Here is a 72,089-nt window from a genome sequence, read left to right on the forward strand (position 1 = left end):
GTATTCACCTTGCAGGTGCAGCTATGTGGCTTTTATCCAGGATAAAGTGTTTAAGTCATGGATGTTTAAAGTTTAACTTCTTCATATTTGACTAATATTAAAGTTTACTTTTCATTCAGGAAGTATGACGCTGCGCTGTCAGAACGCTTCTCCATGTTTGTGATTGGTCGAATGCTCCAGATACCACTAGTGATGGGAATTCCGGCTCTTCTTGGTGAGCCGGATCATTTGGCTCGGCTCCCAAACGGCTCTTCAGTTTACCACATATTATACCTTTTATAATTCAATCAAATGTAGCCCTGTTTTGACTAATGATTTATATGTGTACACATATCACTTAAATTATTCAATACATCCTTTGTACTGAAGTATTCAAAAGTAAAAATGACATGTTTAATATCAATTATTTGCTGTGGCCAATTGTTTTCATTGCATTTACAGACCCTTGTATCTCTCTGATACCACCCAATCAGTGGCGGCCGGTCCATAGGGGCGCTAGGGGCGCCGCCCCACCTCTTCCCATATTGAAAAAAATAAAAATAAATAATAATTAAAATTAAAATAAAAAAAAAAAAATATGTTTAAAAAAATATATATGTTTTTATTTTTATTTTTAATGAACAAGGTAAATATTATATAATTGGTATCAGTAAAATGTATAATCTACAATAAAATCTCGTTTAAAATTGTGTTACGATGTCTAAAGTTACTGATAAGTCACATGTTTCCTGCCTGGCCTTGCCCATGCACCTTCTCTCGTCTGGGCGCTAAGAGAGGAGCCTTCAACCAGTGCAGCAGCAGCCACCAGCAGCTGACTGTTGCTATCTGTAACGTGTAAACTATGCCGCGAAAATATAATTTCAGCCAATTAGCGTCGTCAAAGATGACGGTCACCGGGCGCCAATGTCAGCGCCCAGTGCAGTCTGTGAGTAGTTTGGACAGTGACTCGTATCCGGTTGATGAGGATGGCTTCGTGTGCAGGTGGAGTCTCCGGACCTCGGTCCGCGCCTAATTCTGTTCAAGAGCTAATCTCCAATCCTTTCGAAAGGAGAAGTTTGGCAGATAAATTGTTGCTTAAAGACCTTGCACCGGACCAACCCGATTTGAATATATCGCAGCAATCTCGTGAAAAAGACAAAATTTATACACGAGGCTTCACAAGTAGCTGGTACACAAGAAAGGCTTGGCTAGCTGGATGCAAACAGGTAAATGCTGTCTTTTGTTTCCCATGCTTGGATATCACTTTATATGTAGAGAGGAGGTTTCCCATGGTTGTTAGAAGTTTATTAATAAGTGGGCATTTATCACAGAAGTGATTGTTCTGTCTCCACGTTTGTTGCATTGTCTGTGATGTATTTTCCAACGGTTATAGCTCCTGTTCTGTCCCAGCAACACTACACGGTTTGCAGCTCCACCACATTTTTGGTTTATCTTCGGTGTCGCTTAAAATCTGCTTCCCATCGGACTAAAACCTCCACGTAATCTGAAGACAGATACTTGAAGTTATTTAAACCTTTTGCAAACTTTATGTTCTTTCTTGCTCTAGCCTTGCCAGATACATTGTACATAACACATATATTATCATTATGCTAACTGGTTGTTCGTGTTAGACGATGTAGCTTTTTCATTTCTGAGTTATTGATATATGTAAATAAGCCTGTTTGTAAATAATCCTCAGAGAAACAAAGAAAAAACACAATTTATGACATTTTGTGCTGTGGTTATTTTTTTTAAATTGCATTTATTCACAGTTCAGTTTGAAATGCTGTAGTGACTTGTATTGAACCACTTAAATATTTATAATTAATGCTACTGAAAAGATGCTATTAATTTTATATCTCACATGCAGTTCACTGTAAAGCTACTTGGTGAAGGTGTTGGTTCATAAAACATGAACAGTTTTAAGAAAGAAAAAAACAGACCAGTTCTGAGAACACAAATTCCTGGTAAAGTAGTAGATGTTCAGGTTGATAAATAATATTTTCCACACTGAAGATTATGGAGGTATTGATCAGTCTTCTCATATTTTTAAGCCTCGATTTCTCCTTTCCCCCCCCCTCTAACATCACCAGAAGTCATCATTTAAGGGGTCATTTCTCGAAAAAAATTTTCGGGGGGAAACCCCCCGGACCCCCCGGGTAGGTCACTTGCGGTACGTCAAGAGCCCCACCAAAAAAAAAGACCACCGGCCGCCACTGCACCCAATGAATGCACTGACTTGCTTGTAGAACCACGCTACACAAAGCAGATAGCAACACCCAGCGCCATATAGAGAGAGAGTTACGACAGCGGAAGTCCAAAATGCTTGATCGTCACGTGGTTCAGGGAGAGTCAATAGTTCCCCGGAAGTTCGTGGCGGGACATATGAATGCATGATTACCGGAGATAGAACTACGATTTTTGGTAATAAGTAGTGAATAAAGGTCTTGATTTGCAATATTTATACAACATACCGATATGTGTATGTATTTATATCAATATGTTTTAAAAAATAAATAGAATCTGCTAATATTTATGGATAATATTAGGAATAGTGTGAACAGCTAGTTTACTTGTTAACATATACATGTTAGGCTGTTGCCTTGGTTAAAGAGCCTGTTGCTGTTGTGTATTGCTTTGAATTCTTTAAAACAAATATTATCTTCTTAAACAGGTATGGTAGTCAGGTGCATCACTTCCTAATGTTTATTGATATATTTAGAGGGAGGGGATGGCAAGGAATGCTTCAAAATTTAGATTAGATTAATTTCTACCATTTTTTTAATTCATGGTGGTTTCAGTAATCCCATGGTACTTGAGGACATAAGTAATCTAAATGACTAATGTACTCTTTATGACTTTCAGAAAGGACAGGAGACCAACAGGTGACTATCAATGGACTAGCAGCAACATGATTATGACGTTAAAAGTGTTGTTTTAGGAACATCCATTGTAAATACATGGAATTCAATAAACATTGAATAGCATGTCATGCAGTTTGTCTGTGCCTTTTCCTCCGTGTTGTCCTGGCATATCGTCTCCACCATGGTTTGCTGTGCTGCCTGGGGATGCTCCAATCGCTCAGAGAAAGGAGTAAGAATCAAAATGTACGGCTTCCCCACTGACACAGAGAGGAGGGAAAAATGGCTAGCTCAAGTCAGCAGGAGCAATTTAACAATCAAAACAGACAGCCGCAACAAAATATGTGAGGTAATCATATTCAAACACTGCATTTGCACTTTTTCATAAAACGAAGACCACACCATTGGGAAGCTTAATGTTTGGTTTAATACAAATAACAGGGAAAGGCTTGAAAAACTCTGAGAGTTGAGACTCAGGGTGCAGGGTGAGGGTCTCGGTGCAGGTATTCAGGCTCTATTGAATCCCCCTCTGGTTCTTGTGCTGAAAGAGGGAGAAACAGACAGGAGAAAGGGTTATACACACCTATATAGCACACCTATTGGATGGGAAATTGCCTTGGGGAGATAAGGTGTGGTCTTTGTTTCCAACTGAAGTTATGGAACTTTATTATTTGTGAGTTTAACAAAGTATGACAAATGGCATCAGTAATGGATGTGATATGAATTTGTATAAAGTTGTCTCACATTCTTGGTCGTATTTTACGTGCAGTATGTAATGAGTGTATACATGTCCAGTAAGTCCTCCACCTGTAACATCACTGCCCCTCCACCTGTAACATCACTGCCCCTCCACCTGTAACATCCCTGCCCCTCCACCTGTAACATCACTGCCCCTCCACCTGCCAGCACCCAGCCAACATCCCTGCTCCTCCACCTGTAACATCCCTGCTCCTCCACCTGTAACATCACTGCCCCTCCACCTGCCATACAGTAGGTTACTAATATACACTAACAAGATTACTTATATAATACAGTGATAGAATACATGTTTAGTATGCTTACTTATATACAACAGTAGTATTAAATTTACCTTGTGTTTTCACTCTCACTTTGCCATCATTTCAAAATCAGCTGAGCTGCAACATAATACAGACAGATAATCAGTGGCGGCTGGTGGAAAATATTTTAGGTGGGGCTGTGGAAATGGTGATCAAACAATACTAGGGGCATTTTTTTGAGAAAAGACCCCCTAAATTATGACTTCTGGTGATGTTAGAGGGGGGGGGGAAGGACAATTTGAGGCTTAAAAATATGAGAAGACTGATCAATACCTCCATAACTTCAGTGTGGTTAGCTATGAATCTTCCAAAACTTCCAAACACCTTGTCCTGGACATAGTTTCTACAGCATAAACTGTGCTAACAAGCTGAGATTCCACAGATTCTAGAAATATAAGTATCATCACTGAGCGATCAGAACTCGCGACAGGGGAAGCAAATACAGACATCACACGACGTAGCTTTAGGTAGCAAAACACGGAGATATGCTCACCTTTTGCTGAATAACAATTCTGATCAAAAACGCAGCTGAAGGTTAATCCAATGTGTCTGTCACTTTGAAAAAATGATTGATGATCCATAATTCCATTTTTATGTCAAAAACGGAGTTTTCATTAGCTGCTAATGGTAGCTTCCAGAGTGTATGACAGCTTCCTGTTTTGTCTCCTTGGATAGGAGTCCAAACAACTCACAGACTGCACCGGGCGCTCACGTAGGAGCCCTGTGACCATCAGATTTGACGACACTGATTGGCTGAAATTATGTTTCGGCGGCATAGTTTAAAGATAGCAACAGTTGGCTTCTGCTGCACTTGCTGCACTCTCGTCTGGGCGCTGTGCATTAGAGATGGGCGAGTCCTGATTCATCCGGATCATTAACCCGGATCCTAGAAATGAGCTGGTCATGACGAGTCTCCCCTCTCCATTAACCCGAGTCCTTGAGTCCCACACTTGGTGTGACGTACAAATTAAAACTATAAATTGCGTCACTCGCTACTCTCTTTATAACATGTAAAATCACATTACAACGTACCCCAGTCCATCTACCTACCCTTTAGCAAGTATACAGGATAGCTGTCAGAAGTGATCGTTTGGCTCAGGGGAGGGGACGCGGATCAGTGAAACTTCCTGCGGACTCGTGGGGACTCAGAGGAGCCGACGGCTCCTAACCGTAAGCATAATAGCATAGCAGATCCAGAGATCCATACTCGTCATGTGCACGAGCATAGCCCCTCCTCCAGCACCCGGCTCCCGCGCTATCAACAGCAGACTCGCAGATTCGCAAATCCTGACTCGCTGTGCAACACACAGCAGAGCAGACTCGTGCGGACTCGGAGCCGTAACCATATAGCAGCAGATCCAGAGATCCAGCAGACTCGTCCTCATGCACGAGTCAACAGCAGACTCAGATTTGCCAAATCGCAAAATAACCCTTTTTTTTGTAATCAACATTTTTTATTAAAGCAAAATACACTGTGTAGCGGAGGTTAATATAACGTCAGTTTAATAGATAGATAGATAGATAGATAGATAGATAGATAGATAGTACTTTATTGATCCCAAATTGGGAAATTGTTGTTGTTACAGCAGCATAAGGCATTTTACAATAAAACAAAACTACAAAATATACAAGAATAGAAAGAAAAATAAAATAAAATATAAAATATAAAATATACATGTCGAAATAGAAAATATACATGCAGATATTACACATATATATACAAATATATATATATTCAAAATATATGGAATAATAATATGCTCGTGAAATGCAACAACTTTTCGGTTTCACCGATAGGATTTCTACGGTCTTGGTCATGCTGACTCATATGACTCAAATGACTCGTATGATCCGGATCTCTTCAATGACTGACTCAGAAGACCCTGAGTCCGTAAAAGGATCCGGATTTGCCATCTCTAGTGCACAGTACATAACGGTATCGTCCGCATAAAAATGTAAGGTTGCTATATAGGCGCAGAGTCTCTCTTTATATATTTCGAATGGCGCATTTCCACTACACGGCCTCGCTCGGTATGGCTAGGCCTCGTTAGGCCTTGTTAGGACTGGCTCACTTTATGGCGCATTTCCATTACAGTTTAGGAACTGGGGTAGTAAGTAAGTAAGTAAAACTTTATTTATATAGCACCCTTCTCAACACGATTGGACAAAGTGCTTTACAGTACAGTACACAATTCACAGTACAACTAAAATGTAGAATAAAAGGCATAAAAAGGCATAAAACAACAGCAGGTAATACATAGGATAAAACATACGATAAAACACCAATAAAAGACAGCTACTAACTCACCTCCTCCGACGCCCCAAAGGCCTGTCGGAAGAGGTGGGTCTTTAACTGCCCCTTAAAAATCTCTATTGAGGGAGAGGTTTTTATTTTCTGGGGGAGTTTGTTCCATAGCCTTGGGGCCACCGCCTCAAATGCACGGTCCCCCTTAGAGTATAGTATCTATAGTAACGCAGTGTAGGCGGAGCCGTGACGTCATCTTCAATGCGAAACACAAAACCAACATCAGCCGTTAGCCCTCAGAGCTCACAGCTCCTCATATCTGTTCAGAAACTAGACAAAAGTTAAACAAGTACAAACCACAGACTGTCTGTGTCATGGTGAATACAGTCGCTGGTTTATTTATGTCTGTATAGGCCGTTGTTGTGAGTGTGGACGGTCGGAGCATACACTGCGTTAGCTTAGCCGATCTCCATTTAGACAACACGCATTTTAAAAGGTTTTTTGCCTGCCGTCTGTCTGCAGACTTGTCAAAGCATTAATTCATGGTTTTTACTAACCGGTATCAGTATGTTGTTACTTCGGCATCATTTTGAAACGTGTATTACAATTAAATCACGGTCAAATATGTTCATCTTGTTGTAGTTGTAGCCCCCTTGCCAGCGATTCTCTCTCTAGTTTAGCATACTCAGCCCGACTCAGCCTGGTTGTTCCTGGCCCTAGAACCACGATTTTATGGGGCCAGAAAAACTGTCAATTAGGACCCGCTAGCCGGTACTAGGCCAAGTGGAAACGCAACCAAAAACGGGCCCCGCACGGCTCGGCACGCTTAAAGCGAGCTCCGTGCTGCAGTGGAAACGCGCCATTAGTGAACTTGGAGATTTGTTTTTCTCTATCTGCGTTCAGCTTTTCTGCAATCAGTTTTTGCTGTTCTCACGGTCATGGCTTTTCTCCATGGAGATAATTTCTTGCTAGATACTTCCTTTGTTTTAATAGGAGCAATGGTATCCATGACATTTGTTATTTTAGAATTAAAATGATCAACTAGCTCATTTACTGAGAAGTTAGCATGGGCAATTGAGGGAGAAAAAATCTGAGCAAACATTTCCTGTGCATTTTCAGTTAAGTGACGTCTAGTGGTTTCCTCTTTCTTAACAATTGTATGGACGGGAATAGAGCTCTCAAAGAAAACACAGGAATGATCAGAGAGCGCTACATCAGTCACCACAAGCTTAGAAATGTTCAGACCCTTTGATACAATTAAGTAGGGTGTGCCCCTTATTGTGTGTCGGACCCTTCACATGCTGAGTCAGTTCATAATTATCGATAACACAAAACAGTTCTTTAGCCCCTCTGTCCTGAGGGTCGCCAACAATGACTAGACGGTCAAAGTCAATACACACTATAGACAGTAACTCGGTAAAATCATCAAAAAAACTTGCACAGTATTTGGGTGGTCTGTAGATGTTTAGGAAAAGAGCTCGAGAGGAGCATTTCAACTGAAGGGCCACATATTCAAAAGAAGCAAAGTTTCCATACATAGTCTGCTTGCATTGAAATAAATCATTAAACAAAATAGCTACTCCACCCCCTTTCTTATGCAGTCTTGCCTGACTCATAAAACTAAAGTTGGGAGGGGTTGATTCTATAAGAACAGCTGTGCTGTTGTTTTGGTCTAACCAAGTTTTAGTTAAAAACATAAAATACAGATTGTGCTTGGTGATAAAATCATTGATTAAAAATGATTTACCTGCTAAAGACCTGACATTTAATAGAGCCAGTTTAAGTGTGTTAGATATACTATCTGTATACTATACCGCCCGTGATAGACCGTGGAGCACGCAGAACTTCTGTTCAATTCTGCTTTTGGACTTTCTGTTTCCAAGTCACCAACCTTCTGTGTATGTTGGTTATAACAAATGGGTCGCTGCACTGGCATAGAAGCCTCTGGTCGTTGGGTGGCGCCAGAGAGCGAGATGGCAGGCGTCAGCGGCACCAGCGAAGAAAACTTACTGGTAGAAAAGTTTATAGCAGTAGAAACGGTGGCCTGAGACAGGGTTGTAGTCAAGTCACCAATTCACGAGTCCAAGTCACTCTTGAGTCACCACTCTTCGAGTCCGAGTCCAAGTCCGAGTTACCTAGGGAGAGTCGTAGTCGAGTCCGAGTCCAAGTCCGAGTCACCCAAGGAGTGTCCGAGTCGAGTCCGAGTCATCATTACCTGTGTTCGAGTCCGAGTCCAAGTCCGAGTCACCCAAGAAGAGTCCAAGTCAAGTCAGAGTCACAAGTCTTCATGTATTCATCTTCGTGGATATATGTGTTGAAATGTAGCTGCTCCTCTACATTGCTTTTATCCTGTCATGTTATACTAATCTGTCTATTGAACTGCTGTGAAGCGAGTTTGGCTACAATTCTTGTAATAGGTGCTATACACATATAAAGCTTATTACTAATATTAATATTATTATTATTATTATTTTTATTATTGTAAATGACCTTTAATATGTCTAACTATATTTAAAATGAGTTACCCTTTAGAGAAGTGATTATATTTGTATGCCAATATCTTCGTTTTGCACTTTTATTTTGATAGTAATACGATCGGGACTCTTATTTTGAAAGAACTTTTACCGGAAGTCAATGGTCAACGGAGCAGTGTAAACACACATGTATAATGACGGATAGATGACGAATAAATTAACATATACTAAATAGTTGCATTGGATTTTTAGCACCTGGCTGATAAGGGCACAAGCTCTTACGTTGGTAATGATTGTATAAAAGCAAGGGTGTGCAATAAACAGATACCATCAGAGTCTGACCATCATTCAGCCGGGGACGCTACAATTATTATAGAGAATGTTTAAATTCTATCAATAAAGATTAAGCCCCAGAAAGCACATGGCTACTTAGCATGCAAAATGACATTCTGCATGTTAAGTAGCCATGTGCTTTCGTGTTATCGGCAGAATCTTTATTTATTGATTAGATCACGTTACTCTGATGATAGTGTTCAAGACAGTTCTGAACTCGATCCTTAGAGTAATGTGTTACGGAGCCTTCTCTTCAATCCTTTTTCCACATAACGAGCATTTTGCGCTGCTCTTTTCCAATGTGGAAGCAGAATGTGTGAAAGCATACAGCACGATGCGGGGGGTGTCTCTAGATATCTTTAGACTGGAATAGCGGGGCCCAGTACGTGAACTCGCCTCGCAGGTGCACACGCCAGGATAGAGGACATCAGACTCCAGAGAAAACTTGCTCGAGTCCGAGTTCAAGTCGGAGCGTCAATGTAAAAGTCGAGTCCGAGTCATCGTGGGGGGAAAAATTCACGAGTCCAAGTCATCGTACGCGAGAATTCACGAGTCCGAGTCCAAGTCATCGTGCGCGAGAATTCACGAGTCCAAGTCCTGAGATGACACTGCTAGAAAGGGGGGTGTGTGGGAATGGAGTGGAAATAGTCAGGGAGACGTCTGAACAGCGTGCTGCATGTTAGCCGCTCGCATGTGGCTACCCAACCTGCTGGGGTGGATTCCATCAGTGCCGAAGAGGGCGGGTCGGTCCCAGAATAGATTAAAATTGTCAATAAAACCTCAATTGTGAGCTCTGCAGGCGGATTGGAGCCAAGTGTGGAGGCTGAGGATCCTACTGAAACGCCCTGCTCCGCGGGCCAGCGTTGGGATCGGACCTGAGATAAAAAACGACTTTTCACAGCTCCGTAGAAGATTAAAACGTTTCGACTGCTGGCGGGCTATATCATTCGACCCAACGTGGACACTTAGTCGATTGACAGAGGACGGGAGTGAGTGCAGCAGCCCCGGGAGTTTATCCAGGATGACCGGGACTGTGGCTCCAGGGAGGCAGCGTGTGGCTGCATTGAAGAATCGGATGTTTCTGGTTAATCCCCGATTAATAATGTGGTTGGGGCGAAAAGGGGACGAGGAGGTGCCGGTGATTGAGGGTGTGGTGACCGAGCAGGAGAGTGTTGTGGTGAGACAGTAACAGCTGGGCTGGGAGGGGATTTCCTTGCCGGCTGAGGGCCCGGAAAACTTCCCGAGTATCTCAGCACGGCCTCTTTGAGGAGTTTACGACGTAAAGAGGAGGTCGCCAGACGGGATGAGGGATGCCGAGTTGACTCCACAGTGGCCTGGGAAGGAGCACAAACGCTGTTGGCTACCGGCGCAGAAGTTGTTGCAGTGTCGGCAGGGTGTAGATCTGGACGGGCCAGTGCCGCGGGAGCATCAGCTGGATGGGCCGGATCATCAGACAGGGTCGTGAAGCGGTTCTGAAGGTTTAGGCGAGGCGGTGAAGTCACCCCATTCAATAAGCTCCTGCGCACCACCTCAGACCACGACTGCTGATGGCCAGGTGTTGAGCAGTCGGAAGGCCATGGACAGGTGGAAGGATCCCACAGAACTGTGTCATGGATAGCACTGAACGAGGCAAGCTGTTTAGACTGCACCGATGCCACCTCCATGAGACCGGACACGAGAGTATTTTTCTTTCAGCTCGTCAGAAAGCCGTTGGATGTCCTCCTTAACCTGTTAAACCCCATCCCCCCGCCACCGGGGGGAAAAACGCATCATCTGCAGGAAACAGCGTCTGAGGGCTTCTTAATATTTAATAAACTATGAATGTTTCATATCCATGTAACGGGAAGAAACTCAGCTAACTGATCTTTTTTTTTTTTTTTTTGCAAAAAAAAACACAAAGCTAACGCTGAGCCTCTGAATTGGCCCCGTGCGAAGAAATGCTAACGCCGTTTGCACAGAAAACACGGTATAACACCCTTATTACTTATCGTAACTGCACATCCAACAGAATCGATAGATATATACATCATCACTCCATGATAAGAACTCGCGACATTATAAACAAAAACAGACATCACAACACGTGGCGCTAGGTAGCCAAAACGGCAATATGTCTTACCTTTGTCGTTGTCTGATCAAAAGTTGTCTTCAATGGCATTAAAACGATAAAAACGCTGCTGAAGGTTAATCCATAGGTTAATCCAATGTGTCTGTGTCACTTTGAAATGATTTCTGATAATCCATAAGCAATAAACCTACTTTTAAGTTTTCAGATTTCAGAGCGTGAGACAGGTTTCGATTTGGGGAAACTGCATGCGCATAGCCCCCACTTCACAATGGTAATGTTGGTGTGTATGTGGAAATTCCCCTTCGATTCTATTGGCTCTAACGGTTCAAAAGAGATGTCAATCATCAAAATCGACCAATGGGTTCCAGAGAAACGACAAAAACGTCCATTTCCACCCAAATCACCCCAGAGGTGGAGTTCTTTTTGCTAAACCTCTCTAAAAAGGTCAAATGTCACTTGTTTTGCATCAATCTTGATACAGGGTACTTATTATATGTTGTACTTTGGATTTCTAAAGCTTTTAGTCTACCTTACCATCATCCAAGGGTGGTTTTCACTATAAGTAAAAAAGAATTTTTGGACGGACACTATAATTTACAGTTTTTTTACTATGTTCAATCTGAATTTTCTTTAAAATAAAAAACATCTATATTGATTCTGACTTTTCTACATCCAACTCACAGGTTAATCATTACTTTGAGAAAAAAGATTATTAATTTTCCCCTTTTAGAAGGGAAGATATGGTCATTTGTTCTGGGAATGTCATTTTCGAGCCTGAGACCTGAAAAACAGGGATGGGTTTTAACAGGTTAAGGTCTGTTATCTGTGTATTAGCTCTTTGAAGTAGCACATAATCCTCAGGGTGTTTTGATGGCATTCTTGAGTGTGAAAGGATACGTCAAGATGTTGTACAAGCAGGGGTGGCTAAATGTTTGTAAGCAGGATAGCTAGATGCTAACAGGTAGTGGGAGCCTGTAAAAAATGCGACTCACCTCTAGCAGAGTGTGTAGCTAGTAGAAAACAATATATAATATATTTTTAATAGATCCTTTCAAGAGACTGCATTATAACTGATAAACTCACTCTGTTTCTTTTATCGTGCAGAAACTAAATTGTACAATTTAGAGTTTTGTGGGAAGTGTACAGCAGGTTCCTCTGACTCGAGTGACATCACTTGAGGACATTTATCAAATTTAGGCCAATATAACTTTTTTTTTGTCATACTCCAAAGGAACTGTAAACAAACATTGATGTGTTCACTCTGGTGGAGTTTGATTTAAACAAAGAGAATGATAGCAGTCTTCTCATTTCAGTGTTGAACTGCTCCTTTAGTCAGTATTAAAGCGCGGCCTTGTGGAATGTTGAATCAATAATTTAATGCATTTATTTAGAGCGGGCTTGATGCTGGGTTATCAAAGACGATTTTTTGTTTTATAATATATTATCCATTGCAAATATTAATAAATACAATATGGACCTCACAGCCATTTTTTAAGGATCCCTTACATCAGGGGTGTCAAACTCAAATACACAGTGGGCCAAAATAAAAAAAATGGGTACTAGTCGAGGGCCGGACTGGTTCAATGTTTATTGCAGAACTTATTGAAATGAACTTATTGCACATATTAAACCTGGAACTAACAAAGCTTAAATGATTGCCTATAAAAACAACATGAAACATTAAATAATCAGTTGCATTCATTTCTTATGGCTCTTTCTGCAGCTTTTCCAGACTCATTTCTTATGATTACATTTTTCTACAGGCCAACAACAGCTTCAAAAAAACTATTTCCCTCAAAGAAAAAACCAAACATGCCCTGTTGTCGTGAGAGAAAAAGTGCAGAAGGAAACATCCATTGAAACTCAGTGTGCTGCTCTGTGATGCTAGTTCAAGCCAGATACTTGGCATCTCATCTTGGGTGCAAGTTCATCAATGTTTGGGCTCAGGCTCTGAGCTGAGGAAATCCTCAGGATTGAGTGAAGGTGTGCGTGCAATATACCGGCGGGCCAGATCTAATAGTAATTAAAAATTATCCTGCGGGCCGAAATTAAATCCACCACGGGCCTGATTTGGCCCCCGGGCCTTGAGTTTGACACATGTGCCTTACATTAAAATAATTGGATAATGATACTGAGATATATATTTTACAATTGCAAACTCTCTGGCTGTACAGTTCTTAACCAGATGATTCCATCCTTAACCGCTGCATGTAACTGAAGTGCTCATTGACAAAACACCTCTGAGATATTACCTGAGAAAGAACGGTGCCAAAAGAAGACAAAAGCACACCATGTCAGGGTTTCCATCAATAATAACACATTATTAACATACATTTAAAACATACAAATCAAAGGAAACAAGGCAGTGGGCCAACAGCAACACTGAAATGAACTGACGGAATGGAACCACGCCATGTGAAGACGTGTTATCTCCTTCATTAAAACAGTGCTGTTGAGATGATCCCAATCATACCTGTCTTTGTAGAAAAACCCCAGGCAGACAGATCTTTGACTCTCCTTTATTCCCCTGCCTTCATCTCAAACAGGCTGAAGGCTTCTCCTCTGTTCTGAACCTCAGGGAGTGAAGCTCGGCTCCTCACACTTCATCCGTTTTGGAATTAAAAGGACGAGATGCCTGCAAAGTCTTACGAAGTTTTGAGCAGGTCGTAAACGTAGATAAGGAAGTCGTCATCAAACTTGATGAAGTAGACGGAGGGCTTGGCCTCCACCTGGTGGATGACCATGCCGGTCCGCTTGCCTCCGTTCTCCCTGGCGTACTCCACCTGTTTCCCCACCAGGCTCTCCTCCACCTCCCCAGGCTCCCGCTCCGAGGGGGCGCTGTAGTCTGCAGGCCCACACACACATTATTCATATTAACATCATCTCGCATGCTTCTGACTCTCCATGTGAAACTGGACAGATTAAAGCTTTCTGACTGAATTGATATTTCTATGCCATCTTACTTCTAAACAAAAACTAAAATGTAAACATAACATTTAAATAAATTAAGTGAATGCATTAAATTGGCATAACCATTTTTAAGTTCAGAATATAAAATAAATAATACATATAGAATTATTATTTTTTTACCACAGCACGCCTGCCTTTTAAGGTATAAGAATACCAGAGGAAGAAAGTAACTAAGTAGATTTACTCAAGTACTGCACTTAAAGGTGGGGTATGTAATTTTGGAGAAACCAGCTCGAGTGCGCTAGAATTTGAAAGTACACAACCGGAAAAAATCTGCCTCTGCCATCCAGTTATTTTAGCCGGGCCAGCTAAAATGATTGGTCGTGCTTTTTACAGTACTACGGCTTCCACAGATGACATTTTTTTTATGTATTTATTGTCAAAGCATTTAATATATTCATTGCTATCGGAATGTTAAGAGCATTCCATGGAATATAACAAAAAGTGTATCTGAAATAAATTACATACCCCACCTTTAAGTAAAACATTGTCATATTTGTACTTGACTTTTTTCTTATTACTCACTACATTGAATTTACAGATTAAGTTACTTGTTCATTTGCAGATTTAGATTATCAATACAAAAAGTAAATCAACTAATACATAATCATATATCATAATTAGTTAAGCTGCCCAGAAGTATATAAAGTAATTCAAAGGGTTAGGTTTAGGGTTAATGCGTCAATAATTATAACACAATCATTTAAAACATATGGATCTTTAATGGGCTTTTGTGCATATTTATATATATACCTTTACTTTTGGTACTTTAAGTATATTTTGATGCACACTTTTGTACTTTAGTTAAGTAACATTTTAAATGCATTACTTCTACTTGTAGCAGAGTACTTTTACACTGTAGTATTACTACTTTTACTTAAGTAAATAATCTGAGTATTTCTTCCACCTCTGTGGAATACTCATTCAGATATTATCCAAATGCTCAGGACAGATGAAGGGCCCTCCTCTCTAAATCTCCACCTCAAACTGTGTAGAAGCAGCTTAGTGAACTCACTGGAGTCAGGCATGATGCGGAGGTCTCCCTCTTTGTAGTCCTCCAGCAGCTGGTACATGTAGAGGACTGGGTCCTTCTCGTAGGTGATGTAGAACCAGGTGGTTATGATGGGGGCCCGGGCCAGCACCATCCCCCTCCACTCCTCCTTTGGGCCCTCCTCGGTCTCGAACATGTGCTCCACAGCTCTCCCAATCATGGTGTCCGCCAGGCTGCCGTCTGAGGCACGGGGCTTAGCTGCTGGGAGAACGGGAGCCGCTGTGACAAACTTCTGCACTTTTCCTTTAGTCGCCTCACTGCTGACTAAGTAGGCAAAGTGAATAAAGCCCCCCCCCCCCCACCAAGAAGGACTTGAAAACAAAATGACTGGATGTGACCTGTCCGGCTCAGCTTGTCATTCAGCTTCACACTTTCATCATGCTAAGCTGGATGCCAATAAGTATATCCATAAGCTTGGGGCAATTATTGCTATATGTGTTAGCATCAATAATAAGCTAAATGTTCTGCGCCAGTTCCACTTATTTTCGGCGAGCAGTGTCAACCAGTGAGGGGCCTCCAGGAAAATCCAGACATATTACACACAGACAAAGACTACAGGCAGCACTTTCCATTAGACATGTGAGAGTAAAAGGGGTATGGATAATAAACTGTTTACCGGCAACAAGAAGTGAAAAGACTGATTATAGCTAAACTAGCACACTAACTGAGCAGCTTGGGGTCTTACCCAGTCTGTCGGGGAGCACCTCCAGGCCCTGAACCCTCTCGTCTTTATGGAGCTCCAGACCATAAACACAGTCGAAACCATCGTACTTTATCAGGAAGAGAGACGGGTTCACTGGCACCTGATGGACATACATTCAAATAATTAGTTCCTTGTCCCTGAGCTTCTTTCCACATACCCTATAGATCCTTTAGGTTGGTGTCTTTGCGTCAGCAGTGATAAACACTTTAAGGGTTTGGAAGCAGGTAGTCATTTTAAAGCTTCCATTACCAAATAAAGCTTTGAATGTCATATTGATCATCATATTTTATGACGTCATCGCCCTACATTACATTTATCTTTATCAATAAATGTGGACTTGCATCTCACACCTTATTTCCTTATACTGTGTTCATGTGTGCACCAAAGCAGCTTCCATGCATAGCCGTGGGAACATGTTTCAAATGGGGTGACAAAAGAAAAAAACAGGGCCGGTCCCTGTTTTTTTCTTTTTACATTTTAAAGTAAAATGCTTCAATCTGGTGCACTTTGAGCACACAATTACTAGAGACCTGATCTAGGGGGTACAACTTTAAACACCCATATGAAAAAGATCGGTTTACATTTTAATAACCAATAACCCACAGCCAATAACAAATAAATGTAACTTATTTTATTGTTGTTGTTCATTCATATCTCATTTTACCTAGTTAACATTTATTTATTTATGCATATTTTTTAATCTCTCCAGTTTTAAACGATATTTTTGGTTTACTGTCCTATAGTATACATTGAAATGATTTCAAACCTGTTTTTATTTATCCTAATAATTATAAAGGTGTGCCTTGGAAATATTTGTTTAGCCTACATAAATTGTGATCAAACCGTTTGAGATAACTTAGACTAAAGTGAACTAACTAAACACTGAGTCCAACTTGGCGACTTTCTCGCTAAATCGGGCGACTTTCCAACCCCTCCGGCTACTTTTTTTTGTCAAAAGTGACTAGCGACAAATCCAGCTACATTTTCTGGTGTTATTGGAGACTTTTCTGGTGTTTGGAGAATCTGACGTGATAGCACGTAATCGTTGCGCAGTTACTTTCCTCAACGAGCAGCGGGTGCTGAGCCCCTCCGCCGTCCCAAAGCACTCACAGGCAGCCTTGCTAGGCAGCTGCACTCGAGCAGAGAGGTGGCAAAGTGACCCAAAAGAGACACACTACGCGTCCAGACCATAGGTCCAGACTGAATATTAATCGTGCATGCGCAAAGCCATTGCTGATCCCGCCCTGGCTTGCAGTGTGTCTCTTTTGGGTCACTTTGCCAGTCCCAAGCCCAGATAAAGAAGGAAGGTAGCAATTCCATCCCACATAACAATTTTTTTTGATTAAATGTGACTAATGGGGATGTTGGCTTATCAGGCGCCCGCAGCTCACAGCCAAAGTGTGAGTGAGCGTGGGAGCGAGCGAGGGAGAGAGCACCGGTACCGGCCCTGTTGTTATTATAATCTGGTGCTAGCTGCTCTAACGGATATAAGAAGAAGATGTTTCTACAATAATGTGGAGGGAGAGTCCTCTCCAGTCAGACTGAGAGGCTGATAACTACAGCTCAGTGAGGTAAAGGACTCTGAGTGTTTAGATAGTTCACTTTAGTCTAAGTTATCTCAGTGGGTCTCAAACGTTTTGATCACAATTTATGTAAACACATATTTCCAAGGCACTCCTTTATAATTATTGGGATAAACAGGTTTGAAATCATTTCAATGTATACTATAGGACAGTAAACCAAAAATATCGTTTAAAGTTGGAGAGATAAAAAAATATGCATGAATAAATGTTAATAGGTCAAATAAGATATGAAAGAACAACAAAAATAAAATAAGTTACATTTATTTGTTATTGGCTATGGGTTATTGGTTATGTTCACATACTTATTTGATTATTAAAATGTAAACCGATCTTTTTCATATGGGTGTTTTAAAGTTGTACCCCGTAGATCTAGTCTCTAGTAATTCTGCTCAAAGTGCACCAGATTTTAGCATTTTACTTTAAAATGTTCAAAAAAATCTTCCCGGACCCCCCTAGAGGATGTGACGTCCATCCCCCATTCTATTGTGTATTCCTTGGATACTCTATTGATTTTTATCTTTTCTACTGTACGATTCTCTGGCTGGGGCGCCAGCTAAAATATCGCCTAGGGCAGCAAATTGTCTAGAGCCGGGCCTGCCTGTCGGTGTGTCGGTGGAGGAGTGTGGTCTGGCTGTGGGGGCTGTGGTGGGATATGGCAGAGTCAAATCTGCCTCCCGCATGCCATGAATAGTGCAGTGGTTATATTTTTAGCCTGCACTGAGAAAGCTAACCAGCTGGTGGAGAGCGGGATCGTGATTAAAGGGACGCTGTTACCCGTGCTACCCCTTGTCACTCCTGCAAAAAAAGTGAGTTGTTGGAGAGAGAGCTGGCTCGATACGGGCAGCTTGCGTCTCCCATTAAGTTGATCCCCCTGGGCTGTAAATCCCCGCACCTCAAGCACGTTGTGTCTTTTAGGAGACAGGTGCTTATGGTCCTGAAGAAGGATGCAGGGGAACTTAATCTGGCTCTCCCTTTCAAAATTGATGACTTTGTGTATACTGTACATGTTACGTCTGACATTTTGAGATGTTTTGGTTGTGGAGTGGCAGGACACCTGATCCGCGCGTGCCCGGGGAGGGCGGGTGACGCGCCCGTGGCCGCCCATGGCCGCCGGTGCCCGTTCAAAATATCGTCGACGACATATTTCCTCGTCGACGCATCGCCACACACACGTGGGTCACCCAAAACAACAACAAGCAGTTCGCAATCGCACTTTAAACACTATGGAGACTGAAACGGCTACCACCTCCTCCTCACAGGATTGCGCACGAAGCCCTGCAAAAGCCCCCAAACAAAAACATCTCGCCCTAGGTCTTCAAAAGCATGGGAATACTTTAAATTTAGTCTAAAACGCAAAGGCATTGTTATTTGCAGTCTTTGCCAAATTGAGTTGGCATACCACACTAGCACAACAGCGATGTTGGAGCATTTAAAGCGGAGGCACCCCCTTGTCTCTCGTGGAGGGAACAATGATAAGTAAGTACTAGCTTTGGCTAAATTAATTCCACGTTTGTGTAGTGTGTTGTGCAGCTTGAGTTCTGTGCACTTCGGTAGTGCTAACTATCTTATAGCTCTCTGTGCGGTTTGTTCGTGCTTGGTTGGTTAGTAGTTAATGTTAGCTACCTAGCTAGCGGCGCCAGCTGTGTGTTAGTTAACGTTTGTCAGCATTTAATGTTGGCTGGAATGGTAGCTAGTTTACGTCTGCAGAACACCGCTATCTAGCCGCTACTAACCCGGAACGAACAAACTGCACAGAGAGCTAACTCATGTTGTGGTCGTTTACGAGTCAAACATAACATTAGACTAACGTTAGTCAGCTTATAGTATCAATGTATGTCAACTAACGGAGCCAAGCAATGTCCAGGCCAGGGCTGCACGTAAGCTGGTGCGCAGTTGTCATGAATTAATTAATGTTTTTATGAGCATTGAACACATTAAAATGAGCACCAGCACATCCAAGTGTGATAGGGCTCATATGAGTTGCACGACCAAACATTTTCACTGTGTAGATATAGTACTCTACAAGCTTTTAGATAAACATGAAATGCATTGTTGGACTTAACATTGTTTAAAAAGTAACCACGTTAGCCTTCAAGTAAGCTAATTATACCATAGCACTGCAATGAGTTTAAGAGTAGATTTAATATGCCCCACTGTCATAGCTGTTGTTCCATTGTTCATTGCTGTTGTGTTTTCTAAGACAAAGCAAAGAACCTTGCCGTCCTATCTTGGGAAAGAGGCGCAATGCACTCCACAGAAGGCAGCCGAACTCAGCAAAAGAATCTTGAGAGTAAGTAATTATTTGCTTCCTTTGAGCATCTTTTAGGAGGGAATGGCTGTCCTGATCCCATTTAATGTGTCCTGATTTATTAGCTAGTTTATAGGTGTTTCTTCACTTGGCCTTTTGATTTGTGTTCTTGTTTGGATTGTGTAATAATTAAGCTTCTTACACTGTAAGCAACATGGCTCTATGAAAGATGCTATGTTATTAATAATAATAATAATAATATATTTGTTTTATCTTACAGGTGATCGTCAAAGACATGAGGACTTTGTCTCTCGTTGAGGGTGAAGCCTTCATAGATATGATTGAATATGCCTGCCCAGGCTTCAAATGTCCCTCCAGGTGGTGGTTTACCAAGCAGCTGGAGAAAGCATACCAACGTGTTCTTGACGATCTGAAGGGAAACTTAAAGAAGAGGTCCTCAAAGATAACGCTCACCACCGATGCCTGGACAAGTATTGCCACGGAGGCATACCTTGGAGTGACTTGCCACTACATTAATGAAAACTGGGAGATGGTCTCATTTGTTCTTTGCACAAAGCCCCTTGAGGACAGACACACTTGTGACAACATCGCTCTCTGGATTGAGGAGGTCGCTGAGAAGTTTGACTTTTCTCTCCATGATGATGTCCAGGCAATTGTCCACGATAATGCAGCGAACGTTGTGAAAGCCCTTAGAATCCTTGAGGAGAAGCATGGTGTTGCCTCACTTCGATGTGCTGGCCATACCACCCAGTTGATTGTCAACCATGCACTGAAAGAGCCCCGAATCAACAAAGCACTTGGGGCAGCAAGGAGCCTCGTCACATACTTCCACAGCAGCGAGGTCGCCACCCTGAAGCTGAAACTCAAACAAGAGCAAATGGGCACACCACAACACAAGTTGTCACAGGATGTACCCATCAGATGGAATAGCTCTTTTTACATGATCAAACGCCTCCTTGAGCAGCGGTGGCCTGTAACCGCAACCCTCTCAGACCCAGAGGTCACCAAGGCAGCAAAAGACTACCTGGATATGAGAGCTGACCAATGGAGCATCCTGGGGGACCTACATCAAGCACTTGAGCCCTTCGAGCAAGCCACCATCTTCCTGAGTGGAGAGGCATATGTCACGGTCTCTGTCCTGCCTCCGCTGGTGAAAGGCCTACAGAAGTCCACGCAGAAAGCCTTTGAGTCTGCTCCAATTGCCACCTTCCAAACTGCAGCCGCAGCAGAGATTGCTTCAAGGTTAGTTTAAATATTCAGCTCTTTAAATCTCTTATAGTGAACTAACTGAATATTTGAATTAAACTTTCCCAGTTTGCATCAATGTTTTCCCATTGTGATTCTATCATGTAGAGCTATGGATTCTACTGTTATCTTTCTCTTGAAGCACCTTGAATTTCTTTGATTTAAAGTGTGCATATTAAATCCATTATTTTTCAGATGGAAGGTTGAGACTACTTATGACGAGGACGGGAAGAATGTGTGCATCTTCGCCGCGGCCCTTGATCCGAGATTCCGAAAACTCAAGTTCCTGTCCACAGACGACATCCTGAAGGTGAAAATCAAACTTCAGACCCTTGCACTTGATGCCAGACGAGTACGAGTGAGGGAAGAGCCTGACTCTCCCAGTGGCCAGCTAGATCACGCAAGAGGACAGAAGCCAAAGTCTGTCCTGGACACATTGCTTGGGTCAGATGAGGAGGAGGAGATGGAAGATGACGACCCAGCCCATGACCAGAGGGAAGATGCTGTCAGGAATGAGGTGCTTCTGTACTTTGGGGGAAAGCCATTCCAAAGGACAAAAACACACTCCAATGGTGGAAAGAAAATGAAACAAAGTTCCCCTCCCTGGCTGTTGTGGCGAGATCTTATCTGGCTGCCCCTGCAACATCCACACCTTCTGAACGTCTGTTCTCAGCAGCAGGGACCATTGTGAGCAAAAAAAGAGCAAGCCTCACCAAAGAACACGTGGACATGCTCACATTCCTCCACAGTAATTCAAAGTAGGAGGAGTAGAGTTGTGAGGGAGGAGAGAAGGAGGAAAGTGGCCAGTACTTATATTGCAGTAATTGCACACTCTTCATTAGCATGTAAGCTGCCAGAATAGTAGTTAAGAGAGTCAGTTTCATTGTGCATCAGGTTCTGTGTTGGGACTGTTATATTGTGTTAAACACTCAGGAATTTCTGTACTGTGCACGGCACAGTGTTTGTTTTTGCACTACATTTTTTATCTTTTGTAATTTTGTACAGAAGAGATTTTTTGTTGGACTGTAAGAGTAAACAGGCTGGCTTTTTTATTTTGTATAATTTTATTCTATATTTCTTATTTTGCTGTGCAATAAAAAAAAACTATATTATTAAGAATTTTTTGGTATTTATTTGAGATACATTATGTTTTTTATTAATCGAACAACAGAAAAATAATCGTTAGATTAGTCGACTAATCGATAAAATAATCGCCCGATTAATCGTTTTCAAAATAATCGTTTCCCCCCAGCACTAATATATATATATGCCGCTAAAACTGTGTCATATACCAGGCTGCTAAATCCTCCAAACTGTTACAGGATGTGTATTTTGTAAAATGTGTAACTTCTTTTTATTATAATTTCTGGTTTTGAATCTTTAATACTTTTTTTATGCATACTTTAAGTAACATTAGGCTGCCTTTGGCTCTTTTCTGCTGTAACAATGTAAATGTATTCTGATTCTGATCTAATTGATATGTTTTTGTCACAGTTTGTTTCCCTATATTGCGACATTTCCTGTTGATCATGTTTGGTGGATTTTTTAATAGAATCATTGTAATCAATATTATCTTTTAATCTATATAAATTGTATTAAAAATTGTTGTCACTATTTTTTTCACCTAGTTCTACTATGCCAGCCATCAGAGGTATACATTTTGTAACATCTCTTTTAGGTTTCATTTCTTATATTTGTGAATTTCTATATAAAATGCTAATCTCTACCTGAAATGCTTATGTATTTTTAATTACATTTTCGTAAAGCTTTGACTTTTTCAGCTGAATAAATATTATAACTCGAGATGGTTTTGTTCAGCATTGCCAGCTTTACTGTGGAGCTTTATGTTGTGCCCAGCATTCTCCTGTGCTCTGAAATCAAAATGTGGATAAGCATAAAACACTAAAATAAACACTACAATACAACTTGTTATTTGACACACACAAGGTTGTTCATTTGTGTGTATAAAAATACAACACAGGCTATATACATATACAAGTATAATTAATACAACTGTTAATTTGATTAGAGCTTTGACACATATCTTTATTTATATATGTATAAGTATGATGACTTCCTCGGGCGATATCATATGGAATAGCTAATTAATCTGGGTCAAAACATGTTGTGCCCAATTGCAAAGGTTGTAAACTCTGGTTTATCCCTGCGTGGTATTATAGTAATAGCAAACAGCAACGTTCAACTCCTTTAATGGTATATTGCAAGTGCAATAAGAAGCTACAGGGACGTTAATCTACGTCGGTAATATTAACTTTATTTAATACAAGATTTACATCATACAGCCCATGTAGTATAATATTTTACAAATGATGAATTACAGCAAACATGTGCAATATATCCATTATTACAGCTCCGTGGGCTGGCAGTAAGGCGATATGGGTCCGTTCTTATTGTGCATCCATGGGTAAAGGTAAAACTCATGTAGTACTGAACACGTCACATCACATGAACGTGCCGGCGCGGTCCCGTGGGTTAGATGCGCGTTCATAATGCAGAGGGAAATAACTCTCAGAATAATGTTATTAGCACATTTTTACAACTTGAGGAACGAATGTTTTTAATAAGGGCTATACAAGTGTTCATACTGGGTAGTTTATTTAGTTTAAAAAAAATTATCCAACGATTTACAGACCACTCTTTCCCCATGTAAGTCAATGGGAAAAAGTGTTTGCGGGCCTGGCAACCAAACGGAAGTGTAGTACCGCCGTTTGGCCACCACAAATATTTTCATCTGAGTCCGGCGCACTTCCTGGGGGCTTGGTGCTGGATAGGAACCACCAGGAACCGCATGCTGCCTCGAAGAGTGCCTTTTTGTATTTCTTTGTTTTTGTTTTTTTGTTTGTTTTTTTCATTCTCTGTCAAAGCGCCTTTGAGTTTCTTGAAAAGCGCTATACAAGTCCCATGTATTATTATTATTATTAATAATAAGACTGACAGAAACCTTTGAGCTGTGTGATGTGTGGAGGCACTTCCACCCGGGCCAGCGGCAGTACACGTGGGTGCACCCTAGGGATAACCTGTTGTCTCTGGCTAGGCTGGACCGTGTCTGTGTTTAACCATCACATGAATGTAAGCAGAAGCTGCTCCATCAGTCCAGTGGGAATCTCTGACCATTCCCTCGTACAAGTCTCACTTTTTATTAATCATGTTAAGTGTAATAGTGCGTATTGGCACTTTAATGCTTCTCTGTTGGCTGACAACCATTTTAAAAATGTTTTTAATTTTTGTTGGGAAAACTACCGTTTATCTAAGAGTGAGTACAATTCTCTTCAGCAGTGGTGGGATGTAGGTAAAGTGAAAATCAGAGGTGGGGACTCGAGTCACATGACTTGACTCGAGTCAGACTCGAGTCGCATATTTTTTTACTTGAGACTTGCTTGACTAACATTGATAAAAGACTTGACTTGGACTTGGTATTCATGACTTGAGACTTGACTTAAGCTTGAGACAGATGACTTGAAAGGACTTGACTGTTTAAAATTAAATATTTGCGTTTGTTTTTGTAGTGAGATATTACGTTTAGTTTTTTCGAAAAACGTGATTGGGTGATTATAGCGCTGTGCGCGCAAACCTGGCAACCCACTAGACGGCAGGAGTGTCAGTTAACATGGCAGCGGCTAGCGTTACTCCAAAAATAGTGAAGTTTGGATTCAAGGGTTATGTTGTCGATGACGCTAATAAGAAGAGAACAGCGGTATGCAGGGTCTGCAGCATAAAGATCAGTGACACGACCACCACAACATCCAACTTCATTCGTCACTACAAAAAAACCCACAGAGAAAGGTGCGTGAATGTGTTGTGTTAGCTAGAAAGCTAACGTTAAGTTTAAGCTACGTTAGACTTGGTTTCAAATCGATTAAGCATTGCAAAGAGAAGACAAAACGGTAAATGAACACTAGAACCGCCAAGGGATTCATTTTGACTAACCCCGATACTGACGGGCTGTCAGGAGAGGGAGAGAGAGAGAGGAAAAGAGATGCCTCGTTTATTTCCCCTGTGTTATTATCAGAAGTTACTGTAAACTGTTGAATAATGTAGTTCATCTACTTTTAGTAGTTTGTTTAAATGTTTTAATTATGTTGTTTTTGTTTGTAGAAGTGCATCATTCCTTGATTTATTGTAAAATGAATCTGAACTTTTTGATCTGTTATGATGATAAACTGAAGCAATTTCTAAATTAACCCAATTAAGTGAGTTTTAAATCGTCCTACTTAGTTTATAAGGAAATGATGAAGAGGAACAAATTAAATGATTTGAAAATGATATCTATGTAGGTGCTGACGCTGTTGGCGGTTCTAGTGTTAACAGACATTTAAATTAAATATGTGTAATGGCAAATGCCATATATGATTTTCTTACCTGGAATTCTGCCTTTTTGAAGAGACTTTTTGATTGAGTCCAAGCTATATTGTCTGCAGTTCTAGGGTTAATATGAATCTAATATGATTGTCATCGGTCTAAATTAGATTTCAAATGATTAACTGTGTATGTAATGAAGATCATAGTGTGGGTTGAATCCATTTTCATAACCACTGTCTTTTAACTGATTTAAATGCGGAAACTGGGCTTATTCATCAGAATTTCTTATGACTTGACTTGACTTGACTTGACCTGAGCAATGACTTGACTTGCTTGACTCTCACCACAGTGACTTGGGACTTGCTTGATACTTGTAGGTCAAGACTTGAGACTTGCTCATGACTTGCACATGTAGGACTTACTTCCACCTCTGGCGAAAATCAAGCAGCTTTGCCTACAGTACACTTTCAATGTCACAAAGGACATGGCTAGATCTCTGAGAGCTCTGGAGAGAGAAGTGGTGGAGCTGCAGGGATTGGCAGACTCCACAGGAGAGCGAGAACATGTTAAAGTTTTCAAAAGTAAAAACTCAGCTCTGTCTGACCTGCTGGGGTTTTCTGCTCAGGGTGCTCTGGTCAGATCCCGGTTTCAGAACATCGTCAAAATGGATGCTCCCTCTCACTTTTTCTTTGGTCTGGAGCGTAAGAATGGTCAGAGGAGGCTGATGCACTCCCTGCGATCCAATGCGGGGCAGCTGCTTCAGGAGTCCGCCGACATTCGTCAGTGTGCTGTGGAGTTCTACAAAGAGCTCTACAAAACAGAATTCCAGGCCGAGCCAGAGGTGGCGCAGTCGTTCTATGAGGGCCTTCCTAACGTCCCTGAGGAGGACCATGCAGAGCTGGAGGCAGAGCTCTCTGCCCAGGAGCTGCAGGAGGCCCTGCAGAGCATGCAGAGTGGGAAGGCTCCTGGCATAGACGGCCTGCCTGCAGACTTCTATAAGGCTCTCTGGCCGGTTATAGGAGATGACCTGCTGAGTGTGCTCAGAGACAGTCTAAGTAACGGGAGGTTGCCTCTGAGTTGCAGGAGAGCTGTGCTCACTCTCCTCCCTAAGAAAGGAGACCTGCAGGAGATAAAGAACTGGCGTCCTGTGTCTCTACTCTGTACCGACTACAAGATGCTTTCCAAAGTGTTAGCAACGAGGCTGAGAAAAGTGATGGAGCATGTCATTCACGTAGACCAGACATACTGTGTACCCAGCAGGTTGATAACTGACAACGTGACTCTAATTCGGGATGTTTTGGACCTCTCCGGTTCATTGGGCTGTGAGCTTGGTGTGATTTCTATAGACCAAGAAAAGGCTTTTGACCGAGGTGAGCACCAGTACTTGTGGCAGACGCTGGAAGCTTTTGGGTTCAGCTCTGGTCTCATAGCCAAGATCCAGGTCTTGTACAGGGACATTGAGAGTGTACTGAAGATAAACGGTAGTTTGTGTGCTCCTTTTGAAGCTCAGAGAGGAATCCGACAGGGCTGCTCTTTGTCCGGGATGCTCTACTCCCTGGCCATAGAGCCTTTTTTACACCGGTTAAAGTCAAAGTTACAGGGTTTCTCTTTTCCTGGCTGTAGGGATGTTTTTAAATTGTCTGCGTATGCGGATGACATAATGGTCTTTGTTAAAAAACAAGATGACATCAATGTTTTAACCAAAACTGTGAGGAACTTCTGCAAAATCTCATCTGCTCGAGTCAACTGGGGGAAAAGTGAGGCCTTAGCAGTAGGAGAGGGCAGCATTGACAGCTTGTTGTTACCTGGGGGCCTTGGTTGGAAAAGGGCAGGGTTAAAGTACCTGGGTATTAATCTTGGTGATGACACGTTTTCTTTGAAAAACTGGGACGGGCTTATAGAGAAGGTGGAAGGCCGGTTAAATTAGTGGAAGTGGATCCTTCCCAAACTTTCTTTTAAAGGGCGTATCCTTATTTTAAATAACCTTGTTTCCTCCATGCTGGCTCACCGGCTGGCATGCAGCGAGCCGCCCGTAAACCTGCTGTCCAGGGTGCAGGCTCTCATGGTGGACTTCTTCTGGGACCGCATGCACTGGGTCCCTCAGAGCGTCCTGTTCCTGCCAAAGGAGGAGGGGGGACATGGCCTGGTTCACCTGGCAAGCAGAGGGGCTGCCTTCAGGCTCCGGTTCGTCCAGAGGTTCCTGACGGGACCTGCTGACCTGGTCTGGAGACCCGTAGCTCGGGCCTTATTGGAGCGCTGCGGTGGGCTGGGTCTGGCTGAGTCGCTGTTCCTAATGGACCTGAAAGGATTACGCCTGAACAATCTCTCGGGTTTCTATGGAGGTCTCTTCAAGGTGTGGGGACTACTCAGAAGAGAGAGACCAGAGTACTGTGGCTCACTGTTCTGGCTCCTCAAAGAGCCGGTGGTCCGTGGGACTCGGTTTGTGTGTGGAGTAGGGCCCTCTCTACAACAGAGACTCTGTGAAGAGAGGATCCTCACGCTGGGCCAGGTGGTGGAGGTGTGTGGCCCCCGCCTGGACAACGCTGCAGGCCTGGCCTCACGTCTGAGCCTCAGGTCAGTCCGGTTTATCAGCCTCCTGCTGCTGAGCTGGAAACAGCAGCTCAACCAATCAGAGCTGGCACAGATCGCTGCTCACTACAATGGACTGATCTCAGTTGTGATGGTTTTTTGTTAAAGTTGGACAATGTCTCTGATTTTAAGTTTTGCACCATGTCCAACAAAACCTTTTATTATTTGGTGACAAAGGTGGTGAATTAGAGCAGACTCCAGGAGCGAGTGGACACCCGGTGGAGAGCCCACCTGGGCCTGACGGAGGCTCAGAGGCCTAAGTGGAGAGCGCTCTACAAGCCTCCGCTGACTAAGACCCCATTTACACAGGAACGTTTGCGTTTACGCCACAAATTCGTTTTCAAAAAAGTCTTCCATTCACACGCATTCGGCTCATTTAACGTGTCCGTTCACACGAGACCACTGGAAACGCTGTAGTACATATGCCAAAATGTACACCAAAAGCAGCGAAGAAGACCCCCGAGCATGGTTGCCCTTCTGTTTATGCCCCGCGGTGAATTTAGCAACATGTAGTTCATGTAATTCTCCATGTCCACTTGTTGCTGATGGTTGTGGTAGAGGAGCTGTAGATTTTGCACTAACATCTGTAGCATGGTCAGTAGCAGTAGCAGTAGCTACTGACAGTAGCTACTGACCATGCTACAGCAGTGAGCAGCAGAGGTGGGGAGAGGCGGGGCTATGGCTTCATCGTTATCAGGAAATGATCGTATAGGGCAGCGGTTTTCAAAGTGTGAGGCGCGCCTCCCTGGGGGGGCGCCAGAGAGCTTCAGGGGAGGCGCAGCATGAGAAAAAAAAGTAACGAGAACAAGATGAGTAAAGTGTCACTTGCACACTTTTGGCTGTCTGTGGAGACCGAGTTCCCCCACCTCGCCAAAAAGGTTGTAAAAGTGCTCATACCCTTCACCTCCACCTACCGGTGTGAGTGCGGGTTTTCCGCATTGACTTTGATCAAAAGCAAGTACCGGTCAAGGCTGCAGCCAGAGGCTGATCTGCGTTTATTCCTGTCTACATTGCATCCCCGCCAGAGTCCTGCACGGGTCTGATTTTCAAGACCCGCTCACGCCCCGCACCTGCAACGTGCAATACCGAACCCGCCCCGCCACCCGCACATATTGCCAATTAGTTCCGCAAACCGACCCGACCCGTCGGCACAAGATCCGCAAACCGACCCGAACCCGCATATCCTAGGAGCACTGAAAACATGCAATTATTAACACACGCAGTTGCGTATTTGGCTCAAAAAGCGTGGGATGTTGGTTATTTTCTCCATGACACCAAAAGCCTCCCAGACGTTGGATTTCGCTCTTGAGGAAGAGTTATTTACAATGCTGTATTCTCCGCTAGAGCTTCACCTCAGCCATTTCGAATGTGGCGCGCTCAGCAGCAGATTGATGCGGTGCAGAGGTTATGATTATGCGCGGTCCCGCGGGGAGAGGTCTGAGGAAACTTACCACCCGCGAATCACTTTTTTTGCGGGTCACCCGTCGGGTACCGACCCAATGCAGGACTCTGATCCCCGCAGGACTCTGATCCCCGCAGGACTCTGATCCCCGCATCACCCGCATGTGCGCATCAAAGACGCAGACTCATTGTTCCCAGCACTAAAGTAGGGGTGAGTGTAATAAGGAGGCAAAGTTGATGTTCAGTGTGTTGCCGGGAGCATATAAGGATTCATCCACGATGTTGAAAATGTAAAAAATGTTTAAAACACATATTTAAAACATAAAGATAAAAAGGTTTTAAAAAGTTATTTTTTAATGTTTTTAGGAGGTGATGCTACTCAGCCATTCAAATCGGTGCAGTCAGTGAGTCAGCACGATAGATTCAAACACACAGAGACGAGACAAGAAGAGAGAAACAGTTGGAGTAACTTCAAATGGCGTGCTCAAAAAAGAGAAAGGTAGACAGCGAAAACAGAGCATTTAATGACATTTGCTCTTATTGGACCTATTTGAAATGCAATTGAATACCCCTGCATTATAGCAACAACAACAATAATAATAATAATAATGATAGCAATAATAATTGGGAGGGGGGACGCGGCTGTTCTCATGTTCTCTGAGGGGAGGCTCACCTTCCCAGACTTTGAAAACCCCTGGTATAGGGCATACACACAGAGCCGTTTGACCCCACCGAGCGTTCCGGTTGCAGATCTATCCACCTTGGGACCCGTTATCGTTTGCGGGGTCCGTTTCCGCGGATCCGTTACGGCCTTGTGTGAACGAACGGGCTATACGCGAGAGAAAAGTAGCAGATACAACCCGTTTCGTTCTCGTGTAAACACCGCCTAAGAGGGGTGGGGACCTACAGTGGAGGATTCTCCACGGTGCAGTAGTTAATGCTTTCGTTGCAGTGATCAACCCTACAGTGTTTGACACCTGTCCTTTTTGTGTACAGAGGGAAACCATTTTTCATTGCTTTACAGCAGGGGTCGGCAACAGGCGGACCGCGGTCCGGATCCGGACCCAGACGCCGACCTATACGGACCCGGACCTATAATCAATACATTAATAGGGGATTTCAATTTTGACGGGGCGATTCTATTTTAACCGCCGCCGACAGGGGGCGAAAGAGACGAGTGAGCGATACAGGGAGAGAAACACAGAAGAAGAGACGAGAGAACGGCAGAGAGAAGCGGAGAGGAAAGTGAGTGAAGAGAATAATTAGCGATACAGGGAGAGAAGTGGAGAGGAGAGTGAACAGGCGTGTTAGCGGCAGACAGGGAGAGACAAATAATGACACATGGCGCTCTCCAAGAAGAGGAAAGTAGACAGTGAGAACAGAGCTTTTAACCCTGAGTGGACGGACTCATTCATGTTCATCCTGCCCACTGGGAGCACAGAGCCAGTGTGTCTCATTTGTTCAGAGACCGTGGCGCTCATTAAAAGTGCCAAAACGCCACTATGAGACAAAACACAAAGTGTTTGACCAAACATTCCCTCTCAAGTGTCAAGTCAGAACTGAGGTCACAAAAAATAAGCAGTCTCAGAGCCCAGTATGATCAGTCCACCAGGATCAAAATTAAAACTAAATATCGTTCCAGGGCAGGCTAACCGAGGCTAACCAAAGAGCACCTGCATGTGTACATGAGAATGGCCCTGACACCATTTCAGCCCAGATTTAAACTCCTGGCAGGACAAGCTCAAGCTCAATTCTCGCACTGAATTAAAAAAAAGTGAGTGAGGGACTGCAATAGGGAAAGAAAGAGAAACTTTTAAACTGTTCAATTGTTATGATGTGTAAAGACTGATATTGTTCTATAATCGGCTGAAACTGTTAAGTCATGATGTGAAACGGTTAACAAAGCTATTTTTAAATGCAGCCAGAGAGGAACATTACACATATCCACAGTATTTACTGTATATCTTTATAGTTCAATGTTAATTGACAATAAATATTGTTGTTTTTGAATTGTCCTTTCTTTATTTGATTGGCAGTCAGTTGTTGATTACATGCAGACGTTGATAAAGCTACAGGCTACTTCAATATATATCACACTAATTCATAAAGCAACTTAGACATTTTGATGTTCCGGACCTTTGCATGGGGAGATTTTCTCTAAATGGACCTCGTTGAATTTTAGTTGAATACCCCTGCTTTACAGAATGTGGTCGACTCCTTTGTCTTTTTCAGTTACTCACCCAGATGTTGATTTGGTTTAATGTGGTTTTTTCTAAGTCAATGTTCATTTTGGGTTGTAGGTACAGCCAGAAGCAGAAGTGCAAAAGTCAGCTTTTGAATTTTTTGTTGGGGCAAGCAAAAATGGCCATCTACCTCAGCAGGAGAAATAAAGTGGAGAAATCAATGGATACCGATGCAGTTTAGATTTTTCAAGCGTATGGTAAAAGCAAGACTGAAAACGGACTACAGTTACTTTTGTTTGACCAAAAATGTGGGAGAATTTGAGGGCATGTGGCGCTTTAAAAATGCTTTGTGTTCTGTGGAGAATGATGATCTTATTTTCAGTCGTTTTCTGAACTGACAATGTGTGTCAATGTGTCTGCTTTGTTTTTTGCTTTGTGAATAAAAGTAGTTTGAAAAATAAAAATCTCTCTCTTTCTCTCACTTTGGCTGTGAGCTGCGGGCGCCTGATAAGCCAACATCCCCCACTTTCATCACTTACAGCGCCCATCGTACAGGGCAAATGGAAAATGTAACCGGGGTGAAAAGGGTGTTATCTTTACATAATTATGAATGTTGTTACATCAAGGCTGAAAATGTGTTGTTTTTGTATTATATTTCCATTTAATCTTGTGGACGTGCAGATTCCCTGTCCTCCATCAGGGGGTGCTGCAGCACCCTCAGCACCCCTACTTCCCACGGCCCTGCTTCCATGTATGTGTAAACCTTCTTTCTATAAAACTGATTTGGATTCTTTTGGACTTTACCACAAATGTGATGATCACCCGAGTCCGTTATCATTCTGCGCAGCCACCTCTAGAATCTATCCCTACAAATAGTATTTCACCACTAATAGTAGTTAAGCCTAATCTTTATCTGGCGCTATGTATTAATACAGCAGAAATAAACATGCTCACAGCCTGCTTTTATTCTTTATACCTCATTTTACTGTTTGTGACTCAAAGCCTCTTTGGGTATACATTTTTATAGAACTTGTTTAAAATATATTAAGGCTTATAGTCCTGCAGAGGGTGGCCTCTTTCATACACGGGGGGTGCTGACACACATGGAGATACACTGGACTCTCTCCTCACCTGGTCCAGCACGGTTCCTTTCCACATCACATGCCCCCCCCCTTCCTTCCACACGTGCTGGATCCTGCAGCCCACGATGTTACGCTGCATCAGGACCTTGGAGTTGGGACTCAAACTGCTCTTGTGATTCCTTCAGGGACAAATGGAACAAACATTCAACACTGCTCCGTCATGTTTACTGTTCCCACTGAGTTGCATCTGTTGAACTCCATCATTTGGGAACAGACACATTATTTCAGATTACTAGTTTGAGTCTAATTAGTTTGGCCCTTACAGAAAATACAGAAATATCTCAACTTACTTATGGGGACTCTTTTTATTCATCATATTATCAGAAACACCTGCATGCCCTGAGGAGAAAAATAAATCACAGCACATTCACCAAACACTGTTCAAAGTGACAACTTCCTGCTGTCTGTTAAAAGTTAAGTTAGAGTCATGCTGTCAAGCAGTTGTGAGCACAGGCGGAGATTAAACTGTATATGGACGTGTTCATTGACACTCAAACATCCACATTTTCGGGAAATATCAAAAAACGTGAGCACACTGTGCTGTGTAAAAATCAACCCAAAAGACAGTATTGCACACTGTTCAAACGCGGGCAGGGTGAGAGGTGTGTGCATGTAGCAATAGAGTGGCATAGAGTCAGCATTTTACCACTTCCCGGTACCTTGTTTAAAAATCTAAGTTTTTCCCAAATCTTTTTTGGTTGTTAGCCTGAAACAAAGTCTGTGGTAAACACAAGCTGAAGAGATTTGACATAAAATATAGAGATTATTTTCAGCCATAATCCATGAAATAATTAAGAATCCCATAGCTTTTTGTAGAGGGAGCTTGCAATGCTAACTTCTGGGTTGGCCTACAAAAATACTTCATCACTGCACCACTGGTGCATTTAACTTGGTTTCAGCAGCCAACTCAAATCTTATATGTTGTTGTGTCCTTAACGTCTGCCTCTTCTCGGTCTGCCTCCCCACATGATGATTACCCATCTTTGATAACAAAGATCACAGCCGTAGTGAATAAACTAAATCTCTGCAGGTTGATTTTAATACAAATGCCCTAAATCCAACAGAAATTGTTGGAAAACAAAGACCACAGTCATGGAGTGTGTGTGAGTGTTATGACTGTGTGTTCTGGCAGTGGGATGACCTCTGACCTGCATCAGCTGTGTCCCGGAGAGCTCTTCATTCATCAGGAGGCAGCAGGCAGCCAGGCTGCCCGACACACAGCTACAACACACACCTGTCCGCTCACACTGCAGGAGGGGAACACACACATCTCCTGTGAGGTACAACAAAATGACTACTGGCCACAAGACATCCCCTCTACTGAGCTCTGCTGGTGAAAATCAGGAACAACAACAACATCAACAGTAATTATGTAGTCTGACAAACTGCAAATCATTTAGGAAAATTATAAATGACTTTCAGCTTGTTATTAAATGTCATGATGGAGGGCTGCGTAATTCATTTAAATGTCATTGAAATTACAATATGAAAAAGTGTGTTATGTATGTGTTAATATTATTCTGACTTATGGCTAGACATAGATGACCCAGCCAGGGTTTCCGATAGGGATGCCAGAAACTGACCATGATCAAATTCGAAAATCGGACAGCCCTGGCGAATATTAATCCCCCGCGGGAGGGAAAAATAAAAAGTTTTTTCGCAGAGTTTGCATTTGACTTCATTTGCACTTGTCAGTTCTAAGTAGTTCCACGAGGAACTCTTCTTTGAACGTGCCGCTTTGTTCCTCTTTAGTTGTGTTGCACGTGTGACGGAGAGGGGGGGGGGGGGGGGGGGGTTGGTGTGTAGCAGGCAGCAGCAGTCTGCGCTGCTGGCTTCCTCCAAGTTTACAGTAAAACAAACTGGTGGTGTGACCAATGGCCATTTACAATTATTAATACTATTACTATTATTAGCATTAGTCTATATTTTGGTTGAAACTAAGCCAGGAAAAAAAAGTAAAACATAAATAATAAAAATATATATAAATAAAATCGAATTTTAAAAATAATTTTCGATTATAGAGACTGTAACGAATATTCGAAAAATCGCTGGCATCCCTAGTTTTCCGATATTTGTATATAATATTGCGGCACGCGGTTGCGGCACCGTGAAAGCCCCGGCCCACCTATGCCAGAGCCAGCGGCCCACCGGGAAAAGTCCCGAATCTCCCGATGGCCAATCCGAGCCCACACACACACACACAAGAAAAGCAATGTGGAGCGGAACCCCACTTCATAAGGAGTTTAACCGTGACACTTTTCGAAATCCCGTTTGTGTCCCCCCACTTTACAAATAGGCCTATGTTTATTTTATTTATTTTTTAACGCAAGCCGTCATCGCCACGGAGGAGCACACAGCCTCTGTGAGCGAGCGAGACAGAGAGAGAGCACACCTTTATCTATTTAATATAGCCTAGTTGTAAAAAATAAAGTAAGAAATCATTCCAATGTGTACTATAGGACACGCTGGTGAACTATCAACAGGATGGCGGGGAAGCAGTGTGTGGACCCGTCAGCGCAACTTACATGATGCCGAATTTAACAGACACATTTAAATAATTGGTTTAAACGGCATAATAATAAGGACGATTCTCCAGAACACATGTTATGATATTAGGGTCATGCAGAGTGAGATGAGATCGCTGTCCCTTTAAGAGAGAGAGAGAGAGGGGTGTGGCGTGTGCATGTGTGTGTGTGGATGGTAGAGCGAGAGTGAGCGAGCCTGTGTATGTTTCTGGAAGTGAAACGAGGCAGCAGAAAAACAGAGCTCTGTGATGTATTTTGTGAAACAGAAGAACAGCTAAATAAATGCAACGGCCTCCCAAGAAGAGCTCGCCTCTCTCCAGTCATTTAAGCTAAAGTGGGTTATTGAACCTGAAGCTTGTTGCTTCTACCCTCCTCGACTACGGTCTGGGAGCCGACAGGAAAGTTCAACACACAGATGGCCAGTCCGCCTCTTTGTAGCATATTATTTCAATGAGAGATGAGCAGATCGCCACTGGGCTTTCAACTAAAGACACAGCCACGCAAAAACTGCGGCATTTGTAAAGCTCCTTATGGGTACTACAATTTGTGAAGTGCTTTCCTCTGTGGTGAAACGATCAGCCCTGCACCACGGAGGAAAGTGGCAGAAAGTCACCTGGAGTTAAACAGAGCGGGGCTGCGTTGCGTGCATGGCTTCTTTCTGCAGGTAACGGGGAGACGCGCTCTGGCGGTGGTCTCGTTCAGGATCCGAAAATACAATTTAAATATTTTGCACACTTATTCCACTTATTCCTAGTCTGCCACTGGTTACGGTGCCGCGTGCCAGGGGTTGCCGACCCCTGGACTAGGGCATTATGCAAATTGTAGGGGGCAAAATATTTATTTAAGGCATAACTTTTGTATAAATATAATTTTGAATTAAGTCATGTGGAACTGCAGAGTTGTCCCAGCCAACTGGAACATATTCTACAGGCCTAAGAAAAACATAGTTTTGTTCGACTGAATAAATTGTGACTGTGAATGCTCCACTGGTGAATTTTAAAATGGCATTTGCTAACACGTGTCAAACTGAGATGACTAAACGCATTTAGCTTAGCGGTGGTGACGTGAAGTCACTGTGACGTAGTTTGTTTGTAGACTAATGTTAGCTTTTTACTTCTGCTGTTTGCATTTACACTTTAAAAATCACCCAAAAAGTGTTAATATGTGGAGATTATTCTGCTGAACAATCATGTAAGTATCATAAAAGTGTATTTGAATATTTTCTGCCATATTCCAAAATCCAATAGAAAAGCTATTTTTGTCAAGGGAACACTTGCGATCACTGCACCATTCATTTATGGAAATGTTGGAAATATTACACTGGACCTACTTTTCAGTAGTGTTGTATATTGGACCTAACATTTATTTTTACAGACCAAGATTCCTTTATGTGTGTTTAGTTCTGAAAGTTGGCCCTAAATGTCTGGTGTGATACTATGGGATTAGTTTTGTATCATAAAGATAAAGCAACACTTTCTCAGAATGAAGCAAAACTATGAGTTTAAAAGAAGAAAAAAAACTGAGTCAAGCAAAATAAAATTAATTTCAAAAATAAAACTATAAGTTACAAACAAATCATTTGTGTAATCATGTAAACTATAAGTCTTTTTTTTTTGTTTTAACATAGATTTTTGTTTGCAGTTCTTGTTTCTTCTTTCTCAATGATCAGACTTTTGCTCTCGCTGCAGCTCTCTCTTTTGCGCTCCTTCACTTTTTGTTTGAGATTTAGCTACTCAGTTTTTGAGTTACAGCCCAGTCCTCCAGCGATTGTACAGTGCAGGCAGCTGCGGTGCGGTAGCTGAGCGTGGACAGAAGACCCCCAGAAGAACCAGCATTTCAATTATTATAATACAAGTGAAAATATATGTAAGTATTGATCATTTGTGTTGTTTGTGCTGTACTATACGGTCTGTTTCTTTATTGTGTTAGTTAAGTGAGAAGTAAAGAAAAGCTGTGTTATGAAAGTTAGCTTTTGCTAACTTTAGATCCATAACAATGCAAGCTAGTAGCCTAATAGCAGGGACAGTTAGCTACAAAGCGAGCAGTGAGTGAGTGAGCGTTCTGACACCGGCGCACACACTCAAACGGACTCGTGTGCCTGACTCTACCAACAGGCTTTCATGATTCTGTTTAGATATGCAAGTATAAGCCATGATAGCTTATTTTATTAACACGCTAATTTGATATGAAAATCAATGGAGGCTGAGTTAACTTTGTAGGAAAACCTACCGTCCATGATGCCCCTGAGCTGTGTTTTATTTGTTAACTTCATATTTTTCATTTCCTAAAACATTTATTTTCCTCTCATATTAACAGTGTGGATCATTGAGACAGCGTGGTGTCCAGAGGTCTTATCCCGTGTTCCCACTTCCTCTGAGGGGACAGCACGGAGGGGGGGCATGAAGAGAGACCTGCACCATCTTCATTCACGCTGGCGTTGCTGTTATCACTTGCTCAGTGTCATTTCATTTGACCAAATGTCTTTACATATACATTTAATAGATTTTATTATTATCCACCTTTTTGATTTATGTCCTTTTATTTAAAACATTCTTTGAGACTTCATCTTCTGGTTCAAATTTCAATAAATGTAATTTGTATAATCACTCTTTTGTCTTTATTCTACATGAAAATGTTAGAGATTCCATTCAAATCTGTTGATTATTCATATCTTCCTCAGGAATAGTATGTCGAATTTGTAATGCTAAATGTATATCATTTTCTCACAGGATATAGAATGAGACAACACAGTTTATATCCATTGTGTATGAATGCTTCAGCTCTTCAGACCAACATAGTAAGATGTGAGCATGTTCCTAATTGTGTTGGTATGCAGCCTAGGTCTGGTCTGTTTCATAAAGCAAATCTGCCACTTTTATATTGTAGAATTTGTTCAATTAAAGCAGTCTTTAATTGTTTGTCCTAAACATAGCAATATATGCTTTTGAAATGTAACAAGTCTTTGAAAAAATAATAGTATACAGTTTATATTGTGTATCACCTTTAGCTTGAAAATACATAGATGTGTTTTTTTAATCTATAAAATAAATAAATAGACAGACACTTTATCAATCCCAAATTGGGAAACTATTTAACAGCAGCAGTGTGTTCAGGTATTAACATATTTAAAGTTGGAATAAAGTATAAACTACACAACACAAGTCTAATGCACAGCAATCCATAAGATAAGTCCGATATGTTCATGAAACTCCCCAGGAGGCACCAACACTAACGTGGCCGAGTGGACTCCGGAGTTTGCTGCATGAGTTGCACTGTATGATCTGTGGTGTAGTGGGCTGTCACTCAAAAACTGAGTAGCCAATGGGGACACACCCCTGAAAGTCCCGCCCACCTGGAATGTTGGTGTCAAAATCGAAAACAAAAAATGAGGGAGTGCAAACGAGAAGAGCTGCAGCGAGAGCAAAAGTCTGATCATTGAGAAAGAAGCAAAGAGAACTGCAAACAAAAACCTATGTTAAAACAAAGAAATAGTTTACATGATTACACAAATGATTTGTTTGCAAATTATTTGAAATTAATTTTATTTTGCTTGACTCAGTTTTTTTTTCTTTTAAACTCATAGTTTTGCTTTATTCTGAGAAAGTGTTGCTTTATCTTTATGATACAAAACTAATCCCATATGATACAGGATACTTAGTTTATTCAGTGCAACAGCATTAATTTCAAACCAATAAAAGAGAGTAATGAACATTTAAGGTTCAGCATATTTACCCCGTCTCCAGACAACAGGCTGATGTGATGTTAAGCAGTCTTCTGGATTTTCAGGATTCAGGATGTGTATCTGCTGAACACACAAATTAATCTACATTTTAAGATGATTCATCTGAAATTGTGGCTTTCAGGGATACTTGATAGATTGGATTGGTGCCTTGCTCATGGGCACTTCTTGTGTATCTGATTACATATGAAGGACTTGAACAAAGACATTTAAACATATATTATATATTTACATGACATGTTATTTATGCTTTTAGCAAAAGCGACCTACATACAGGAGGAGCTCCAACAAGGCGTGTAGGACAGAGAGTGAATACACATACTATACAGAGATGCTGTATGAGAAAACCAATGTGATTTTGGAACATTGAACAATGTAAATCTATTCTAGTAGACCTCAACAATGGAATTATGATCAGTAGTAGGGATGCTCCGATCGCCAATTTTGGGGCCGATCAGTATCGGCCGATACCAATTGCCGATCCGATCGATTGGGCGGGGCCTATGGGGATCTTCCATTTAAAGTGATGTTTAAAACTCAGTTAATGGGGCTCATTCACTGGCGCTTCCACAAACAACAACCAACATAATTATTACATTCAAATGAAGTAGCCTACATTATTCAAGTTTACATTAACTTTGGATAATAACACGGGAGAAATGAGCGGAAGCGCTCTCTTTTCCTCTCTCCCCCTCCCTCTCTCTCTCTCTCTCTCTCTCTCTCCCCCTCTCCCCCCCCCTGACAGCCTGACAGTATCTCATGCAGCTCACTGATCCAGTAATGAGTGACCCGACAGTGAAGAATAAATATATTTATAACTAGTTTAGCTTGTTCCAGAGGTAGATAAAATAGCTAAGTGTGTTAGGTCTAACTCTTGTGTGTTTTGCTCCGCTCACCGGTCCGTCACAGCGGGTGGAGCTGCAGGATTTCTGCTTCACACACGTTGCATACCGCTATTTTATTGTCATTTTCGGACACCTTAAAATACTGCCAGACTGGTGAAGACATTTTGGCGAGCTTGTTTTGCCGCGCGCGATCGGCATTTTTAGAGAGCACCGATCGATCGGCAGAAAGTGAGTATCGGTCGATATCGATCGGTGGCCGATCGATCGGAGCATCCCTAATCAGTAGAAATGGCCATGACATGGGACCTTTAAATATTTTGGGAGGGTATATTAGAGCCATTCTAAAATGACCACACTTAACTACGAAAAAAGAAAATGATGGAGCCAGAATTGGGTCATCATCGTTGCAGAGGCGCCGGGCAGGAAGTGGAACGGTCAGAGCATCCGGCCCATCCCCAAAATAAACTAATTTTGCAGACCCTATCCCTCCGTAGTCTTTCAAGTAGGAGGAGAAATGCCAGCGTTCTCCTCCGGTTTACAGGCACTGTGTAAATTATATATATAGAATAATTATGATGATGAATGCATTTTTTTACCACTAAAATACAGCAACACATCTTTGATTCATGTAGTTTATAACTGGAATATTACAATTATTATTAACTTTGTCTGTACAAAGTAGCCTGTCCAGGAAATATGCCCAAATCAACAAAAACTGCGAGCTGGCAGCCAAGACGCTCCGCTTCTGAAACGCGCCTGGTAGGGTATGACGCCGGAGGAGGCCGGACCAAAACCGTGGCGCAGCCATGACGCGACGCAGACGGACCCGGTGGAATTGAGGGGTTAGCGGGCAAGAGGGCTGTCTCTCTCGGGGGGGGGGGGGGGGGGGGGGGGGGGGGGGGGGTTTAATTAATCTATGCGCCAGGGTCATTCTATGCGCCAGGGTCATTTTATGCGTGTGAAAAAGCACATTTTTTGCTCGTGAGCAGGGGTAAGGGGGGGTGCTGAGGGGGCTGCAGCACCCCCATCTGTTGGCGGAGAGTTGTAACTGCAACGCCAAAAAGTTCACTAAACAAATCAATACAAAAGCTTTATTTTGAGTTACTATTTTTGAGTTAGCATTTTAGTGTAAGCAGTCTATAAAAAGCTTCACTATATAAGAGAAATTGATAATGCGGTGTGCTTCTTCTGTTGCTCTGCTATAGAAAAGAAGCTTGTCAGTGCAGACAAGATCAGGGATGGGAGTTTTGTGAAAGCAGGGTTTAACAACTGGCGAAAGGCAGGGCAAACATTTAGGGAGCATGAACACAGGCCGTCAACAAACTGGCAGCATTAAAACGAACACCGATGAATGCACTGCTCTCACAAGCAGTTGCTAAAGACCAAATTACTGCATTTAATATGACGTTATTATACAGGACCACCCAGTGGCATCGCCTAAAGCCCCGAATGTTTTTTCTGTAGCCCCGGACAATTATCCCTCAATAATATAATACATTAACCGTGCTTTACCTGAACCTCATCATGAGAGGACGGCAGAATTGTAATTTCCCGTGTTCGGTGAATGCAACAGAGGCAAGACACCAGACCAACCAGAGAGTTGAATGGAAATAAACATCTGTCTTATTGGCTGACAGGTACCTATCCTGTGAGCTGTGACAATGTTTAAACTGTCAGTCGGACTCAGAGTTTTTGAAGATGGACATAAGAATATTCTTTCTTAAAAAAGACGACCATTCTCAAGTGGTGGCTCACACAACAACAACCCCAGAGCCACCACTTGAGCCAGGTAAACAAGGTATGTAAATGTCAGTAAACTTCCAAGTTATGCAAACATGTAAGCAAAGCATAAATTACAGCTACGTTGACGTTACTTTGAATCGCGGGGGTAAGCTAAACCGTTAGCAAGTAGCTATAGCTAGCCAGAGATATTAAATAAACACTTTGTCATACAATCTAAATGTAATGTTTTTTAGCGTTACCTGGTGATTTCAAAGAAAGCTCTCTGGGAAATGTTGACTTACTCTTCGACATGAAGCTAGAAGCTACCTTAAGGCCCTGACACACCAGGCAGTCACCAGAGAACTCGCCGACACCGACAGTTCCATCGACGTGTTCTCCTGCGTCTTGGCCATGTGTCGCACTGGAAATCACCGCAAAGACTTCAGCCGAGCACGTACGAACTGCGCATGCGTGAGTGGCAATAACTCTCCTTACCAGCAGGCGGCGGTAGTGTGTATTCGTCATTCAAAATAGGCAACAACCGGAAGACAGAGAAGAAGAACAGACTGATATAAACAAACAAATAGCGTGTGCGTTCCATTTTCACTCTCGTCCATCGAAAACATGTTTTAGAATATAAAAATACATGAATGATGAAATGAGCACATAAAGTGCAGACATACTATAAAATCACAGTTAATAGACCTGCATCTGATGATCGCAGTGTTCTGGCGGGTGTGTAGTTTATTGAGTCAGCAATGTAATAATGGCCACTTCTTGCTAAATTTACGATGAGATGAAAAACCGGACTTGACCAAACAAATCACGGAGCTCTCAGCAGAGGACAGCCGGGGACGCTCCCGCCGATATCAGAGATGTCCCTGCTATGTGTGGGAGATAAGAGAGGACATTTAAGGGCTATGTTTGATGTCTTTTAAGTATCACCAGAGGCCTGTACTACGAAGCTGGATTTTCGCTTAGCCGGCTAAATTCAGGGAAATCTCGGGCTTTCCGGTCCTACGACGCTGGTTCTCTTTTTAGCAGGCTAGATTTCCATGGTAACTTATGCTGAGCGGCAAACCTGCTCCGGAGCAGGTTAGGTTGCAGGCTAAGAGATCAACTCAGTGAAAGCACCGCCTGCTGACCAATCAGAGCTCCGTGTGCGGAGTTTAAAGCGATCAATTCATATTACAGGATAGAGGAAATACAGAAAAACTGCCGTTGCAGGAAAGACGGCCGTGAAAATTAATAGAATATCCCCTCCCATCTTCAGAGCAATCTGACTATTATAATATTAGCGTTAAGAAAGCTTACTTAAATATCTGCCACGACATAAGTAACCGGATCAGAGTAACATTAAGTACAGTCCGCGGCACTGTGAGTGCAGACGTAGATGTGTCCCATTATCATTCATATCATATCACATCATAATGTATCATATATTTCCTTATTTGAGTCAGCTTCTTGAGCCGTATCTGGCCGTGCAACACTCACAGTGTCACATACTGTATGCAGAAGTATTATTTTAAGCAACACATTAAGTTGACGAAACACTCGAGTCAAATGTAATTAAAGTCAGATCGTGTCTTAGACGGGGCAGTGATTTCATAAACCTGTTAATGTACGCATTCAAACACTTTTTCTTTTACCAGCTGTATTCACCTTGCAGGTGCAGCTATGTGGCTTTTATCCTGGATAAAGTGTTTAAGTCATGGATGTTTAAAGTTTAACTTCTTCATATTTGACTAATATTAAAGTTCACTTTTCATTCAGGAAGTATGACGCTGCGCTGTCAGTACGCTTGTCCGTGTTTGAGATTGGTCGAATGCTCCAAATACCACCCCTTTTATGTGAACGCGCACCTAACTAGATAGGACACGGCTGGCTTGAGCGATCCACTTGATAACCGGCGTCGTAGTACAGTTTAGCGCCAGCGCGTATGTTTTGGCTTAGGCCAACCGGCTAACTCCAACATATCCAGGTTAGGTTGAACCAGCTTCGTAGTACAGGCCTCTGCTGGGGTTTAGCTGCTGTCCTGTGCCTTTTTTAATCGTTTGTTTACGTCCCTCACTTCCGTTTCGCTAGCTGAACAGCTGATCAGAGTGCTTTCTTGGCCCGATAGCTTGTGGCCGTATTTTGGCCGATTCAACATGTTGAATCGGCCGGGTGTCGACCGTGAAAGGCCAAATAAGGCGTGTCACGGCCGAGGGTTCGGGACACACCAAATTGACTTTGGGCGACAAGGAACGCGTTGTCGCCAGACAACGCAAGACGGCCGAATACGGCCTGGTGTGTCAGGGCCTTTACAGTACACAGTTGATCCTGAGTCCTGTCAGTTAAAGTGTTTCATAGTTAGCTTAGCTATGCATCAACCTAGCACTGAAATATATGGATGTTATGTGACAGTATTTCTGAGAAAAAGTCAGCTGAAATGGTGGCATGGTTGCCACTGCTTTACGTGTCGACAGCATGTTTGAACGTATTTGCAGCAGGAAATGTGGCTGTTTGGCCACTGACGTTGCCACAACACCTGAATTTAAATGTGCAACCTCTTTTTGTGACAGATTTTTGCATTAAATTATTGACAGCTAGTTTCTATGTGAACATTATGAGATGGACAGCCAGAGAGAATACATGAAAAACAGTTGTGAAATACTATATGACAGTCAAACAAGAATAGCCTACAGTTTAAAAGGGGAGTGATTTGTAAAATATAAGAAAAATAAAATCTGCTTAGTTCTGTTTCATATGGGTGTTGAGAGATGTATCCATAGATCTCTTAATTTTGCTCTCAAAGTGCACCAGATTGATGCTTTTAACTTCAATATTTAAAAAAATTAAGTATTAAACAATTGCGTGAGTGTGAGGGTATTAAAATAAATTGGTCAGTAAGTCAGGGATGTGCAACTATATTTAACTTTTTGTTTTACATTTTTTTTTATAAATGATTATGGGAAGTGCCCTTTTTCTCACTTGAGCTCCCGCCCCCCAAAATGTCTGTGCACGTCCCTGACTGTAATGTTTTCTGCTGTAATCCTCAAAGGCTGCTCAGCAGAGAGAGCATCAGACTGCAGCTGACCTCTGATCTGATTTGGTTACAAGTTGGTAAGGGGGCGTGGCCTTCACCAGACTGGAGCATATTACTTTTTCAAATGCATTAAAATAAGAACGTATGAACTGCATCTGTAATAATCTAAAACTAGACTCGATGTAAATCAACTAACGCCATTAAGTTATCTTATATACTGACAGCCGTTTTAGCCACGTGTCTTTCCCTTTTTGCAGGTGTCAGTGTAACGTTTGTCCGACACCTTGCTACCTGTCTAGATACAAATGTGTATTAACTATACAGTCATCATTTAGACTGAAAAAAAGAGCCAGCAGGTTGTGCAGGGCCAGTGTCAGCCATGTTGCCGCCTTTATACTGTACAGGCCCAGGAAGTTAAGGGATAGTGGACAACCGAGGGACTATCCAACAACATTTCTGCGGGAAAGGCAGAGCTCTCCCCGGCAAAGAGAAAGCAGATCATGATCGGTCTCTCGCTGTCTGAGGCGAGCTGCCTCCCCCGCCCCCACCCACCAGACCAACCGTCGGCGGTCTCCCGCCACCGACAAAACGAGCGCTCAGTGTGTCGCCTGTGGCTGTTCACCTGAGAGCGGACTGCTAGCTAACAGACAGGTGCATGTTTGTTTCTGTCTTACCGTTATTATTATTTTTTAAATGGAGGTCTCAGCAGCACACTGCGGCAGGTTCTCTCCTGCTGTCTGTCCACAGAGCCCGTTTGACTTCAGGAACCAGCAGAGACGCCACAGCCACGATATCACCACAGAGAGTTAAGAGACACATAACACACTACACACATCCGGTTGAGTCTTTCACAATAAAAGCGCTAGTGACTAAGGCAATGACAAGATAAAAATGAATATGAAATGAAGTGTTTAGCCTAGTCTAGTTTAGGCGCACAAAGCCTGAGAACAGGGTAAAGCTAGCTTTGTTGTTCAACCCTAGTATCTGGTGGAATTTTTCAGTTAAAAAAGCTGCATAAAAAGATAATTATACAATTTTATGATTTGACAGACTGCGATTTTACACATTTCCAACATGGATTAACACAGGTGATAATCATACTCAGTATTCAAATAGCTGTTGGAGGCTATTCCTTGTGTACACTTGGATAACTATATTTGCTCTGCCCTGCATTTGTTGCTCTGCTGCATTCAAAATCCTTTCAGAAAGATGCAGGAGATCCTGAAAGCCGGTTCTTGACCAGGTATCATTGCAAATTGTTATTTTCCCACACCCATCAATGTTCATCGTCCATATTTCAAATCACCTTTGTTTTATTTTCATGAACACTTTATTTTGGGGTTTTAATTAATGTATGACTAATACAAGTTATTTAATCATTTTTTTTCAAACTGATGCTTTTTGTGAAATGAAATGTCACATTGCATTGCCAACTTTCCAAAAGCAGAATCTACATTAGATAATAATAAATAAATATGGGAGAATACGTATTTAATGACACATTCAAAACAAACCCTGAACATAATCAGAATAAATATGGAAGGCATGGGAAAGACTTTGGTTATTCTGTGAAGTCAAACACTGAGCTTTTATTTCTTGTTCACTTCCGGTCGTATTGCTGCGATATGACACTCCTCACTCTCTCTCCCCGCCCCTCCTCTGACAAATAGTGCAACCGAGAGGAAATACAGAGACAACGTCTGGCGCAGTGCTCTGTTTGTCCCTGCTTAAATGTTTCGCCTGCTGTTGAATGCGACAGTGGATGAGACAGAGAGAGAGACAGGCAGACAGATACACAGTTAGAGAGAAGGACAGACAGACAGAGAGACAGACAGACAGACAGAGGGAGTTTATCTAATTTTAATGTTGAATGCTCTGAATCTTTCTCTGTTTTAAGTTAAATGCAATCTAAATCATTTATTATTTCATGTTGGAATGTCCAGGGTCTGAGGTCCTCTGCTTTTGGCCTTAAGAGCAGACCCCAGACTTCACCAAAGAGTTAGGAGATGCAGATGTGATTGTTTTACAGGAGACCTGGAGTAGAGGAGACATTTCCACTGGTTGTCCCTTAGGCTATAGAGAGATACTGTTCCCATCCACCAAACTCAAAGGTGTAACCCAGGGCAGGGATTCAGGAGGAATGCTGATTTGGTTCAAGGAAAAACCTGTACACTCAATAGAATTAATCAAAAAAGGCGAATTTTCAATTTGGCTCAAAATAAGAAGAGAGGTGGTCGCCATGGATAAAGACATATTCATGTACAGTATACAGCATATATCCCCCCATCAGAATCACCTTATTATAGTGAAAATAGTTTCTCCATTCTTGAAGATGAGATCAATCAGTACCAGGCCCAGGGAAGTGTACTGATCTGTGGGGACCTTAATGCCAGGACAGGTATAGAACCAGATTATATTAGCCCACAGGGAGACCAACATATACCTGGCCAAATCAGCACTCCCCTCCCTTCGCATCCCCACAGGAACAACTTTGACAAAACTGTCAACAAAAGCGGGCAGCAACTACTGCAGCTGTGCCGAATGCAGGGCCTGTGCATTGTTAACGGTCGGCTTCGAGGGGACTCCTTTGGTCACTACACACACAGCTCTCCTCTTGGCAATAGCTCAGTAGATTATAGCATCACAGACCTCGACCCCTTCTGTCTGAGGGCATTCACAGTCAGCCCCCTAACACCCTTATCTGATCATAGTAAAATTACACTCTACATTAAAAAGACAGTAACAGACCCTCACGCAGCAGAACCCAGTAAACTGAACTATACAAAACAACCTTATATATGGACAAACAATAGCAAGGACGACTACCAGAAAGCAATCAGACATCAAACAATTCAATCCCAATTAGACAATTTTCTATCCACAGTAATGATGGCCTGAATCAGGCTGTATGGGATATTAACAGCATCTTTGACAATGTGGCAGATTTATCCAATCTGAAAAAACCACAATATCATGAATCAAATAAGTCAGCCAATGAAAAGTGGTTTGATACAGACTGCAGACATCTGAGAAAAACCCTCAGAAGTTTATCAAATCAAAAACACAGACAACCTGACAATCCTGAGCTTCGCCTCCAATATTGGGAAACACTGAAACTATACAGAAGAACACTCAGAACTAAAAGGGAGCAACATGCGCAGCACCAACTTGAAATCATTGTAGAGTCCATTGACTCAAATCATTTCTGGAAGAAATGGCACTCTTTCAGCAAACCACACAAGGAAGAACTGGCTATTCAAAATGGGGACATTTGGAAAACACACTTTGAAAACCTGTATAGTACCATTACACTGAATTCGGCCCAAAATGATCTCCTCAACAAACTACAAATTCTAGAATCAGTCGTTAAAGACAACCAGAACCCTTTAGACCAGTGGTCGCCAACCAGTCGATCGCGGACCGTTAAAAAAAAAAGTAACAAAAGAAATAAAAATAAAATAAAAATAATAATGTTTGAAAAATAAGTTTTTAGATGTAAACCTATCATCCACCACCCCGTTTGCAGGTGCCACTTGATTGACGTATATTTTAGACACCTCAATAATATAATACATTAACCGTGCTTTACGTGAACCTAAATCATGACACAAGAGAGGACGGCAGGATTGCAATTTCCCGTGTTCAGTGAATGCAACAGAGGCAAGACACCAGACCAATCAGAGAGTTGCATGGAAATACACGTGTGCTTGTGTCATTCAAGCTCGGCTCTGTGTGTGTGTGGCAATAGCGCATTTAGTGTGAGAGAGAGGGAGAGGGAGAGAGGGAGAGAGAGGGACCGGTGCCAGCGGGGACCGTGATGTTAGCATCTGGTTAGCTAGCTGCAATAACGGACATAAGGAGCTGTTTCCATAACAAGCTGGAGGAGAGTCCTCTCCTCTCAGACTGAGAGACTCAGGTGAGCTAAAGGACTCTCTGAGTGTTTAGATATAGTTCACTTTAGTCTAAGCCAGGGGTCTCCAACCTTTCTTCATCTGAGAGCTACTTTCAAAAAATGAAAGTGGCCAAGAGCTACTTGCATCACATCGCTTACATTTATTCACATAGCCCTCATCAGTTGAATTAAGCTATACTTTTGTACACGTGTGAAATTGCAATACCTAAAGCTTATCAAAAATAAGGTCCAAGAAAACAAAGATTTCTCACATATTATTATGGCCCACATCACATATATCATAAGTACATCACTGAACATTCACATAAGTGTCCTTAATCACCACCTTACAAGCATTTCACTCTTTTGTTAGTGAGATGAATGGCACTGCATGCAGTCCACCATAGAGGTGTATGCTGGACCCACTTAGGTTCACTTAATAGAGTCATTTAAATGTTCATCAGTCGGTCTTGTTCTGTATTTAGATTTCATTCATGTCAGAAAAAGCTGCTTCACAAAGGTATGTAGAACAGAACCAAATAAAGCAGACATTTTCAGTGCTGCTTGGTGAATGTTCTTATAGTTTTCTGGGTCTACAAGGCTCCAGAAATGTTGTGAGTTTTGCTGAGACTTAAGCTGAACATTATTTTGGAGATCTCCACAGGATTGACACTGAACAGTTGTTCAGCCATCTTTTTCTTCTTCTTCTTCGTCTTGACATTAAATTATAAACCATAATAAATCAATTGTATAGGTCTAGCCTCCCTATATCTGTGTGTGAAAATGGTTCCATCCTCAAAAACAAAAAACTAATACTTCTGCAGTCTAGCTGCAGCTTCTAGCTACGGTCTTCTGTTAAAAAAAAGACACTGAATGTCTTGAATGTGGCATCACACACAGGACTTGAGTCTGAAAACAGCAGGAGTATTTACAATAGCATTATAAAAACAAAAATACTGCATGTGGGTGCACACTTACATTCTCTGTCTTACTGTTACATAAATCCCATGAATGTATGAGATTAAGTTAGCTTCATCATATCTCAATCAGTGATTAAGTGAATAATAAAGTTTCTATCGGGTCACTATCAGCCTGTCACTCATTATTTTCAGGGAGGGGGCGGGGTTTGGAGGAACGGAGAGGAGACGGTGATCGCGGAAGCTTTCCTCCTGCCTTCACAAATTTTACACAAGTATTTATCAACTGAAAATAGCAAGAGGACATTCATACTCTGCAATCCAAGACTTGATTAAATCCACCAAAAACCTGACATGACGATAACGAGTGTTTTTCAAAAAACACAAATCCCTCCCTGTGTGTCTCTGAGGCGCAGCGACAGGGCCTGATTCAGAGCGGGTCATTCTGCTGTTGGTTCTGGACTGGTGCTGGTGGAGAAAGCAGACTGCTCCGTGTGTGTTGTCGCTGTGCTGCTGTCACGTCTGTTCCTTGATCTCTGCGTCACCGACCATTTGATATTCGTGTGACAGAAAAAAATTCTAAAATAAAAAAACGTTATTGTCCAGCCGCGGCCGAAAAATCAATAAGCAACCTTACTACGCTATAATCGATAATCGAGCGGCGAGCTACTGAAAAGCTGCCCGCGAGCTACCGGTAGCTCGCGATCGACGTGTTGGAGAGCCCTGGTCTAAGCTATCTCAGTGGGTCTCAAACGGTTTTGTCACAAATTATTCAAAAGATTATTTCCGCGGCACACCTTCATATGATCATTATAGTTATACAAACAATAAGAGAAAAAATGAAAAATAGGTATGAAATACTATATGGCAGTAAAACAAGAATACAGTTTAAAAGGGGAGTGATTTGTAAAATATCCATAAAGAAAAAGAAAATCTGTTTACAGTTCTGTTTCATATGGGTGTTGAGAGAGGTATCCATAGATCTCTTCATGTTGCTCTCAAAGTGAACCAGATTGATGCTTTTAACTTCAATATTTAAAAAAATATATTCCCGGGGGAGCATGCCCCCGGACCCCCCAGAGGAGGTGAGGTCCGCCCCCCACTCATAAAAAAGAGCACTTTACCCCTGCCTATATGCCGTGAGCTGATTATCGAGCCTTCATTGTAACAGTAATTCAGATGCAGCCTATATAAAAGGCCTCAAATTGGAAGCACTGTCTGGGCCGTCTTTTTCACTCAATTCTGCAATAGGTAGATCTCGCCTTTCACCTAGGCAGAGGTTGGTGATCTTGGGCTTAAAAAGGTTGGTGACCACTGCTTTAGACTATAACTTTACTGAGGAAGAGCTCCTGGCTAAAACCCAGGCCCTACAACCAAGGAAGGCCAGCGGTCCTGAAATTTAGCAGCCATACAGTAAGTTCAACACTGCCATGTTGAAACTATTCAACCTCGTTCTGAGCATTGGACATTTCACTGACATCTGGAGCAAAGGAATCATCACACCAATATTTAAAAATGGAAATAAATTTGACCCAAACAATTACCGAGGCATATATGTCAGCAGCAACCTGGGGAAGTTATTCTGCAGCATCCTAAACAGCCGACTGCAAGACTTCCTCAGTGAACATAATGTCCTGAGCAAGAGTCAGATTGGATTTACACCACACCATCGGACTACAGACCATATATATACCCTCCACACCCTCATTAATAAACATGTCCACAAAAATAAGAAGATTTTCTCTTGTTTTGTAGATTTCAAAAAAGCATTCGACTCAATTTGGCATAACGGTCTGTTCCTGAAGTTGATTGAAAACGGTGTAGGGGGGAAAACATATGATATCATTAAAAGAATGTATACAAATAATAAATGTGCTGTGAAAATTGGCAATATGGAAACAGATTTCTTCCCCCAAAGTAGAGGGGTGAAACAGGGCTGCAGTCTCAGCCCCACCCTATTTAACATTTATATTGATCAATTTGCAAAATCATTAGAACAATCCGATATCCCTGGACTCACCCTCTCTGACACACAAATTAAATGCCTCCTGTTTGCAGATGATCTAATATTGCTAGCTCCATCTAAGGAGGCATTACAACAGCAAATGGATCATCTGCAAAGCTTCCGTCAGACCTGGGGCCTGACAGTTCATCTGGAAACCTTCTGTCAGACCTGGGCCCTGACAGTTCATCTGGAAACCTTCTGTCAGACCTGGGCCCTGACAGTTCATCTGGAAAAGACCAGGGTTATGGTCTTCCAGAAACTACCCAGGGGTCAGGGGAACCCACACCGCTTCTAACTGGGCTCCACTGACAAACACACACACAGCTACACATATTTGGGACTCAAAATTACTTCGACAGGAAATTTCAATCTGGCCATTAATGATCTCAGAGACAAAGGAAGAAAGGCTTTCTATGCTATCAAAAAGTCTTCAAATATAGATATACCTGTTAGAATCTGGCTCAAAATATTCAATTCAATAATAGAACCAATCATACTGTATGCTAGCGAAGTTTGGGGTCCTCTTGGAAATCAAGACTTTGATAAATGGGACAAACACCCAATAGAAACCCTACATGCGGAGATATGCAAGAGCATCCTGAGAGTCCACAGGAACACCCCCAACAATGGATGCCGAGCTGAACTAGGCCAATTCCCCCTTTTAATTAGGAAACAAAAAAGAGCAGTCAAATTCTACAACCACCTAAAAACCAGTGATCCCAACTCCTACCATTACAAAGCCCTCCATTGCCAAGAGGAGAACATAGAGAGGAGTCCCCTCAACCAGCTGGTCCTGAGGCTCACCTCCTCTAAAGGCCGCTACACACCAACCTGAGACCAAAGAACGCGTACCGAAGGCATCCCGACTTTTACGTCCGCTACGTCGCCTGCGTCGGCAACGCCACCCGCCTATGCCACCCGTCTACGAACACACCGCAAAGACTTCAGTTGACGAGTGGCAATAACTGTCCTTACCAGCAGGCAGCGGTAGTGTGTATTCGTCATTCAAAAGAGGCAACAACCGGAAAACAGACTATACACCGAGAGAAGAAGAACAGGCTGCGTGATATAAACAAACAACAAATAGCGTCTGGGTTCCATTTTCACTCTCTCTCGTCGATCGAAAACATGTAAACATAAAAAAGAAACTCTTGCGTTCGGGTGAGATGAAAATGAAAAAGATTAACCGTCTGTGTGCCTTCTTAATAGTTTGTTTTGATCCCTCACTTCCGCTTCGCTTCTCGCTAAGCTGAACAGCCAATCAGAGTCATCACTCCTCTGCTGCTCCGATACAAGTCCGGGCTGCGGTGGTTTGTTGATATATGTCGTCTTCTTCTGTTTGCATTAATCGAGGCTACGTAGTTATGCAGCGCCCCCATTGTCAGTAAATGGAAGTACTACAAAGAATCCCTTTTAGTGCAGTTATTTCACAAGTTAAAGGGGACCTATCATGCAAAATGCACTTTTGTACGTCTTTTATACATGAATATGTGTCCCCGGTGTTCCAGGGAACTCACCAAGTGTCAGAAAACACAACCCTCTCTATTTTCCTCCATACCCAAATCTCTAAAAAAGGGGCTGCAACGGATCTGATAAAAACTGATCCAGATTTTAACACTGTCCTGACGTCAGGATGGTGGCGCTACGGCTATTGGGCCAACTCTCCACCTATCAGGGGAATGTGGGGTTGGGCCACGGCCGGCCATTGCCGCTCGAAAGCGCTGGAGACGCTGTAGTACATATGCCAGGCCTGTAAGTAGCGCTGTAGTCTGCCACAAAAGCAGCGAAGAAGACTTCCCGCCCATAGTTACCATGGTTACCCTTCTGTTTATTCTCCGCTGTGGCTTTTTTTCTCCCTCCCCGAGGCAAGCGTTTGCTCCCGCTGCAAACGCTTGCAAGGCACTGTAATTCTCTCCGGTTAGTCCACCAGCAGATGACAAACACCCACCTCTCCGCCTCTTCCAAGGAACGAGGGGACCGTGCGGCAGAGTTTCAGTTTCAGTTACTTTCGCCGGTCAAGATGTCCGTTAAAGTTTAAATCTTCCGGACAAAATTAAAAAAGTGCCGGTCAAAGGTCTTCTTTGTTATTCATTTGTTTTAAAGCTCAATAAATAACGACTCTATATAATAACACACGGAGGACGGAGATCTCTTTTTCTCCCCCTCTTCTGACAGCCCAGCAGCTGATCAGAGCACGTCTCCCCTCTCCTGCAGGGGGGCGTGGTCAGCAGAATCAGACCCGTAGACAGCAAACAGCACATAGAGCGAAATGAGGCATGGCTAAAATGCATGATCTGTTTGGTATTTTGAAAACAGAAACGTATAAATATACCTTATATAGGTATGGCCCTACAATATATAATTTAAATATAGCATGATAGGTCCACTTTAAATTATATACACAGCTCGGAAAAAATTACCGAGGTCCGGACCTCGGTGACCTCAATGGTGGATACGGCCCTGAATCCCGGTATCGGACAATTGTTATTTGTTCCTAATCGGAACCGAGTTTTGCTTCGCAACCCTGCCACTGTGCTACACGTCCCGCCCCGCCCCCGTCTAACAGTACAGAAAGCGGCATTTCCTTAGGAATCAACAAGCAGAACCGAAACATTTCTAAACGAACAATGGCGGACACGGACAATTTGCGAATGAGTTCTGCCTTTTGTAAACTGAATTTATCAATAATTTGTCAATAAGTGAGGGCGAAAAACGTCACTTGTCCGATATTGTAAATAACACGTCCCGGACGGTGGGACATGTGCTTTTTCGCACACTGCATGCACTGGTCAATTTTGAGATTTTGTGCTATTTTGATTCCATAACATGTTTTCTTTCAGGCTTTTGGAAGAAAAACGTACAAAATACACATTTAGGTGTTTATTTTACTATAGTTTGTCTATTTGCGTCTAGATTTCTCCTAAATTCACCAAAGGTTTGCACCATGTAATCAGAGGTATCGTTGGAAAGCTCCGTCTCTCCTGCACAATCTCATCGGATCCAAATATGGTCATTTCCTTTGTATCAGCAACTAATCGTGAAAGTACAAAGGGGTCTTACACCAAAAAAACGAAATCTCATTGGCTGGTGTCAATTTCTGACAACGTGATTCGTTCGGATGCGTCACGTGGTGTGCTAAAACACTTCCTGGTTTAGCTTACGCTGGAAATTTAAATCTCAAAATGGCAAAAGAACAGCGAAAAAAACGTTCAGAGAAGATGACAACAATTGTCACTTGCACAAAGCAAGGTTAGACAAAAAACAAATTACCCTGACCATGAAATACCTTCGCGGAGTGCGTCGAGGCGCAAGCTGTCATCCAAAGAACAAGAAGGTTTAGGTAGCGCCACACAGCAATCTTTAAAGGTAGTTTTCTCAAAATTAGTTTTTTCTCATATTCTGAATGACAAATGTCCACTTCAGTAGCACTTACATACACCAAACCTTCCAGTTATATTCCTATCAATATTCTGAAGGTTTTTACGGAAGGGTTTGTTCATCATTCATAGCCTGAATTATATAAAATGTTATACCTAAAAACATGGCTAAAATTGATATTTTAGGGATGTTGACAGTATTTTCTGATTTATGGAGTGATAAAAAGAGATATCCAAAATCCCTTCTGTAAAAACTTTAGATTCTAATATGACTACAAAACCTGGCTTTATCCAATGTTCAGATTTGTGTTCCTGAAATGTATTAACCTGTTCTGCCCCGAGCCTGTTTTTCAGGTCTCAGGCTCGAAAATGACATTTCCAGAACAAATGACCATAACTACACTTCTAAAAGGGGAAAATTAATCATCTTTTTTCTCAAAGTAATGATAAACCTGTGAGTTGGATGTAGAAAAGTCAGAATCAATATAGATGTTTTTTATTTTAAAGAAAATTCAGATTGAACATAGTAAAAAACTGTAAATTATAGTGTCCGTCCAAAAATTATTTTTTACTTATAGTGAAAACCACCCTTGAATGATGGGATGGTAGACTAAAAGCTTTAGGAATCAAAAGTACAACATATAATAAGTACCCTGTATCAAGATTGATGCAAAACAAGTGACATTTTACCTTTTTAGAGAGGTTTAGCAAAAAAAACGCCACCTCTGGGGTGATTTGGGTGGAAATGGGCGTTTTTGCCGTTTCTCTGGAACCCATTGGTCGATTTTGATGATTGACATCTCTTTTTAACCGTTAGAGCCAATAGAATCGAAGGGGAATTTCCACATACACACCAACGTTACCAAAAAAAAGTGGGGGCTATGTATATGCAGTTTCCCCAAGGTAAGACATATTCTCGTTTTGGCTACCTAGCACCACGTGTTTTGATGTCTGTTTTTGTTAATAATGTTGCGAGTTCTTATTATGGAGTGATGATATACATACCTATCGATTCTGTGTATTCTCACGATGCTAATCGATATGTTGGATGTGCAGTTACGATAAGTAATAAGGGTGTTATACCGTGTTTTCTGTGCTAACGGCGTTAGCATTTTTTCGCTCAGGACTAATTCAGAGGCTCAGCGTTAGCCTTGTGTTTTTTTGGTTCATATCATCAGTTAGCTGAGTTTCTTCCCGTTACATGGATATGAAACATTCATAGTTTATTAAATATTAAGAAGCCCAGGGCTCGACATTAACGACTGCCCGATGGCCCGAGGCAATCTAGTATTTAGCTCGGGCAATGAAGCCTCACCTGCTGGTTGCCCGATCGGGCAATCTATTATGGCAATTGTGAAGACGTGTCAGTGTCTGACAGCGGTCAAATCGGTTGGAAAACGATGAAAAAGTTGCCCAAAGTCGGTCAACCCGTCTTTCTTCATGGACGTCGCCATTTTGTGTGCTTCGCGGATGCGCTCGGCTCCTCTCGACTGCTGCTCGGGTCTGCTCGGTCAGCTTCCGGATGAGGAGGCATTCGTTGGACCAACTTTGCGATGTTCGGGCTAGCCCGGTCAATACAATTTCTATACAATGAATACTACCCGGACAATGAATCGAATGCAACCACATTTTCGCGGGAATTTCAATTTGTTACGGATTCTGATGCTGAATACCTAACGATCAAATCATTTAAAGTCAGTGTATTACAATGTTTCTTAGTCCACCAAAGCAAGGTGAACAACCTGGAAAGAAGAAGAGAAAGACTGAGCTGCAGTCCCCCCCCCCAAAAAAGAGAATCAAAAAGTATTTCTTATAGCTATGCAGGGCATGCAAGCGAGAAAACACAAACGCTGGGTTACGTATTGTAACCCAGCGTTATATCTCTCACAGGCTCCGCCCTCTACTGGACTCTATGGGTACAGTGGGTGGAGCCCTGATGTATACGCGCACTGTCGTCCAACAATAGCATTCCACCCTACTGCCCCTGACCGGCTTTTCTGGTCAGCAGCTGCTGCCCCACACTCCCCCTTAACCCGGTTGTGACCGTGGAGAAGTCTGGGCTGCGGCTGACAGAGCCCACTCTGCTGCGCTTACCTCGCAGAAAGTGTGCTCACAAAACAGTGCTGGGCCCTCCGCCCATAGGCAGATGGGGAGAACCCTCAGCCCTGTATGGGCTCACTGTGCACCTACCTCCCTGAGTCCCTAAGGATCACAGGGAGAGCGCCAGCGCCCATGCCCCACACTCAAACACTGACCCCGTGCAGAGCGTGTGTGGACTAAAGTGTGGAGGGCTACCCCCCTCCTGCCTCTCGGCAGGAGGATAGTAGCCCTCCAGCCCTGTAAGGGCCCAGCGCACACCTCGCCCATCCCGGGACCCCTCAGAGGGCCCGGGAAGGTGAAGGTGCATTACATCCGGGGAGGGGGTCAGATGCCAACTGACCCACAGCCCCCCCCCTTCCTCACCAGTCCTGTGTTGCCCCCGCAAGCACAGACGTGGAGAAAGAGCCAGACATGTCCAAGAGATAAAACCTTATGAAGGGGCCTGGCGTCGACCAAGACGACGCTGTGCATATATCCTCCACACTCACACCGTTGAATAAGGCTGTTGACACAGCTACAGCCCGTGTGGAGTGCGCACGAATCCCCGTAGGGCAGGCCCTCCCCGCCTGTCCGTAGGCATGTGCAATGCACTCGCAGAGCCAGCCAGCCAGGCGTTTCTTGGACAGAGCTTTCCCGATCACCCCGACCCCGAAGCACACGAACAGCTGTTCGGTGCGTCTAAGGGCAGCCGTGTGCTCCACATAACATGCTAGCGCACGCACCGGGCAGAGAAGGTGCAGTTTAGCTTCCCTGGCCCCACCATGGGGGGGAAGACTAAAACCCCCTAACTGAATAGCCCTCGACCTGAACGCACTCCTTAGGCTCTTGGTCACAAAGGAGGGGTTCGGTCTGAGTGTTGCGCCGCTCCGGTCACCCCGAATCAGTAAACAGCTCGGGTGCACCGACAGAGCGGTTAACTCGGACACTCTTTTGGCTGACGTTAAGGCAAGAAGCAAAGCTGTCTTCCACGACAGTGCTTTTAGGGAGGAGAGCTCCAGAGGCTCAAATGGTTCTGAGACCAGAGCCTCAAGCACTAGGGGCAGGTCCCACTGCGGGGTGGAGGCGTGCACTACTGGGCGCAGCCTCCTGACCCCCTGCAAAAACCGCGACATCAGTGGTTGACTAAAGGCTGACCTGCCGCCAAATCAGGCGCGCCTGATTCATTTTAGAAGTGGGGGGGGCAAAAAAGTGCGTGTGTATCGTATGGACCAATCCCAAACCACGCCCTACACCCTACACCAGGGGTCTCCAACCTTTCTTCATCTGAGAGCTACTTTCAAAAAATGAAAGTGGCCAAGAGCTACTTGCATCACATCGCTTACATTTATTCACATAGCCCTCATCAGTTGAATTAAGCTATACTTTTGTACACGTGTGAAATTGCAATACCTAAAGCTTATCAAAAATCTTAACTTCACATCAAGGTCCAAGAAAACGAAGATTTCGCACATATTATTATGGCCCACGTAATAAGTACATCACTTAACATTCACATAAGTGTCCTTAATCACCACCTTACAAGCATTTCACTCTTTTGTTAGTGAGATGAATGGCACTGGCAGTCCACCATACAGGTGTATGCTGGAGGTGTACCCATTAGGTTCACTCTAATAGAGTCATTTAAATGTTCTTCAGTCAGTCTTGTTCTGTATTTAGATTTCATTCATGTCAGAAAAAGCTGCTTCACAAAGGTATGTAGAACAGAACCAAATAAAGCAGACATTTTCAGTGCTGCTTGGTGAATGTTCTATAGTTTTCGGGGTCTACAAGGCTCCAGAAATGTTGTGAGTTTTGCTGAGACTTAAGCTGAACATTATTTTGGAGATCTCCACAGGATTGACACTGAACAGTTGTTCAGCCATCGTTTTCTTCTTCTTCTTCGTCTTGACATTACATTATAAACCATAATAAATCAATTGTATAGGTCTAGCCTCCCTATATCTGTGTGTGAAAATGGTTCCATCCTCAAAAACTAAAGACTAATGCTTCTGCAGTCTAGCTGCAGCTTCTAGCTACGGTCTTCTGTTAAAAAAAGACACTGAATGTCCTGAATGTGGCATCACACACATGACTTAAGTCTGAACACAGCAGACAACAGGAGTATTTACAACAGCATTATAAAAACAAAAATAGTGCATGTGGGTGCACACTAGTAGTAGTACATATCCCGCTTCAATCTCATTAGTATGCATAAAAAAGTGACAGGTCACACCTTCTAAGTCCCGCCCCCTAATTATGCTAATGAGCCCCCTTTGATATGCTAATGAGCCCCTTTGTTCGAGGTGTTATCGCGTACAGGTGTTACATCCTCACCGGTAGCCCCCACCCCCCTCAGCCCACCCCCCTCCCCCTCACATGCAGGTGTTACATCCTCTCAGGTAGCCCCCCACCCCGCTCAGCCCCCACCCCTCTCAACCCACCCCCTCCTTACAGCAGGTTTCACATCCTCCCTGTCGCCCCCCATCCCCTCCTCAGCCCCCACCCCTCTCAACCCCCTCCTCCTCCCCCCTCCTGTCCGGTCGGCATGTTCGTTACAGTTTAAATCTTCCGTGGCAAAATTAGAAAAGTGCCGGCTAAAGGTCTTCTATGTTATTTAATGAGCTTTGAAACAAACTGATATGATTCGATATTAAACCAACTAGTTATAGTAGATTAATTAACTATTCAAAACGTGTACAGTAATTTACAATAACACGGGAATAATAAACGGACTGCTCTCCCCCCTCCTGACAACACGCCAGTATCATGCAGCTCGCGGGTCCAATAATGAGTGACTCGACAGTAAAACTAAAACATATCTTTAACTAGTTTAGGTAGTTTGAGAGGTAATTAAAATAGCTACGTGTGATATCTACGAGTGTGTTTTGTTCCGCTCACCGCTGTAGGCGATCCTGCAGAGCTACGTGTCGACTCAGCAGCAACAACGGGTCTCCCCCCGTCAGATTAGACTTTACTAGCGTTTATGTCCATGCGCAATCAGCCCATACAGGACATCTTTTGTCTGTCACACACTATTCTTGTATGTCACATAAGTGGTGCAACTGATGCGGTATTGCGCTAAAGGGGATATCATTCTGGCCGGAGAGATTTCCCTCCACACACACACACACACACACACACACACACACACACACACACACACACACACACACACACACACACACACACATATACCCGTATTCCCCTCCTACCCAGCCTTTTTTTTAAAAAAATAGGAGTTGGGTTAATAACTAAGGAGGCTCTCTTGAAGTGTACGGATGGTGAACTAATGTTTAATTACTTTACTAACTGTAAGGGGGTCTCTTATTGAAAGGAGGGGTAATCTGGTATTAAATGCAACAGAGTCTCTCTGAAGAGGATGGCAATAAATTAAAGATCTTAATGACCCCATGGTGTTTGGTTTTTTCTTTATGTTTAATTACATCAATCCATTAATAAAATAATCCCTATATGAAGTTATATGTGTCATCTTTCCTGAAACTGAAGTGCTGTCCGTTTTACAAACAAGTTATCTTTCTGCTTCTTCACCCCTGAATTTTCCTCCCCCGTCCCTATTACTTCAGCCATCACATCAAGTCAGATCTGTGAAATTAAACACCTCTTCTCAAAGCGTGACTTCCCTATTGGGGGAGTGGGGCAGTAGGGCCTAACCCGATTTGGCCAAATATACTAACATGCAGAACATATGGTATGTTTGAAAAAAGACTAACCATCTATCCAGTTCAAGCTGTCTTTAAGATGTGACATTGCGCTCTGACTTTTTCCCGTAAAATCGTGACAAACTATTACTTATTAAATTTGACCTCATACTGCTTGGTTGAAAATGATAGATGAGCATTTTACCAACTGATCAACGCGCAATCAACCCATACAGGACATCTCTTTCTACACATTATGTGTTATCACTATAATATCATGTCATTATTTAATGTTGTTTTGTTTGTGTGTGTGTGTACAACGAAGTCTCTTTGAGAGGAAAATTATAATTTAAAGATCTTATTATCCCCTTATTGTTTAACTACTTCACACAACTATTAAAGAATCCCTATATGAAGTTACATGAGGCTACATTTACTGGTGTGCTTCCCTAGATGATGTAAATAGTCTAAGTGTCATGTTAGGGGGGCATTACGGACCTCAGGAGTCCGCCCTTGGAGGCTTGGAGAGCGGATAAAGAGAGGTGTAGAACTAACAAAAAATAATTAAGTATTTGCAATGCATAAACATAGAAGTTATCACTGTCATATTATGATCACTTAATGTAAGTAAGTTTAAGTAAAACTAACACAAGTCAATATTATTCACCTAGGCATTAGTGGGCTTGAGGGTCTCAGGGAGCGTGGACAAAGTGACTTGTCTCTGTATTTGAGGATTCTCAGTGCAGGCACTAACAGGAAGCTGCTGTGCATTAGTGGAGAGTCCTCTGAAGGCAGCTGTTATTTCATTCACACACTCATCTGTTACCTGCTGACTCCTCATAGTAAGTCTAGCCAAGTCAGCTGTTAAGTTGTCCATACCATCGCTTGATAACTGGTAACTTTTGATTGACAGTCCAGCCATGGCAGCTGCCAACTCGTCCATATAATTCTTAAGAACGTGGTGACAATACTACAAAAAAGTGTATATATTAGGTCAGTTAACCTTGAAGAGCTAAACAGTTCAAGTGGTAAGTAACTAAGTATTTGCAATGAATAAACATAGAAATGATCACTGTCATATTATATAATCACTTAATATGGAGATAAGTAAAACTGACACAGACAGTTTAAACTGCTAGTTAAAACGCTATTGCTTATTGTGTTTTCTCAGCACACTAACATAAATAAGGATGTATAATATAAAAAACTAGAAAACGATATAGTATTTTCAAGTCTTACTTTAGTATGGTAAAATTAAGAATAAGTCACATTAAAGTGTGTCATGATTTTCCGTAAAAAAGTCAAGTATAGTTTGTCAAAAGAATATGAAAAAATCATTTTGTAGAGTAGTATGTTGAAAATCTCAGTGTTTAACTGAACACACCTACATGTGATAACACCTCGAACAAAGGGGTAATTAGCATACAAAGGGGGGTCACTAGCATCAGTGGGGGAAAGGTGCTACGGGAATGAACTTTGAGGAGGGGGAACTTGTAAGAATTTCCAGCTTTTGAAGACAATTATGTGGTACCCGTCCTTACAGCTAAACAAATCCTATGCCAGGTATTCAACAGACCACAAGAAGCACAAGAAGCCCCAGAAAGGATTACATTCAGAGCTAATAATGGTGAAACCGAAGAAGAGCAAAGCAGATTATAATCGTTGCGGGTGAAAGGATAGAGAATTTGCAAGTGATGTTAATGCACTTATCTGATATAAAAAATGCATTCATTTACTACCAAGAGACCCCTAAACATCTAGTTGGGCAATGTGAATTGAACGATAAACCGATCACTGTAAATGAAACGCGGAGAGAGGCAGCAGTGCAAATCGTTAAGTCTATTACCTTGTATGCACTACGACATTAACTTGGTCAAATGTAATATGTCTTTCTGAAGATGTGGCGAATGGTGTGTTTTTCAATTAAACAACCATAACAAATGAAAATGTGTTTTATTTTTGCTTTCATATACAGTAATAGTATTAACTCCTCTGACTAGACTGTACTAAAATAAGACGTTTCACTGTTAAATAAAAATGGAAGTAGAAAATCGAGATAATGATGAGGCTCGTTATGTATCCAGTAACTATGAACAGCAGTTTTGAAAATGTTATTTAACCCTTTAACTCTAATTGACAAATCTAAAATAGCCTCTATCTTATCTATAAGTTTGTGATTTTAACACTTATTCACTGACACAAGGCAGATTATGGCTTTTTTCTCTTGCCAAGATACTTTTAGACACACTCTGAGGTATGCAAAACCTTAAAACTAGAAAATGAAGTACATTGTCTGATTAGATTTTTTCGTAAAGACTGTTTCTCTAAAAGGCAAGTTTGTGATTTTTAACACTTATTTACTGACACAAGGCAGATTTTGACTTTTTTTCTCTTTTCATGTGTTACCAAGATACTTTTTAGATACACTTTTATGTATGCAACACTTAACAAAGGGGTATAATATGAAGTACTTTGTAAGGGAATGGGGGTTTCTTTAATACCCCTTTTTTATTTCGAAAAAACACTTGTACAGTTAAATAATGTAGGTTTTCTCTGATATTCTAGTTATTTTCAGCTACCAAGATACTTTTGTTGATACACTTTTATGTAGGAACATTTGGCAACTGGTAGAATGTCAATTATTTTGTAACAAAAATGTATTTTCTTAAAGACTGTGACTCTAAAAGGGAAGTTGGTGATTTTAACACTTCTATTTTTCCCCCGTTGTCTTTCACTTACTGTTTTGATACAGTTTTATGTATGACAACTTTACAACTGGTAGAAAGTTAAGTACTTTTTCTTTCATATTATTTTAACACAACATTACTTTTTTCATATTTGTCAACATACTGTGATATATATATATATATATATATATATATTTTTTTTTTCTCTCCATTATATTTTGATGTGGCGAATGGTGTGTTTTTCAATTAAACAACCATAACAAATGAAAATGTGTTTTATTTTTGCTTTCATATATAGTAATAGTATTAACTCCTCTGACTAGACTGTACTAAAATAAGACGTTTCACTGTTAAATAAAAATGGAAGTAGAAAATCGAGATAATGATGAGGCTCGTTATGTATCCAGTAACTATGAACAGCAGTTTGAAAATGTTATTTAACCCTTTAACTCTAATTGACAAATCTAAAATAGCCTCTAGCTTATCTATAAGTTTGTGATTTTAACACTTATTCACTGACACAAGGCAGATTATGGCTTTTTTCTCTTGCCAAGATACTTTTAGACACACTCTGAGGTATGCAAAACCTTAAAACTAGAAAATGAAGTACATTGTCTGATTAGATTTTTTCGTAAAGACTGTTTCTCTAAAAGGCAAGTTTGTGATTTTTAACACTTATTTACTGACACAAGGCAGATTTTGACTTTTTTCTCTTTTCATGTGTTACCAAGATACTTTTTAGATACACTTTTATGTATGCAACACTTAACAAAGGGGTATAATATGAAGTACTTTGTAAGGGAATGGGGGTTTCTTTAATACCCCTTTTTTATTTCTAAAAAACACTTGTACAGTTAAATAATGTAGGTTTTTCTCTGATATTCTAGTTATTTTCAGCTACCAAGATACTTTTGTTGATACACTTTTATGTAGGAACGTTTGGCAACTGGTAGAATGTCAATTATTTTGTAACAAAAATGTATTTTCTTAAAGACTGTGACTCTAAAAGGGAAGTTGGTGATTTTAACACTTCTATTTTTCCCCCGTTGTCTTTCACTTACTGTTTTGATACAGTTTTATGTATGACAACTTTACAACTGGTAGAAAGTTAAGTACTTTTTCTTTCATATTATTTTAACACAACATTACTTTTTTCATATTTGTCAACATACTGTGATATATATATATATATATATATATTTTTTTTTTTTCTCTCCATTATATTTTGATGTGGCGAATGGTGTGTTTTTCAATTAAACAACCATAACAAATGAAAATGTGTTTTATTTTTGCTTTCATATATAGTAATAGTATTAACTCCTCTGACTAGACTGTACTAAAATAAGACGTTTCACTGTTAAATAAAAATGGAAGTAGAAAATCGAGATAATGATGAGGCTCGTTATGTATCCAGTAACTATGAACAGCAGTTTGAAAATGTTATTTAACCCTTTAACTCTAATTGACAAATCTAAAATAGCCTCTAGCTTATCTATAAGTTTGTGATTTTAACACTTATTCACTGACACAAGGCAGATTATGGCTTTTTTCTCTTGCCAAGATACTTTTAGACACACTCTGAGGTATGCAAAACCTTAAAACTAGAAAATGAAGTACATTGTCTGATTAGATTTTTTCGTAAAGACTGTTTCTCTAAAAGGCAAGTTTGTGATTTTTAACACTTATTTACTGACACAAAGCAGATTTTGACTTTTTTCTCTTTTCATGTGTTACCAAGATACTTTTTAGATACACTTTTATGTATGCAACACTTAACAAAGGGGTATAATATGAAGTACTTTGTAAGGGAATGGGGGTTTCTTTAATACCCCTTTTTTATTTCTAAAAAACACTTGTACAGTTAAATAATGTAGGTTTTTCTCTGATATTCTAGTTATTTTCAGCTACCAAGATACTTTTGTTGATACACCTTTATGTAGGAACATTTGGCAACTGGTAGAATGTCAATTATTTTGTAACAAAAATGTATTTTCTTAAAGACTGTGACTCTAAAAGGGAAGTTGGTGATTTTAACACTTCTATTTTTCCCCCGTTGTCTTTCACTTACTGTTTTGATACAGTTTTATGTATAACAACTTTACAACTGGTAGAAAGTTAAGTACTTTTTCTTTCATATTATTTTAACACAACATTACTTTTTTCATATTTTTCAACATACTGTGATATATATATATATATTTTTTTTTCTCTCCATTATATTTTTGAATATACAGCAAACTCCTGGACTACTATCGTCACCACCATTGTGGACACCCACATATTGCAGTACTACTGCTGCTGATGTTACTCCTGGGGCCAAGACGTCTCTGTTTCTGAACATAGTGAAATCGGAGTTGGTTGATATTCTGGAGAGGGTGCTGCATCGGTACAGAGAAGAAATCTGCAATGGATGTCGAGTCAGCCACCCCTGCCAGAGGCAACACGATTGTCTGAATGACATTCCAGAATATTTCTTCAGAAACAATTACAACGCGTTAATGAAAAGACTTTGGCTCGCCGACTTCATTACTGTGATTGACCAGAGTCTTAATGATAAAAACATTTACACGGCTGAATGGAGGATCCAAGGCGCTTCGGAGGCTTTTCTGCACAATCTCAAAAACTGCAGACGCCTTAAGGAGAGACTTGAAAAGATCCATGCCGAGCTGGATGGAGAAGAAGAAGACTAATAACCAGCGGTTGATTGAAGCCAGGGATTTTTATTTTATTTTTTTTTCCGATACTTTGACTTTTCTTTAAAGTAAAATTTAAAAAAGGGATAACTACTATGGAAAACAATCTGTATATATTTATCAGAATGCAGTCAATACCTGTTTAATAAGTGTGTTGTTGATGACGATTGAAAACAGAATGAGTAGTGATCCCCGTGTAAACAGAATGGCTGAAGTTTGTAAACTAGAAGACATTTTGGATATCGTTCATTCTGGCAGTACTATTCCGGGTCATTGGGAAACGATTGTAAACGAAACATTTAAAGTGGTACTGGAATCTTCATTTTCCGAAACATTCTGTAACATTAGTCAAGTCATAGTATAGTTTGACAAAAAGATCTTGAAAAAGTCATGGCATTGTGTGTTGAAATGGTTTTGAATAAACACATCAGTATTTAAAAAAGTAAAATTGTATCAAGTGCATCAGACAACTCAAATTACTCCATTTGAACCATATTATAAATAAGTAAAGAATGGTCATAGTATATAGCAGGGCTGTTTAATAGTTTTCTGTGTTCTGTGTTTTGTGTGTCAGTGTGTCAGTGTTTCTGTGTTTTTGTGTGTCAGTGTTTCAGTGTTTTGGGTGTCAGTGTGTCAGTGTTTTGTGTTTCAGTGTTTCAGTGTTCTGTGTTTCAGTGTTTCAGTGTTTTGGGTGTCAGTGTGTCAGTGTTGCAGTGTTGCAGTGTTTCAGTGTTTTGTGTGTCAGTATTTCAGTGTGTCAGTGTTTCAGTGTTTCAGTGTTTTCAGTGTTTTGTGTTTCAGTGTTTCAGTGTGTTTGTGTTTCAGTGTTTTCAGTGTTTTGTGTTTCAGTGTTTTTGTGTTTCTGTGTTTTTGTGTTGCAGTGTTTCAGTGTTTTCAGTGTTTTGTGTTTCAGTGTTTCAGTGTTTTTTTGTGTTTCAGTGTTTCAGTGTTTTTGTGTTTCTGTGTTTCTGTGTTTTTGTGTGTCAGTGTTTTCAGTGTGTCAGTGTTTCAGTGTTGCAGTGTTTCAGTGTTTTCAGTGTTTTGTGTTTCAGTGTTTCAGTGTTTCAGTGTTTTTGTGTTTCTGTGTTTCAGTGTTTTGTGTGTCAGAGTGTCAGTGTTTACAGCCTTTCTTTGCTCTGATCAATCCCCAGGGATCCTCCCCTGGAAGGAATATAGCAGGATGAGAGAAAAACATTTAAAAAAAACGTATCTTAGAAGTGGCTATAACATTTGATGCAATTCTAAAAGATAGTCAGATTCCTAAAAAGTTACAAACGGATGCTGGAAAAGAATTATTTAACAAGATTTTTGAAGCCTTGCTGAAGAAAACAAATAATTCTTTTGTACTTCATTTTCTAGTTTTAAGGTTTTGCATACCTCAGAGTGTGTCTAAAAGTATCTTGGCAAGAGAAAAAAGCCATAATCTGCCTTGTGTCAGTGAATAAGTGTTAAAATCACAAACTTATAGATAAGATAGAGGCTATTTTAGATTTGTCAATTAGAGTTAAAGGGTTAAATAACATTTTCAAAACTGCTGTTCATAGTTACTGGATACATAACGAGCCTCATCATTATCTCGATTTTCTACTTCCATTTTTATTTAACAGTGAAACGTCTTATTTTAGTACAGTCTAGTCAGAGGAGTTAATACTATTACTGTATATGAAAGCAAAAATAAAACACATTTTCATTTGTTATGGTTGTTTAATTGAAAAACACACCATTCGCCACATCTTCAGAAAGACATATTACATTTGACCAAGTTAATGTCGTAGTGCATACAAGGTAATAGACTTAACGATTTGCACTGCTGCCTCTCTCCGCGTTTCATTTACAGTGATCGGTTTATCGTTCAATTCACATTGCCCAACTAGATGTTTAGGGGTCTCTTGGTAGTAAATGAATGCATTTTTTATATCAGATAAGTGCATTAACATCACTTGCAAATTCTCTATCCTTTCACCCGCAACGATTATAATCTGCTTTGCTCTTCTTCGGTTTCACCATTATTAGCTCTGAATGTAATCCTTTCTGGGGCTTCTTGTGCTTCTTGTGGTCTGTTGAATACCTGGCATAGGATTTGTTTAGCTGTAAGGACGGGTACCACATAATTGTCTTCAAAAGCTGGAAATTCTTACAAGTTCCCCCTCCTCAAAGTTCATTCCCGTAGCACCTTTCCCCCACTGATGCTAGTGACCCCCCTTTGTATGCTAATTACCCCTTTGTTCGAGGTGTTATCACATGTAGGTGTGTTCAGTTAAACACTGAGATTTTCAACATACTACTCTACAAAATGATTTTTTCATATTCTTTTGACAAACTATACTTGACTTTTTTACGGAAAATCATGACACACTTTAATGTGACTTATTCTTAATTTTACCATACTAAAGTAAGACTTGAAAATACTATATCGTTTTCTAGTTTTTTATATTATACATCCTTATTTATGTTAGTGTGCTGAGAAAACACAATAAGCAATAGCGTTTTAACTAGCAGTTTAAACTGTCTGTGTCAGTTTTACTTATCTCCATATTAAGTGATTATATAATATGACAGTGATCATTTCTATGTTTATTCATTGCAAATACTTAGTTACTTACCACTTGAACTGTTTAGCTCTTCAAGGTTAACTGACCTAATATATACACTTTTTTGTAGTATTGTCACCACGTTCTTAAGAATTATATGGACGAGTTGGCAGCTGCCATGGCTGGACTGTCAATCAAAAGTTACCAGTTATCAAGCGATGGTATGGACAACTTAACAGCTGACTTGGCTAGACTTACTATGAGGAGTCAGCAGGTAACAGATGAGTGTGTGAATGAAATAACAGCTGCCTTCAGAGGACTCTCCACTAATGCACAGCAGCTTCCTGTTAGTGCCTGCACTGAGAATCCTCAAATACAGAGACAAGTCACTTTGTCCACGCTCCCTGAGACCCTCAAGCCCACTAATGCCTAGGTGAATAATATTGACTTGTGTTAGTTTTACTTAAACTTACTTACATTAAGTGATCATAATATGACAGTGATAACTTCTATGTTTATGCATTGCAAATACTTAATTATTTTTTGTTAGTTCTACACCTCTCTTTATCCGCTCTCCAAGCCTCCAAGGGCGGACTCCTGAGGTCCGTAATGCCCCCCTAACATGACACTTAGACTATTTACATCATCTAGGGAAGCACACCAGTAAATGTAGCCTCATGTAACTTCATATAGGGATTCTTTAATAGTTGTGTGAAGTAGTTAAACAATAAGGGGATAATAAGATCTTTAAATTATAATTTTCCTCTCAAAGAGACTTCGTTGTACACACACACACAAACAAAACAACATTAAATAATGACATGATATTATAGTGATAACACATAATGTGTAGAAAGAGATGTCCTGTATGGGTTGATTGCGCGTTGATCAGTTGGTAAAATGCTCATCTATCATTTTCAACCAAGCAGTATGAGGTCAAATTTAATAAGTAATAGTTTGTCACGATTTTACGGGAAAAAGTCAGAGCGCAATGTCACATCTTAAAGACAGCTTGAACTGGATAGATGGTTAGTCTTTTTTCAAACATACCATATGTTCTGCATGTTAGTATATTTGGCCAAATCGGGTTAGGCCCTACTGCCCCACTCCCCCAATAGGGAAGTCACGCTTTGAGAAGAGGTGTTTAATTTCACAGATCTGACTTGATGTGATGGCTGAAGTAATAGGGACGGGGGAGGAAAATTCAGGGGTGAAGAAGCAGAAAGATAACTTGTTTGTAAAACGGACAGCACTTCAGTTTCAGGAAAGATGACACATATAACTTCATATAGGGATTATTTTATTAATGGATTGATGTAATTAAACATAAAGAAAAAACCAAACACCATGGGGTCATTAAGATCTTTAATTTATTGCCATCCTCTTCAGAGAGACTCTGTTGCATTTAATACCAGATTACCCCTCCTTTCAATAAGAGACCCCCTTACAGTTAGTAAAGTAATTAAACATTAGTTCACCATCCGTACACTTCAAGAGAGCCTCCTTAGTTATTAACCCAACTCCTATTTTTTAAAAAAAAAGGCTGGGTAGGAGGGGAATACGGGTATATGTGTGTGTGTGTGTGTGTGTGTGTGTGTGTGTGTGTGTGTGTGTGTGTGTGTGTGTGTGTGTGGAGGGAAATCTCTCCGGCCAGAATGATATCCCCTTTAGCGCAATACCGCATCAGTTGCACCACTTATGTGACATACAAGAATAGTGTGTGACAGACAAAAGATGTCCTGTATGGGCTGATTGCGCATGGACATAAACGCTAGTAAAGTCTAATCTGACGGGGGGAGACCCGTTGTTGCTGCTGAGTCGACACGTAGCTCTGCAGGATCGCCTACAGCGGTGAGCGGAACAAAACACACTCGTAGATATCACACGTAGCTATTTTAATTACCTCTCAAACTACCTAAACTAGTTAAAGATATGTTTTAGTTTTACTGTCGAGTCACTCATTATTGGACCCGCGAGCTGCATGATACTGGCGTGTTGTCAGGAGGGGGGGAGAGCAGTCCGTTTATTATTCCCGTGTTATTGTAAATTACTGTACACGTTTTGAATAGTTAATTAATCTACTATAACTAGTTGGTTTAATATCGAATCATATCAGTTTGTTTCAAAGCTCATTAAATAACATAGAAGACCTTTAGCCGGCACTTTTCTAATTTTGCCACGGAAGATTTAAACTGTAACGAACATGCCGACCGGACAGGAGGGGGAGGAGGAGGGGGTTGAGAGGGGTGGGGGCTGAGGAGGGGATGGGGGGCGACAGGGAGGATGTGAAACCTGCTGTAAGGAGGGGGTGGGTTGAGAGGGGTGGGGGCTGAGCGGGGTGGGGGGCTACCTGAGAGGATGTAACACCTGCATGTGAGGGGGAGGGGGGTGGGCTGAGGGGGGTGGGGGCTACCGGTGAGGATGTAACACCTGTACGCGATAACACCTCGAACAAAGGGGCTCATTAGCATATCAAAGGGGGCTCATTAGCATAATTAGGGGGCGGGACTTAGAAGGTGTGACCTGTCACTTTTTTATGCATACTAATGAGATTGAAGCGGGATATGTACTACTACTCACACTTACATTCTCTGTCTTACTGTTACATAAATCCCATGAATGTATGAGATTAGGTTAGCTTCATCATATCTCAATCAGTGATTAAGTGAATAATAAAGTTTCTATCGGGTCACTATCAGCCTGTCACTCATTATTTTCAGGGAGGGGGCGGGGTTTGGAGGAACGGAGAGGAGACGGTGATCGCGGAAGCTTTATTCCTGCCTTCACAAACTTTACACAAGTATTTATCAACTGAAAATAGCAAGAGGACATTCATACTCTGCAATCCAAGACTTAAATCCACCAAAAACCTGACATGACGATAACGAGTGTTTTTCAAAAAACACAAATCCCTCCCTGTGTGTCTCTGAGCCGCAGCGACAGGGCCTGATTCAGAGCGGGTCATTCTGCTGTTGGTTCTGGACTGGTGTTGGTGGAGAAAGCAGACTGCTCCGTGTGTGGTGTCGCTGTGCTGCTGTCACGTCTGTTCCTAGATCTCTGCGTCACCGACCATTTGATATTCGTGTGACAGAAACAATTCTAAAATAAAAAAACGTTATTGTCCAGCCGCGGCCGAAAAATCAATAAGCAACCTTACTACGCTATAATCGATAATCGAGCGGCGAGCTACTGAAAAGCTGCCCGCGAGCTACCGGTAGCTCGCGATCGACGTGTTGGAGAGCCCTGCCCTACACACTCCGTGACGGAGTGAACTCCGTGGAGTGACACATGAGGCTCCCTCCTGTCAGATGGAGCGAGTAAATACAGCGGCAAGCTTTGGGACAAACTCCCCTCTCTCCGGCAGATACAGGAAATGCCGTAACTGTATGTAACAACGGTTTCAAATCAGGATCTCTTTGACAAAAAATGTAAATTAATAACTCAAATAAAACTCCAAACATCTTTAATTGTGTTACTTTTTTGTAAAGCTCTTTTAGTTTTAAACCTGATGTTTATAAGCTTCTTAGTTTTTGCAACAGTCTGTAAATATACACAACTTTATAATAAAGTGCACACATTTACCTTTTTCTAGACTAAACACAGGTATACGATCCTAAGTTAAAAAAAATATGAGGTAGGATGTCGGGTTAGAAACTGCAGACAGCGCAGTTGCTCCATCATTCCCACTTCCCTTTTCCTGCTCAATACGCTGTTGTTTGACAAGCTGTATGTTGACTGAAGAAAGCGCACTTTTTTTTAATACACTCTCTGTGGAAATGAGACTTTTCGTGGCTGTCCAGGAGGCTTGGGCACTTTTTCCAGTTATTAACTCCGGTATTAACAAAGCTATCATCTCCACATTTTGAGAAAGTTACAAGCCGTTTGACAGCAGCAAATCTGCATATTTCACAGAAGG

General features: G+C 41.7%; 1 protein-coding gene across 3 annotated transcripts; it reads right to left on the reverse strand.

Moving 5' to 3' along the window:
• Positions 1-13,312: 13,312 nt before the first annotated feature.
• Positions 13,313-45,136, reverse strand: LOC117484738 (spindlin-Z-like). Of its 3 annotated transcripts, none has more exons than XM_034133156.1 (8): positions 45,008-45,136; positions 38,732-38,801; positions 33,623-33,721; positions 32,765-32,813; positions 32,464-32,593; positions 15,725-15,842; positions 15,004-15,237; positions 13,313-13,863 (listed from the first exon to the last, which is right to left on the reverse strand). In XM_034133156.1, exons 4-8 carry the CDS (start codon positions 32,788-32,790, stop codon positions 13,664-13,666), a joined length of 708 nt encoding a protein of 235 aa, XP_033989047.1. In that variant the 5' UTR covers positions 32,791-32,813; positions 33,623-33,721; positions 38,732-38,801; positions 45,008-45,136; the 3' UTR covers positions 13,313-13,663. The 3 variants fall into 3 exon arrangements, with proteins under 3 accessions (XP_033989047.1, XP_033989045.1, XP_033989046.1); XM_034133154.1 differs by having other exon boundaries at positions 15,004-15,240; XM_034133155.1 differs by having other exon boundaries at positions 15,004-15,240; positions 38,732-38,804.
• Between the last annotated feature and the right edge of the window lie 26,953 nt (positions 45,137-72,089).

The sequence above is a fragment of the Trematomus bernacchii genome, unplaced genomic scaffold, assembly GCF_902827165.1.
Source record: "Trematomus bernacchii unplaced genomic scaffold, fTreBer1.1, whole genome shotgun sequence".
Lineage (NCBI taxonomy): Eukaryota > Metazoa > Chordata > Actinopteri > Perciformes > Nototheniidae > Trematomus > Trematomus bernacchii.

What these genes read in the sequence shown, in the direction of transcription:
- LOC117484738 (XM_034133154.1), bottom strand. Translation starts at nt 32,790, where the DNA reads ATGATGAATAAAAAGAGTCCCCATAA. An exon ending in AATAAAAAGAGTCCCCATAA is followed by an intron (nt 32,594 to 32,764) that starts GTAAGTTGAGAT and finishes TTGTCCCTGAAG; the next exon opens with GAATCACAAGAGCAGTTTGA. An exon ending in CCGCATCATGCCTGACTCCA is followed by an intron (nt 13,864 to 15,003) that starts GTGAGTTCACTA and finishes GTGGGCCTGCAG; the next exon opens with ACTACAGCGCCCCCTCGGAG.